The 71,117-nt window shown below is 45.1% G+C and overlaps 1 protein-coding gene and 1 non-coding gene across 3 annotated transcripts; one reads left to right on the top strand and one right to left on the bottom strand.

The window, feature by feature from the left end:
- Positions 1 to 18,340: 18,340 nt before the first annotated feature.
- On the top strand, positions 18,341 to 51,162 carry GATA6 (GATA binding protein 6). Of its 2 annotated transcripts, XM_055292612.2 has the most exons (7): positions 18,341 to 18,578; positions 20,013 to 21,184; positions 25,876 to 26,042; positions 30,322 to 30,447; positions 31,640 to 31,727; positions 31,823 to 31,926; positions 49,839 to 51,162. In XM_055292612.2, exons 2-7 carry the CDS (start codon positions 20,050 to 20,052, stop codon positions 50,004 to 50,006), a joined length of 1,788 nt encoding a protein of 595 aa, XP_055148587.1. In that variant the 5' UTR covers positions 18,341 to 18,578; positions 20,013 to 20,049; the 3' UTR covers positions 50,007 to 51,162. The 2 variants fall into 2 exon arrangements, with proteins under 2 accessions (XP_055148587.1, XP_063496748.1); XM_063640678.1 differs by lacking the exon at positions 18,341 to 18,578 and having other exon boundaries at positions 19,863 to 21,184.
- LOC129461200 (U6 spliceosomal RNA) lies at positions 28,976 to 29,080 on the bottom strand. Its single transcript, XR_008650418.1, has one exon. It is a non-coding gene; the product is annotated as a U6 spliceosomal RNA (small nuclear RNA).
- Positions 51,163 to 71,117: the final 19,955 nt, after the last annotated feature.

The raw sequence follows: 71,117 nt of genomic DNA, 5'->3' as shown, positions 1-71,117 counted from the left end.
AGGCAGATAAAACGTTTCACTTTTATGTTTGTTTTTTTTTTTAAGATAGAGTCTCTTCTGTCATCTAGGATGGAGTGCAGTGGTGCGATCTCAGCTCACTGCAACCTCTGCCTCCCGGGTTCAAGTGATTCTTCTGCCTCAGCCTCCCGAGTATCTGGGATTACAGGCTCCTGCCACCAGGCCCTGCTAATTTTTGTATTTTTAGTAGGGATGGTGTTTCACTATGTTGGCCAGACTGGTCTCGAACTCCTGACTTCAAGTGATCCATCCGCCTCAGCCTCCCAAAGTGCTGGAATTACAGGCATGACCACTGCACCCGGCCTGTTTTCACTTTTAAATCAGAAGGTTTGACATCATGGAATCACTGTCCATGCTGATCCCACATTTTGGTTATCATAGATTATTATTATTGTTATTATTATTGAGATGAAGTCTCCCTCTGTCACCCAGGCTGGAGTGCAGTGGCGCAATCTCGGCTCACTGCAACCTCCGCCTCCTGGGTTCAAGTGATTCTTCTGCCTCAGCCTCCCGAGTAGCTGGGACTACAGGCATGTACCACCATGCCCAGCTAATTTTAGCATTTTTAGTAGAGACGAGGTTTCGCCATATTGGCCAGGCTGGTCTCGAACTCCTGACCTCGTGATCTGCCCACCCCGCCCTCCCGAAGTGCTGGGATTACAGGCATGAGCCACCATGCCCAGTCTATCATAGATTATTTAAAAAGGACAGAGAGACTAAATAGATGTGATCCTCATTATTGGCAGATTTGATATTTGCAAATTTGCATACTCAATAATGTTTATTGGTAATCCCTAAATCAATACTCATGGCGCTTTCCTGGTCATTCTCAGACATGTACAGAGCAGTAAAAAATCTGAGTTGTTCAACATGCTTGTTCCCAGTTGAGGTTGAACAGGACTATGTTCTGCCTTATTTCAGCGCTCATACTGTAAACAAGTGTCCTTTCAAAGTCTCTGTAGTGCCACTTTTTTCACATTTTTGTGCCTTTTGTTGGTGATTTTGCTGTTTGAAATGGCCTCTGAGCATAGTATGAAAGTGCTGTCTGGTGTTCCTAAGTGCAAGAAAGCTATAATGTGCCTTACCCAGAAAATATATGTGTTAGAGAAGCTTCATTCAGGCATGAGTTACGGTGCTATTGGCTGTGAATTCAATGTTAATGAATCAACACTACATATGAAATAAGGTGTCTTTAAACAGAAACACACATAAAACAAGGTTGATGAAAACACTGTGACCAGAGGCTCATAGAAACTTAACCCTTTATTTCCCCTGGGGGCAATGGCTCAGTACCCACCAATTGAGTGTTTGTGGTAACTTTATAGCACATAGCTATCATTAATAATAACAATCAACTGCATGCATATACATATGTGTATATGTATATATAAATGTATGTGTGCATACGAATGTGTATATATATATATATATACACACACACTTAGGTATTATTTTTTGTTTTTACAAAATTGCTGATAAATTTGTCAGAGAATGAATGAATGGGGCTCTTTTGAACTGAGAGTCAGATTTGTGAGTTGGACTTACTGGAACAAGGCCAGTATGTTGGGGGCCGGGAATCACATTTATAAAGAGATTATTTTAAGTTGTCCATTCAATAAATAATTTTAATACTAGCTGCTGAGTGGTGGCAAGAAGAGGAAATTGATCTTGTCCTAGTCCCTATTTTGAGAGATTGGTCTGTAAAGCCTCTCATTGCTGCAAGGAAAATCCTAGATTTAACAGATGGATTGGATAAAAAGAAGAATCCATAGCATGACTTTGAAAGTCTTAGGCATAAAAGATATGACAGTACCTGGACTCTAGAACCAGGTTGCTTGTATTTGAAGTTAATCTCTGTCATTTAACTAGCCGAGTGACCTTGGGGAATTTTCTTAGCCTCTCTGTGCCTCCCCTGTAAAATGTGTACCTACCTCATAGAGTTAGGAAGACAAAATGCAAAAGCTCTTAGAACAACGTCTGGTACGAGGCATGTGCTAGTCCAATATTAACTCTTATTAACATTACTAATCTTCAAAGCTTCCCTCAATCTCAATCATAGGACCATGAATTCACTCACTAGACACTGACTGATCATGTTCTACGTCTTAACAACTTGGTAAGCTAATAGCTGACTATAGATATATGTAGATAATTTTGTGGATCTGTGGATATATAGATATTTTAAACTCTCCCATGCAGTTATTCCAAGGAAGAGACTGTCAACAATGGATGATATAGTTTCTCATTTTTTGCTTTGGCCAGGCTGCCAGAGGGGAGTGCCATTGGTGAAGGCAGACATACCACCCGCTGTGTGGGGGAAGGAAACTCTGGCCAGCAGAGATCCAGTAGGAGGCACCCAGCAATGGAATGCAAGGCACCAGGGATTCTGTGCAGGAGCAGCAAGAGTATCTCCTGGGGAGCCTGGGAGGTTCTGAGCCCTGGACTGAAGGGCAGCCTGAAACCTCAAGAGACCACCATAATATTACCATCTCCATCAGAACTAACTCTTGCTAAATGCTGACATGCACAGGGCCCGGTGCCAGGTGCTGCCTATCAGAAATCTGAGCTATCTATCTGCAAAAACCTTCATGGTATTGATTGCTGCTGGCTGTGGAGACAACAAGGGGGAAATGACCAAAGAGGTTCACACAAGGGCTTCGGAGATACTGATGTCTTTTTAAAATTATTACTATTATTTTTAAAGTTTCTGAAATAGAGAAGGGGTCTTGCTATGTTGCCCAGGCTGGTCTTGAACTCCCGAGCTCAAGCCATCTGCCTGTCTTGGCCTCCCAAAGTGCTAGGATTGTAGGCGTGAGCCACCATGCCTAGCTGATATTGATAATGTTTTATTTCTTACTTTTTTTTTTTTTTTTTTTTGAGGTGGAGTCTCGCTCTGTCGCCCAGGCTGGAGTGCAGTGGCGCGATCTCGGCTCACTGCAAGCTCCGCCTCCCGGGTTCACGCCATTCTCCTGCCTCAGCCTCTCCGAGTAGCTGGGACTACAGGTGCCTGCCACCATGCCCGGCTAAATTTTTGTATTTTTAGTAGGGACGGGGTTTCACCGTGGTCTCTCGATCTCCTGACCTCGTGATCCGCCCGCCTCGGCCTCCCAAAGTGCTGGGATTACAAGCGTGAGCCACCGTGCCCGGCCGATAATTTCTTAAGCTAGATAACACCAACACTGGGTTTTGTTTCAGTATTCTTATAGCCCACACACATATATATTAGATATACCCTTATAAGTGTACATATTTGTAAGTATATGTTTTGGCTGCAAAGATAAATACCAAAATTACAGTGACTTAAACAAGTTCAAAAGTTAAAAGTGATTTATTTTTCATGGAACAGTCTGAGACTAAGTGATCTTTTTCTAAAGCTCTATGATGTCACAGACTGACACCCTCTACTGCAACTTTGTGCAATATGCGGCTTCTGTCTCATTGTGGCTGATCCAGTGCCTGCCATCATGTCTAAATTCCAGCCAGTAGTTTGAGCAAAGGTTAGGGGAAAAGCATGTTTCTTTGCTTTTAAGAGAATGACCCAGAAGTTATTTTTTTTTATTTTTTATTTTTTTGGAGGCAAGAGTCTCACTCCGTCACCCAGGCTAGAGTGCAGTGGTATGATTTCAGCTCACTGCAATCTCCGCCTCCCAGTTTCAAGTGATTCTCGTGCCTCAGCCTCTGGAGTAGCTGGGATTACAGGTGCATGCCACCATGCACAGCTAATTTTTGTGTTTTTAGTAGAGACGGGTTTCTTCACGTTGGCCAGGCTGATATCGAACTCCTGGCTTCAAGTGATCCACTGGCCTCGGCCTCCCAAAGTGCGGGATTGCAGTCGTGAGCGACCACACCCGGCCCAGAAATTACAATTCTATCTCACATCCCACTGTCTAGAACCTGGTCTCTTAGCCCCTCTTAATTGCAAAAAAATCTGAGAAATGTAGATTTTAGCTGGGCAACAATTGATAGAGCTAAAACGTCTTTTCCTGTGTAAGAAAGGAGGGGCCGGGCATGGTGGCTCATGCCTGTAATCCCAGCACTTTGGGAGGCCGAGGCGGGTGGATCACGAGGTCAGGAGTTCGAGACCACAGTGAAACCCCGCCTCTACTAAAAACACAAAAAAATTAGCCGGGCGTGGTGGCGGGCGCCTGTAGTCCCAGCTACTCGGAGAGGCTGAGGCGGGAGAATGGCCTGAACCCGGGAGGCGGAGCTTGCAGTGAGCCGAGATCGCGCCACTGCACTCCAGCCTGGGCGACAAAGCGAGACTCCGTCTCAAAAAATAAATAAATAAATAAAATAAAATAAAAATATATAGGTGATTAATTTAAAGAGCTGAAAGTAAAAACTATACTAACCAGTGCATTAACTATGAACTTATTTATTTAAAAATCATTATAGTCTTGCCCGGGCACAGTGGCTCACACCTGTAATCCCAGCACTTTGGGAGGTCAAGGCAGATGGATCACCTGAGGTCAGGAATTCAAGACCAACTTGGGCAACATGGCGAAACCCCATTTCTACTAAAAATACAAAAAAAATTAGCTGGGCAGGGAGGTGCATGCTTGTAATCCCAGCTACTCTGGAGACTGAGGCGTGAGAATCGTTTGAACCCAGGAGGCAGGGGTTTCATTGAGCCGAGATCCCACCATTGCACTCCAGCCTGGTGACAGAGCAAGACCCCATCTCAAAAAAACAAACAAACAAAAACCAAAAAAAATTATAGTTTTAAAGGACAGTCAATAGGGAACAAAGAAACAAACTATAAGCATTGGAAGTTACTGCTAATTGATAACTAGTTTGAAATGAAGAATTAAAAGCTGTAGTGCAAATCAACCACAAAGTGATTTGATTTTTTTTTCTTCACTCAGGGTGGCCTTGAATAATTTGAATTTTTAAAATGCTACATGCCCACAACTCTTCAGAAACATAACTAGCAGTTAAAGCATGGGAGACCTCTTGTATGTCGAAGTTAAATTGGTTCTGGACTATTCATGAGTATTGGTGCCATGGACATGAGGTGATTATGTAGGAACAAAACCCACTGTTCCTCTTCTAATTCGTCAGGTGAGATCTCGTGGAGGAGGTAGAATCTCAGGGACTGGTAGAATAGGAAAGGAGGAAGTTTGAGTTTGAATTTCTTTCTTTTTCTTTTTTTTTGAGATGGAGTTTTGCTCTTTCACCCAGGCTGGAGTGAAGTGGTGCGATCTCGGCTCACTGCAACCTCCGCCCCCTGGGTTCAAGCTAGTCTCCTGCCTCAGCCTCCTGAGTAGCTGGGATTACAGGTGTGTGCCACCATGCCTGGCTAATTTTTACATTTTTAGCAAGAGAGGGTTTCACCATGTTGGCCAGGCTGGTCTTGAACTCCTGACCTCAGGTGATCCACCTGCCTCGGCCTCCCAAAGTGCTGGGATTACAGGCGTGAGCCATTGCGCCCAGCTGGGAGCTTGAATTTCTATTCAGCCCTAGAGCAGTGCGTGAGAGAAGACTTGAGGGAGAAGAGAAGCTATAGGTGGGACAGGAAGGAGGGTCAGGTGAGGTGCAGGTGCCAGGATTTTGAAAGTAGAGAATGAAGACTATTAAATGGTAAGTAGAAAGTCTGATGCCAGCTAGAGAATTCATTTACAGTTCCAACGTGAGGGGACAGCCCTCAAATACCTGCTTCCCAAGAGGCCTACAGGAGTCAAAGTAAAAGGTTGCCAGGGCCTGGGGAGAGTGTGCCACAGGCCCAAAGACAGTGAGGGTATTATTGTAAGTGAAAGCAATCAACAATGCCCTGGGATGTGGCAATAGGTTGTGATGCTGGTGAGTGGGAATTACTATTTGATGGCATATCAAGGAGGCTAGTGATATCATGTCTCGACATCAGAGAAGTGAGTGGCAAGGTTATGGGGAGTGTGCTATATATTTTCATGTACCATTCATTCAACAAATATATATGACACGCCTGCTATGGGCCAGGCTCTGTTTTGGGCTTTGGGGAAACCGTGGTGAACAGAACAGACAAATATCCCAGTTTTCTTGAGCTTATGTTCTTTTTTTTTTTTTTTTTTTTTTGAGACGGAGTATCGCTCTGTCACCCAGGCTGGAGTGCAGTGGCATGATCTCGGCTCACTGCAACCTCTGCCTCCCGGGTTCATGCCATTCTCCTGCCTCAGCCTCCCAAGCAGCTGGGACCACAGGTGCCCGTCACCACGCCAGGCTAATTTTTTGTATTTTTAGTAGAGATGGGGTTTCACCATGCTAGCCATGATGGTCTCGATCTCCTGACCTCATTATCTGCCTGCCTCGGCCTCCCAGAGTGCTGGGATTGCAGGCGTGAGCCACCGTGCCTGGCCGTGTTGAGCTTACATTCTAGTGTTCCAGCCTCATTTTATTATTTTGGGTTCCACTTTAATGCCCCAAATCTAATTTTTTTTTTTGATTTTGTTTTTTTGTTTTGTTTTTAATTATCATTAATCAAAGAGGTATCCAGTTATTTTTTTTAATTTTTTTTGCATACAAAAACAATAAACATTTTCTAAAAATACATACAAACAAAAAGATGCGTATCAAACATATTAGGAAGGTTGCACATGGGAAGTCGGGGAATAGAAATGGGGCTGGGAGTTAAAATAAATGAGAGAGGGACTTTATATGGATCAGTGATAATAACTCAATCCTCTATTTGACAAAGAAGAGGGAGAAGGAAGAGGAAGAAAAAGAAAGTGGGATAAAGGATCAGAAAGGGAGGAAAATAGAAAAAATTAGAGTATGACTCCAGGGTAGACCTGTTTTGTTGTCATTGAGTTGGTTGGTTGGTTTGTCTGTTGTATTCTTAATGATTCGCCAAGTTGGCCAGACTGGTCTCGAACTCCTAGCCCGAAGTGATCAACCCGCCTCGCCCCCCAGAGTGCCGGGACCACAGGCGTGAGCCACCACGTCCAGCCCCCACATTGCTTCTGGCCTCCGTGGTAGACCTCCCAGACGGACCGGCCAGGCAGAGGAGCTCCTCACTTCTACTCAGACACGGGGCGGCCGGGCAGAGGGGCTCCTCACTTCCCAGACGGGGCGGCCAGGCAGAGACGCTCCTCACTTCTTCCCAGACGATAGGTGGCCGGGCAGAGGCGCTCCTCACTTCCCAGACGATGGGTGGTCGGGCAGAGGCGCTCCCCACTTCCCAGACGATGGGTGGCCGGGCAGAGGCACTCCTCACCTCCCAGACGATGGGTGGCCGGGCAGAGGCACTCCTCACTTCCCGGATGGGGCGGCCGGGCAGAGGCGCTCCTCACTTTCCAGACGATGGGTGGCCGGGCAGAGGCGCTCCTCACCTCCCAGACGGGGCGGCCGGGCAGAGGCGCTCCTCACTTCTTCCCGGACGGGGCGGCCGGGCAGAGGCGCTCCTCACTTCTTCCCGACCGGGCGGCCGGGCAGAGGCGCTCCTCACTTCTTCCCGGACGGGGCGGCCGGGCAGAGGCGCTCCTCACTTCTTCCCGGACGGGGCGGCCGGGCAGAGGCGCTCCTCACTTCTTCCCGGACGGGGCGGCCGGGCAGAGGCGCTCCTCACTTCTTCCCGGACGGGGCGGCCGGGCAGAGGCGCTCCTCACTTCTTCCCGGACGGGGCGGCCGGGCAGAGGCACTCCTCACTTCCCAGACGGGGCGGCCGGGCAGAGGCGCTCCTCACTTCCCAGATGGGTTAATGCCCCAAATCTAATTACAATTTACTTTAGGAGATTCAGTCATGACTTGGCCCTCATAGCATGCAAGAGTGATCTCTCTGTCTGAAGAGGTTTTCATCCTTGAGGTCAATTTTCCAGTGAATACACTTGGAGGTTTGATCATTTCTTTCTCATTGACACTCCTTATCTTTTGTTCTAAAAGGCATATTTTTGCATCTACATTTTTAGTATAATTTTATAGTTAAAAGATCTTTGGCTGCATTAGAATCCTGCCAACCTCTCTGCTTTCTTGCTGGCACTTCACACTAAGGCTCCAGTTAATTATCTTTGCTTCTTCTCACATCCTAAACCTTGTCTGATTAAGTCATTTCTCAAAACTCAGTCAGGTGAGTTTTAAGACCACTCCAGGAAGCCTTCCCTGGTTGCAACTCAACAGTCCCATGATTTCTCTCTACAGTGGCACTTGCCACCTGGTGTGATGATTTTCTGTAATCTTGTCTGTCTCTCCTGCTTATCTGGGAGCAGCTTGAGGGCAGGGCATTGTCACGCATCTTTGCATCCCTAGTACCCACCATAGTGCTTGTCTCAGCAGGATCAAGGAGTTTGAATGACCAAATAAAACAAACACAAACTTACTTACACTATCAGCTAGGGACAGACAGGGTGAGTTGATGATTGCAAATAATTCCCTATAGGAAATGTCTGATATTCTCGAAAGCTTTTTCTTGTCTTCTCTTTTCAGTTTTGATCATCCTCCTACCTCACTTCTTTGAGGCCTTGGTACCTCCTCTCTTCCCCTTAAAAAGTGGCCTGAAATAGAAGTTTGTGTTTTTGCTTATTTATAAAACATTTCAAAAAGCCTGTATGGTAAGCCAAACACTCTTCTAAGCATTTTATAAATATTAATTCATTTAATCTTCATGAAAATCATATATATATATTTTTGAGAAGGATCTTGCTCTGTTGCCCAGGCTGGAGTGCAGTGGTGCAATCTCAGCTCACTGCAACCTCCATCTCCTAGGTTCAAGTCATTCTTATGTCTCAGCCTCCTGAGTAGCTGGGATTACAGGTGACTGCCACCATGTCCAGCTAATTTTTGAATTTTTAGTAGAGATGGGGTTTCACCATGTTGGCCACAGAGGTCTCGAACTCCCGACCTCAGGTGATCCACCTGCCTCGGCCTCCGAAAGTGCTGGTATTACAGGCATGAGCCACCGTGCCTGACCAGGAGTAGAGATATTAAGGAACATGCCCAAGATCACACAACTAAAGAGAAACAGCAAGATGCATATCTGGGATTTGAACCCATGCCTCCATACTGGTGCTTAATCTAGCTCTAGGTGCAGAGGTGCAGCCAGCTGCTGCAGCGGTTGCACTGGATAGACTTTTCCCTATGCACCTAGCCTTTTGCACGTCTGCCCAAAGCATGCTGAGCTCTGGACAGAAAGATGACTTTGAAATGTAAAGGTTGACAGCTTTGTGGATTCACACTGTGGTTTTTGGCTAGAGTCTGCTGGGCACTGGTAGTCACTTTAAAAGTGGTATAATAGTCACACTTTTTTTGTTGGATAATTGCATAACTTTAATTTGTGGTATTATAAACAGCAGTAATCTAGCTTCAGAGTAGCCAGAAAAAGTTATTTGATATCCATTAAGTCAGGTTTCTATCTTTATCCACCTCTGTAGAGGTGAATATTATTATGGCCAGGAAAAAGCAACATTGTAATATACTATAAAGGGTGTCTCTTGAGTGGATAGATTAAAAATAAAAATCCCTTCTGAAGAAGGTAGGCAACTACTCTGCTTCCTTCCCTAATAGGTTAATACAGTTTTCCCCTTAGGTATTATGACAATTTGGCTCTCTGCAGGACATGAACATTAAATGGGGGGAGGAGAATCATACCTTTCTTAGTCCATAAACTTAGAATAGTGATTAAAAAAAAAAAACCTACTTAAACTGCTGCCACCTAAAATGTTTACCTTAGTCAAAAAACTCTGATAGTTCAAGATAAATGAAAACATTAGTTCATGCAGAAGAATTGCTTATTTGGTAAGTATGAAGTCCCTTTAGAGCAATCATTGAGAATAAGGGTGTCCATCCTCAGTGATTGCTTTTGGTCAGCGTTCTGTGGTTGAGTGGGTTTATATTCACAGGCAAAGAATAAATAATTTAGATAGCATCTTCTATCAGAAGACATTTCAGTAGTTTGAAAATTTGACTCTAAGTTAACTGTTCAGCCTTTGGAAATGGATCATCCCTTTTCTTTAGCTCACTGGTGTAGTATTTAGATTAATGTGTGAGTTTGTGTTTAACCTGACAGAAACCAAACAGCCAGATCAGCCACATGCTAGCAGTCTTTCTGGGGTCCTGATGGATGTACATGCAGGAAAGGGGACCCAAGTCATTAGTTCGTGATTAATGTTTGTAGAAAGTAATATTTTTACCATTTTATGTATGGAGCAACTGAGTCACGAAGAGGTTAAGTGTCTTGCCCTTGATTACAAGGCTGTTTAGTAGTCCGGGAAAATCTAGCACTCATGCATGCACATTGACCATAATTTTACATCCAATTCTGTCTCTCTCTCTTTTCTTTTTTTTAATTGAGACAAGGTCTCACTCCATCACCCAGGCTGGAGTGCAGTGATCTTAGCTCACTGCAACCTCCACCTCCTGGGTTCAAGTGATTCTCCCACCTCAGCCTCCCGACTAGCTGGGACTAAAGGCACACGCCACCATGCCTGGCTAATTTTTGCTGTTTTTATAGAGACAGGGTTTCACCATGTTGGCCAGGCTGGTCTCGAACTCCTGACCTCAGGTGATCTGCCCACCTCAGCCTACCAAAGTGTTGGGATTACAGGCATGAGCCACCGCACCTGGCCTTTTTTTTTTTTTTTTTTTTGACAGCGGGTTTTGCTCTGTTGCCCAGGCTGGAGTGCAGTGGTGCAGTGGTGTGATCATAGCTCACTGCTGCCCCGAACTCCTGGGCTCAGGTGATACTCTCATCTCAGCCCCTTGAATCCTCACCAATTCTGTTTTGTGAGTTACGGTTCCTGTACTCGCCCAAAGGCAAGTTACAGGCTGGAAGTGAGAACTAAAACAAGAGGATGTTGACAATCGCTTTCAAGGGGAAGGGACCTACCCAGGCTTGCTATGGATAGCAGAGTTGACACAGGGGCTGACGTTCCCCCTGGGCCTGGCCCTCTTGGACCCTCTGGCTCTCCGCTGATCCCCAAAGGCTTCTGTCCATGAGGATTCAATCAGCCTCGGGACGGCTGGCTGGGCTGGGGGGCAGGAGTGCTGTAAATCTGGGAGAGCTGCAAGTATTCAGGGTCTTGAACTTTATCAGGTTTGAATGTGTGATTGTGAAAGTAAAGAGCAGAGAAATGACAGCACTCAGTAAATCAAACGTAGAGAAGATCAGAACTGTCAAAGACAAGAGAAAAACAGGCGCTGGGCACAAACCGGGCAGAAAAGCTGCAGGGACGGGAAGACTTTTATGTTCCCTCCAGACTTTGCCTTCTGAAAAACAAATCTATTTCCCTGTCATTTTATCTAGAGAAGAGTATTCTTTGTTATATCCCATAAATTCCTTTTTAAAGTTTGCATTATGAAGGTTTAGATCTTCTTTTAGAAGATAGAGTGCTAATAAGAAAAAAAAACAACAGAAAATCAGTTGAAAAATGACTGAAATGGCCTAGATTTTTTCCCTATCAATAATGTGTTCCCTAGCTTCTCAGAGATCTTTCTTTTTTTCTTCCTTCAAAAAAAATGTGATTAAAGTATAATAAATCTGCATATATAGCAAAACCAAATTGAAGAGTAAAAGGCATAAGAGAAGTCTGAAGTTAGATGATCAGGTCACTTTAATTAGTTCTTCCCCCCCCCCGCCCCCGCTAAGATCTAATGCCAGTCCTCAAGGTTGCCCTTGTTAGTGGTCTGTTAATTCACTCCCGTCTACTGCCAGAAAGAGGTTCCCAGGAAGGGGTGCTGCTGGGACAGGGATTCTTTTGTTGGAGCAGAGGAGGAGCCTCAAGATTATTGTCTTTGTCCTGTAGAAGATATTGCAGAAGATCTGTTGCTGGCATTTGCAAGGGCAACAACAAGGGATGTCTCCTCTTCAAAGGAACCAAAGACAAGTAAAGAACCTATGTTTGTCTCACCCTTCACCTCCTTTCCTACCATAATGCAATAAATAAAAGTCCTCACTGCTGGTACACAGAAAAGGCTTGAGACCTCTGGTGAATCACAGGTCCCAGCTGAATGAGTGCTCAAAGAAGTTATTTACTGGGAATTAATCTTGCTCCTGGGGACAGTTGGGCCAAACAAGAAATCGAAATTTGGTGTACTATATGAAAATCTATTACAATAGATATTAGTAATAAGATTTATATAGCGCTTACTATGTGCCAGGTACTATTAGCAGTTTACATGTGAGAAATATTTTCATCCTCTTAGCAATCCTGTAAGGGGAGTACTTTTATTATCCCCATTTTGCAGATGAAGAAACTGTGGCACAGAGAGGTTGGGCTATTTGCCATGATCACATAGCTAGTAAATGGTGGCATCAGGATTGAAACCCAGGCAGGCTGGCCCAGGGTCCTGCGCAGGCCCAATGGCTTCTAGAAATTCCCTCAGTGTATGAGCCACTCCTTTCTTTTCAAACCTGCTGGGTTGCCTAGAGGGCAATCTGGACTTGAGTACTTTTCTAGAGAAGGGAAAAAGACTCAGTCATCTTCCATCTTGGAAAGTAGGATTTTGCCTAACCGGCTTTACAGAGGTGCCAACCTTCTAAACTGTAAACACTTCAAAACTAGGAGCTAACTCTTCTCTTTCTTCCTCGTGCAGTGCATACTCAGTATGCGTTGGGCAAGTGGCAGGGAACTGGAGGACTGCATCTTGGTAGACAAGCCTTTGGTCCTAATTCTCTGCATATTTGCAACATAGCTGTATGGAGAGGTCATATTTCTGGGTAATTTTTTTTGTATGTTTCTTGGCCACTTTTTGCCCCTTTAATTGACTCAAAGCGGGGCATTTGTAATTTAGTAAGTCTCCAAAAGCTGATTTCTTCTTTTCCTTGCTTCCCTTTATCAATCCCTGTCCCACATTTTTTGGTTTTGAAAAAACAAAACCAAAAACCTACTGAACAGTCAGGAAGGTCTTTGAGCTGAGACAGCCCAGGGACAGTGGTATCTGGACCCTGGCCCTAGAACTGGCATGGCCTGCACACCTTGTGATACCAGCAAAATCCAGGAATAGCCTAGGTCCTGCCTGTCTAGTGGGTTGGACATTTCTCCATCTCTTTCACCCTCCCTCTTGGGAGCAGAAATGTTCCCTTTTCCTCTGATGTTCTAATTTTTCCCCTCCCCAGAGGCTGGTGAAGTAAGGATTAGATAGGACGTATGATTTTTGGCATTCACCTTATTTGGAAGGGATAACAAAAAAAGAGAGGCATCTTCCACTTCCCAGCCTAGTGTGAGGGGACAGACAGCAGACCCTGGGCTGCCTTTTGGAATTGAGAGTCCTGCTCCCAACATCTGCCAGAGAACACACTGGGGGAGGCAGAAGACTTGGGAAAGCCCTCTGCAGGGAAGCCAAGGGGTCTCATCTGAAACTTACCCCACCCCATCACCTCCTTGTCCTATTTCAAAGAGGTAGAAAAGGTTTATGCTGGTCTGGAATATGGACTCCTTTTACTTAAGGGGAGGAGAAAACTTCAAAAACATCACAACTGACTCCCCAAGCCCACTTTTTAGTATCCAGGATCAGGAAACTGGATCTTCCCTGCCGTCACCCGTTGGTGAAAAGGAGGCGATCACTCCAGGGGCAGAGCCTCAGCCCAACTGGCAGCCCTAGGCTTTATGTAGTGATGCCAGTAGCAATTAATAATGATAATAAATACCACACTTCAAACCAAACCCAAGCCGAGGATGACTGAATGATTGGACCTCTGCCTCCCACCTGCGTGCGGTTACTCTGCGAGTCCACACCCTCCCTGGCAGTCTCAGTTCCACACACCACCTTCAGCCTGGGGTTCAAAGGGAGCGCTGCCCCAGGACCAGCGACGTGGACCAGCACACTGCCCCTTAGCAGACCCACAGGGAGTGGGATGGTAGGCGGGGGCGGTTTGGTTTTATCTTTATTCTTTAGTATCAGAAAATAATCAAAACGGGGTGGTAATTTCGGCCCCCTGAGCTTGGCTTAGTTTTTCCGCGAAGTGCAGGGGGGCCGTTTTAGGATACCCAGCTCCCACCTGGAGCTCCAGAGCTCCCGGGGACCCCCGTGTCCGCCCCGTCTGCTAGGGCCTGGCACTCCCTGGCTCCGCAGCCCGGGGATCTCCACCTTCCCCAGGCGGCAGCCACAGGTCCCGCCGGGCCCGTCCGAGGTCTGCGGCCGCCGAAGTCGGGGTCTCAGGGCGTCAGGGAGCAACCAGGCCGCGGGGAGGGAGGCCGGCGCCGGCGCGGAATTTCTTTATCGGGATTTGAGAGCCGCAAGCTTCTCCTTCGCTTCTTTAAGCGATCACGGAAAGACACCTTTCGATCTTTTGTCAGACATCTTGGCCCTTAATAGCTAAATTTATTTGGTTTAAAGCGGCCACGGGAGAAGCAGGGAGGGAAAATCTTTCGTCGGTCATTGGGTGGCCTAGATAACAGGCTTGGAGAGAGAGCGGAGAAGAAAGTAAAAAGGTTAATGGATGAGGGGAGGGCTGGAGGCGCCCGGCGTGGGGCTTTTACGGCGACCCTCCCCCGGCCGCCCCCTTATCGCGGCCCGAACTTACCGCGGCGCAGCGAGTACATTAAGTCACGTAAACAGCGCGGAGAGGAATGCCACCGCGGTGACCTTTCGTGCGCCGCCGCCGCTAGCCCACCTCCGCGCCGTGCTGGCGGCCGCCGGCGGCGCGCGGGGGTCGGCCAGGGGCTGGGCCGGGCGAGGGGCCTCCGGGCCGGGCCTGGCCTGCGCTACGCGCCGGGCCTCGATTCCGACCGCCCGGGGACCCAGGCGCTGGCTCCGCGCGGTCCTTCCCCGAAGTGGCCGGCGGCGGGAGCCGGCGCTGGGGGTGGGGGCGACCTGAGAGTTTCCGCCGCCACCACCTGACGTTTCTAAAGAGTGTTTTTGGTTTCCCGAGATTTAAACATAAAGAAAATCACCGCCAGGACTCTGGTCGACGGCCTACCGTGCAGTGCGGCCGCTGAGTGGGGGGCACGCCACCCGGAACCCACCACTGGCCCCAGACGCTGGCAGGGGTGGGGGGCTCTGAGGTGACCCCGGGTCCTTGGGTAAAAGCGTCCCCGAGACGGGAAGAAATATGGTATAAGCGAGAAGGCCTCATAAATCTGGGCTGTTAAAAATCTAAGTTAAAAATATGTTTTAAGTCAGAAATGCATTCTTTTTGTTTATGAAACATCGCCGAAGCAGCCAGTTTTGTGACAGGATCGTAAAATGAGCGTGAGTTCGCGGGGGTGGAGGTGCATGGGGACGCGGGTCCTTGCTGGGTCTCGCCGCTCCTCCGAAAGCGGCGCAAGACCGGGTCCCCAAACACCCTTCCCGTTTGGCAGCCAAGCCCCCGCCCCCTGCCCAATTGGCTGCAGTGTTCTGGGTGGATGCGAATCGCTAATAGTGGTGTGGCGCGGCCCAAATAAATCAACCCTGGGGACAGGCTGCACCCGAGAGCCAGCCCTCTGTAAGGGTAAGGGGGACGACTCGCCCAGGAGGGGCCTCCCATTGGGGCTAAACAGTCCAGAGAGAAACAGTTTCGTTCAAGATTAGCAAATCCCGAAAGAGGAGACGGGCGGGGGTGAAAGAAAAAAAAAAGGGAAGGAAGGAAAAGAAAAAATATATATACCCACGAAGAAAACAATAACTTTTAAGAGCTGTCCGCGTATTTTGGACACTAGGGGGGCCTTCTCCCCAGCCCTTGGGTTTCTCCCTAGTTTGGGGTGCACCTCTTCCCTCCGAACTTCCTAATTTGCCCGCCTTCCAGACCAGCTGGGGCGCGCCCAGGAAGCTCCACGCGCGGGTCTGGGGCCCATGGGAGTGGCTTTGAAAACATGCTTGTCTTCCCCAGAGTGGTCCCTGGCGCCAAAGATGCATTGGGGAAAAGGCACATTGGAGACGTCAGGCAGCCTGTTTTCTGTCTGAATCAACTGTACGAGTTAAACAGTTTTATTTTGAAATTAACCAACATAAACAACAACAACAACAACATTCACTACCCATTCCCTCGTTAGGTTGGAAAACCAGTCTGAAAAAATAAATACAATCTGTGACCATGAAAAGGAGCAATCACTTATTTTTCCCATATGTTTTGAACATTATTTTAAAAAATAGATTGGGAATCTGGAGGGTAAAATGCCGGGTCCCTTCCCGAGCCCTTAGAGCCCGAACGTTGTCGAATCGGTCAATGTCCACCCCGCCGCTCACCTCTGTCCCAGCAGCGCCGGGGCCAGCGCTCCCTCCCGCCGCGTCTGCGGAGCTGCGGGAAAAGCAGGTCCCCGGGGGGTATCGAGTGTCCAGGGATATCCACGCAGACATCCTTGTACTTGCAAATACAAAGAAACACACAGGACAGAGATCAGGCTCGCGCCAGGGCTCGATCTCCTCGGGGCTCAGGGTTGGAGGCCATTCACAGCCTGGACACAAACTGAGCCAAAGAGTTTATTTTTAGCAAGTAAGATATGAGTTTTTAGAAAATTGCTTTTAATAGCAAATCTGAGAAACATTATTTCAAAATGTTGGAATCAAAGGAAATCAAATGCCCACAACCCATTTCCGTCAGTGCTTACAAATGAGCTTCTGCAAAACCCAGTCCACTTAAACATTTGGTCAGAACTCACGAAAAGAACCAAAAGCAAGGCATTCTGAGTCCTGGCGGGGGTTGAGCGGCCGGGCGGACGCCTGGCTATCTCTTCTGGGAGTCGCGCATTCGATCGCACTCAGGTTAATATTTAAAGCCCCTGGATCCTGCTCCAGTCGCCAGCCTCTCCATTCCAGAGTTTTCTACCTTCAGCCTTTTCAAAATGCGGCCACACTGAAACTGGGAGCCGCCGCAGTGATTGGGGGAGGCAAAGTGGAATGTAATAAAAGTGACTAAATTGGACGAGAACGGTTTCTGGACCTTCTCGGTAGCAATTTAAAATTCAGAAGTGTTTAGAAACAATTTACAACGAAGAATGAAAAAAGAAGAATTCTCGCCAACTTCCTGAATTCCTCGCCCCCTCCCCCGCACTGTCAGGCCCTGTCCCCGCTCCCCCAGGAGCCACAAGTTCACAGCTCACAGTTACGTGCAGAGGAAACAACGCTTAGCTACGAGGTCTCACCATCTCTGGAAACCATACTTTACAAGGCACCTCCCCACCCCAGTTCAACTCTGCACAGGCTCCTCTCCCTCCCCTAACTGGGAAAACACGAAAATAAAAACAAAACAAAAAACCAGAGCCTAAACGCTTTCTGGGAGACCGACCTTCAGAAAATCATTTACTTGGATTTACCTGGGGGCGGGGGGCGGGGGGCGGGGGAAAGTATAAAATTGTATTCTCACAAAAACAACTCCTCTTGTCCTAGTTAAAGTCTCCCTCGGCAGCCTTCTGGGGTCACGTCTGTCGGAAGAAATCCTTTCTGTGAGCGAAAGGGAGCGAGACATATATCACGGCTCCTGCAGCGGACGAGCCTGCGGCCGCGCGAGTTGCCGCTGACAGATCGGCGCTGATAACCCCGCGACGTTCATTTCCAGTACCTTTTGCCCGCTAGGGACCGTATCAGTTTGTACAGAGTTGTGATAACTGTTTGGAGGGAGCGAAGAGGGGGTGTGTATATGAACGTGGGGGTGGGGAAGCAGCATTTAGCGCTGGGTCCAGGGAAGGTGACACCCCCTCTTCGCAGTGACTTATCTGTGACTTACCTGAAACTCTCCAGGGAAATATCAGAGCAAACGGGACATCAAAAGTTGGAGAGCGTCCTCGGACACGACTGATGTGGAAGACCTTTTCCATTCTGCACACCCCATAGACTACCTTTCCGTACCTGACGACCCGAGTTAAAGTTCCCAAAGGTCAGCTGGGGAATGTTGTCTTGAGGTTCCCGAAACCACCACGACCTGAGCCGTAGCATCCCGAGATAGGGTCGGAGAAAGTTTAAGGTCGGTCTCACACAACCTCAGGGCGAAAAGCGCATTTGCTGTGAAGGGGCTAGGCGGGGGTTGGGGGGCGGGGGGGCGCAGAGCACGTTCCTCCCTCCTTCTGGGGGCGTGCTGACCCAGGGTCTGGAGCGCCCCTCCCGCCGCAGCGGCGGCGCGGGGCTGTGCACTGCCAACTCCTCCCGTGCCAAGGCTCCCTCCTTCTCCCTCGTGTGGGTGTGTGTGCGACTGCAGGAGCGGGAGGGTGCACAGTCGCTGGATGGGTGCGGGTCGCCAGCCAGGTCAGGCGTTCTGTGGCCTCCGCCCCTCCCCCGGCGTCTCTGGGCTCGGTGCCCCCCCGGGTGGACTCGCCCCCACTCCGGGGACAGGGCTCGCGGCTCAGCCCACGCCCGCAGGCAGCGCGGCGCTCATTGTCTGCCTGGGCGGCGCGCTCCCCTCCCCCCTCGCCGTCCCCTCCCCACCCTCTTTTCTCTCCTCCCCTCGATCCCTCCTCCTCTTCTTCACCTCCAGCGCCCAGCTGCTCGCTGAGCGCAGTTCCGACCCACAGCCTGGCACCCTTCGGCGAGTGCTGTTTGTTTACGGCTTGGTGAGTCCAATCAGGAGCGCAGGCTGCAGTTTTCCGGCAGAGCAGTAAGAGGCGCCTCCTCTCTCCTTTTTATTCACCAGCAGCGCGGCGCAGACCCCGGACTCGCGCTCGCCCGCTGGCGCCCTCGGCTTCTCTCCGCGCCTGGAAGCACCCTCCGCCGCGGCCGTTCTCCATGCGCAGCGCCCGCCCGAGGTTCGGCTGCTTCCTCCTCGCGCGATCTCCCCGCTTTACTCCCCTCCACCCCTACTCGTCGCGGGCCCCTGGGCCTCTGGCTCTCCGGCCCTCTCCAGGCCGCGGTCGGCTCCGAGGGTGTTTCCCTCCTCCCCTCCGGGCGGGCTGAGGCGGCTCCCAGGCTCCTGGGACACCGCGGACCAACTTCCAGTCTCTTTTCCTCTCCTCGAAGCGCTTATCTGCGCGCAGCCTTATCTCCGAGTTATCTCGGCGCAAAGGGGCGGGAGCCGGTAGTTAGGCCGGCAGAGAAACTTCTTTCTTGCTATCTAGCCAGGTCTGTGTGTGGGCATTAATTTTAGTGTGGTAATCTCCGATGAGCCGAGGCGATTTGGAAGAGCAGCCTGGAGGAGGCCAGCCCGGCTGCATTTCGCCTCCCTCCCCCACTCCCTCCGAGTCTCCCTGTCATTCTTCCTGCTCTCCTATTTGGGGTCGCCTCGGCTCTGGGGCGGTCTCACGCCCCCCTCCCAGCCCCTTGCGTTCCCCCTCCTTTTCTCTGCTCTGCGCTCCACCCCGCTACGTCCGATTCCGGAACGGTCCGGCGTTTCTGCTGCTGGGGATGATCGCGGGGTGGGCCGGGTGGCCCGGCCGGCGTGAGCGCGCACGCTGGTGGCTGCAGGCGCGGGCCATGTCTAAGGTGTGCGACGCCGCGGGGACGCCGGTGGGGCTGGCGATTCCCGCCCCACGAGCTCCCTGCACTGCCTCTGCTGGGAAGGACCCGGACCGCTGCCCCCGCCCTGGCGTCCCACTTTCCCTTGGCCGAGTTGCATTTCTCTCTGGGGCTCGCGTTCGGGCTGGTCAGCGCAGTCCGGGAAGCTCTGGGAGAGCCAATATAGGAGAACGCGGCGGTTTCGTTTTCGGGGACAGGTTGCCTTGCTTACGCGAACGGTTTTCCCATGGGGAACCCTCACCCCGAGGCATTTCGGGAGAGGGGCATCCGCAGAGAGGCGGGATGCGGCGGTGCCGACACGCACAGCTACTTAAATTCTTTTGTGTCATCAGCCCGGGGGAGACACTTTAGGGCCGAAGGAAAGCCTCAGCCAGCTTCTGCAGATCACCCCTGGGATCTGGCGCGCGCACAGAGAAAGGATGCGGCCGAGCGGGTGGGCGGGGAGGACGCGGGGACCGGAGCGGTGCCTTTGAGGGAGGGCTGGTATCCCAGCCCTTCCAAGGCCCTGTGGCGGCTGCGCAGGCTCCATTCTCCTCCCTTATTCATCCCCACGCCCTGGGCAGAAATCTTTGAGAAGTCTCAAATGGGATCTTTGAGAAGTCAAAGATCCCATTGGAGGTTGATCCCATTTGAACTAGAAAAAGGAGTGGAGGCGAGGTAGTGTGCAGCCTACGCTGTTGGTAACCCGTCTATCTCCTACCATACCCGTCTCCTCCACCCCACCTCAGGAGCTAGACGTCAGCTTGGAGCGGCGCCGGACCGTGGATGGCCTTGACTGACGGCGGCTGGTGCTTACCGAAGCGCTTCGGAGCCGCGGGTGCGGACGCCAGCGACTCCAGAGCCTTTCCAGCGCGGGAGCCCTCCACGCCGCCTTCCCCCATCTCTTCCTCGTCCTCCTCCTGCTCCCGGGGCGGAGAGCGGGGCCCCGGCGGCGCCAGCAACTGCGGGACGCCTCAGCTCGACACGGAGGCGGCGGCCGGACCCCCGGCCCGCTCGCTGCTGCTCAGTTCCTACGCTTCGCATCCCTTCGGGGCTCCCCACGGACCTTCGGCGCCTGGGGTCGCGGGCCCCGGGGGCAACCTGTCGAGCTGGGAGGACCTGCTGCTGTTCACTGACCTCGACCAAGCCGCGACCGCCAGCAAGCTGCTGTGGTCCAGCCGCGGCGCCAAGCTGAGCCCCTTCGCACCCGAGCAGCCGGAGGAGATGTACCAGACCCTCGCCGCTCTCTCCAGCCAGGGTCCGGCCGCCTACGACGGCGCGCCCGGCGGCTTCGTGCACTCTGCGGCCGCGGCGGCAGCAGCCGCGGCGGCGGCCAGCTCCCCGGTCTACGTGCCCACCACTCGGGTGGGTTCCATGCTGCCCGGCCTACCGTACCACCTGCAGGGGTCGGGCAGTGGGCCAGCCAACCACGCGGGCGGCGCGGGCGCGCATCCCGGCTGGCCCCAGGCCTCGGCCGACAGCCCTCCGTACGGCGGCGGAGGCGGCGCGGCTGGCGGCGGGGCCGCGGGGCCTGGCGGCGCTGGCTCGGCCGCGGCGCACGTCTCAGCGCGCTTCCCCTACTCGCCCAGCCCGCCGATGGCCAACGGCGCGGCGCGGGAGCCGGGAGGCTACGCGGCAGCGGGCAGTGGGGGCGCGGGAGGCGTGAGCGGCGGCGGCAACAGCCTGGCGGCCATGGGCGGCCGCGAGCCCCAGTACAGCTCGCTGTCGGCGGCGCGGCCGCTGAACGGGACGTACCACCACCACCACCACCACCACCACCACCATCCGAGCCCCTACTCGCCCTACGTGGGGGCGCCACTGACGCCTGCCTGGCCCGCCGGACCCTTCGAGACCCCGGTGCTGCACAGCCTGCAGAGCCGCGCCGGAGCCCCGCTCCCGGTGCCCCGGGGCCCCAGTGCAGGTAAGCGTCGCGCCTTAGGTTCGGGGTGCGGGTCCAAAGCGCTGGGGCGCACGGGGGACGTGGAGCAGCTACTCCACTAGGGCCCTGTTTTCAGGACTTTCTCGTCCGGGTGCGCGGAGGTCGGCCTGGTCCCAGGAAAGATTTGCAGGCCTGTGGCTGGGTGACCAGAGTCCGGTAGCGCTGAGGCGATTCTGTTGTGCCAAGTTCCTTTCCACGGATGAGACTAAATGCACATCTGTACCTTCGTGCCTTGGAGAAGCTCAGGGCCTTGATGAGTAGTGAATGGCATCTGCTATTGGGGAAAAACGAGGCTGGGAGGGAACTAACAGCGCTTGAGCCCCATCGCAGACCCTACTTTGGGTGAGTGGAAGAAATTCCACGATGGGGGTAAGTTTGGGAGAGTGGCGGGCACTTGATCCACCCCCAAACAGACACACAAGGACATGCAGGCTCACCCAGTTTAACTCTCCAAAGGGTGTGTGTTTGTGTTTTCCTAGAGAAGGGTATTTAGAAGAGCACAACAGAAGAACCTAGATGTTCCTAGGGAAGCTAGTTGGCGTCTCCTCTCCCACAAGAGAGAGAGGGAAAGAAAAGATGAGAGGGCACCTGGAGTGGTCAGACTTGTGACTTCATGCTGAAGGAGAGCTGGTGGATAGGCCCTTGGGCTTGGCGTCAGCTGGGCCTTGGTCTGGGGCTGCTGCTCACATGGCCAGGCTGCAACTCAGGGATCCTGGAGCTGGGGCACCTATTCTCCCTTCGAAGTCTAGCCCGCCAATTTTTCAGTTTCCAATTTGACTCATACTCTAATTCCTGTGTCTGGGAGCCGTTAGGGGGTAAACCGTGAAAACGCTATTGTCAAAAATACCTGGAAATACCTCGTTTTGAAAAGTGTTTTGTTTACTCCAGCACAGGAGTGTGTGAGCCCTGTTAGGCTGTTTTTCTCAGATGCAACATTCTGCGTCCTTGGTGCTTTCAACTGGCTTCTCTTACTTTATATTTCACCTGTTTGATAATCTTTCTAAGGAAACAACATCTTTTTTTATTGTTGTTTGTTTGAGGGGAGGTGTGGGGGAGGCCCCTTGAGTCACAGAGGTGGCAGAGTGGAGGAAGGCACATTACTCCAAACAGTCCTACCCCCGTGTCTTGTGTATCCCAGGTCTGTGCTTCTCGTGGGAGCCTCGATGCTACCTTTAGGGACAGCAAGTCAGTCCTAGGGGCCAGGATTCCTTAGGATAAAATGGGACATTTCCAACCTTGTCCGCAAAAGACACGCTGGAAATGCAAGTGGTCTGAAAGAGAAGGAACCAATTTGAACAGCTCCCTGATAACCTGAGTTCTTTCTTTCTGTCTTCTTCCAAGCGCTGCAAGACTTGGTCTCAAAATTCCCTGTTTTTTTTTTTTTTTTTTTTTTTTAGTTTTGCTCTGTCGCCCAGTCTGGAGTGCAGTGGCTCACTGTAACCTCCGTCTCCCGGGTTCAAGCGATTCTCCTGCCTCAGCCTCCCGTGTAGCTGGGATTACAGGCGCGCCGCCACACCTAGCTAATTTTTCTGTTTTTAGTAGTTTTTGCCATGTTGGTCAGGCTGTTTTTGAACTCTTGACTTCAGGTGATCCACCTGCCTCCCAAAGTACTGGGATTATAGGCGTGAGCCACCGCGCCCAGCGAAATTCCCTCTTTTTGCTTCTGCTGCAAAGCTGGCCCTGGAGACCATTTTTCCCATGTGTGTGTGGAATGAGATTGGGGGACCCTGTTGAGATTTGCACTGTTGGCTTGGGACTTGGGAGTCGAGAGCTCTCATCCTTACCACTGCATAGGAACCCATGTTTGGCTCCCACGAGCAGAGAGATGGAGAGGCTGGGAATCTCTAAGGAGGCAATGGTTGTGCGTGAAGCTTCTTTTGTCAGTCGGGAAGTTCCGTAGGGAATGCGCAAGGGTATTGTGAGTTGGGTGAGGGGTAGTAGCTGCAGCTTGAGCCAGCGCCTGCAGCTCTGTCTATTTCTTGACACACCTTAGCCTGATGTCCAGGTTCCTTTCCTCCAATCTTCCAGCATTTCATATGGCTGAGAGAGTCTTTTGATGTTTACAGTAACTGGTCCTGTATGAGAAATCCTTTTAGAGGCAGTATGGGGCAGTTGTGGGCAAGTTAATATGTTTCTTTTTGTTTTAAATTCAGCCTATACTTTTCCTAATTTTTTCATCTTCTGGGCACACCACAGTTAGATAAATTTTCTGTAGACCCAGAAGATTTGTTATTTTTTTAAGTATTTTTTTTAAGTATGTTTAAAAAAATGGGAAGGGATTTGGGAACAGCCAGCTTTTGCATAGAGTCTGTTAGGAAATCAGGAAGTGACTGGGACCAAGCCAGTATTGGGGTAAAGGGTGGGGAGTGAGTGACCCTAACTTTGCTTGTCCTCACAGGTATTCTGAGGCCAGCTTCCTAGCTAGATTTCCTGTTTCTTAGATTTTTTTTTTTTAAACAAACCGTTTTTGGAGGCAGACACTTTTAAACACCAGAGCTAAAACCTGACTGCTGAACTTGATCAACCCGCACAATTTGGAGGCTTCTGGAAACCCATGCTATGCACCTCTCACTGACTGGGTAGATGGGGTGAGCTTACTCTGGGGTGAGCTCAGAGTCCTCACACTCCTTTATTTCCTGGGTCCTACACCCTCCTAAGCTCCTGCAGAACTGTGTTTGAGTCCCTGTGTCTTGGTACCACACACAGAAAGACAGGTGGTGGTGCCCTTCTCCCCTGAATCTATCACTCCCCAAGGGCACCGCAAACAGCCATGTTAGGAGAGAAATGGTGAGTTTAAAAAGGAGGAACTTGGTGAGCAAGCCCCCAGCTTTTATGTCTTATAGCTTTTATAAAGACAGCATTTTTCTTTTTTTTCCTTTTTAGTCACTTTCAGGATTACAGCTGCCTGGTGGGTTTGGGAAAGAGGTAGGGAGGAAATGAGATTTTATTCAACTAAAAATAAGCAAGCTTCCTAGGTTGTATTTATCCAAAGTGGACTTTTAATTAAATTTTGTCTTTGGGTTTTCAGATGACTAAATAGTTCTACCTGGGGAGTTCACACTGTCTTCTAATAGGATTCTTATTGTTCCCAGTCATAGGGCTGGGTTTTCCAGGGAATGCCCCACTCCTCTATCCAGAGGGGGCTCTGATAGGTAACATTTTAAAGTCAACAACAAAGACAAATACCTTGTTTAACTTCAGTGTCCTTGAAGTCCTGAGCATTTTACTGATTACCGTAGTCAATAGTGGCTTTTAGGGCGGAGAAGAATAAATCTTTGTGATGTGTTGTAAGTTGCAGTATCCCCATGACAACTTTGAACTCGGGTTGTGTAGGATGCTAGTTTCTTTAAAACTTAATAAGAAATGAGAAAAGAGACTTGTTTTGTAAATGGTATTAATGGAATTAAAGAGTTTTTATGCTAAAGTCATATCTAAATATCGTTACCACACAGTTGATGGTAGACACAAGCAATAAACTGCAAGGGGATGAGAAAGAACGAAAAGGTTCACTAGCACATAGTCTTCAGCTAAAACTCTAAAGTGTAATGTTTATTTACTTTAAAAAGTGATTCAGGAATGCTTCTTCAATAATGCAAAACTAGAACATTTAAACCTTCTATAATCTAAAGAACCTTAAATGGTGATCTATACTTTTTTTGGTCTATACTTATAATAAGTACTTTTCTCATTTTTAGAGACATTTATTCTTCCATATTTAACCTTCTTGAGAAGTAATAAATGTTACATTTACTCTTGATTAGGATTTGTTTTTATTAGCAGGTTTAGATTATTGTGAATTCTGAAAACTAACCAAAGAATAATAATAATAAAATTATGTAAAATAAACACATTTTAAATAGATTGCATAACTCAAAATGATCACTGGGAAGGTCTTGGTAATTTTCTCAATCAGTAAGGTATCAACCTTTTATAAAAATTTTGCAGATAGAAGCAGTTGGACCCACTTCTAAATTGGGATTTTAGCATTTGATCTTTGTGGCATGAAAATAAAACTCTGTGCTTAATGTTAGTGCATTTTTCCCCTGAAAAGATGAGAGTAATCTTATTTCTGGTTTCTAACTAACGTAGGTGCCTAAGAATAGTACTTTTAATTTTACTTGTGTATCTTTAATTGGAGAAGAGGCACATATGGACGGGTGGCAGATGTAGAAAATACTTTTTAAAATTACTTGAGATAAAAGTTAATGCGGCAGCCTCGCTGTGTCCCCAGATATTTGTGGGTTGCAGCGGGGCCCAGTGGTCAGTATTGCTGTGTGGCTTGCTCGGATTTGGCAACGACGTACTGTAATGATGATGGATTTCAGTCTTTAAAAGCTCGGGGACAGCCTGAGAGTTTGGGTCAGGGGACTCAAGCCGACCTCCCCACCGCTCATCTCGGACTCTGACGTCCTCTGCTTCCAGCACTGTCTCTTTCCCGGGGTCTCTACTGGGGCGCCCCGGGTGTGCAGAAATATTGGACAAATGGTCAGTGGATCAATAGGGACGAAATAACCCTGCCCCCTGGCTTTGCGGCCAAGGAGAAAAGCGCAGCCGGGAAGGACACGGGAAGGGAAGCCGGGCACTGGGGCTGGGGGCCGGGATCCCCGGGGTGACGCGGGGAGGGACGGGTCCGGCGTAGCCTCACCCGCCCTCTCGCCCCGCTGTCGCCGCAGACCTGCTGGAGGACCTGTCCGAGAGCCGCGAGTGCGTGAACTGCGGCTCCATCCAGACGCCGCTGTGGCGGCGGGACGGCACCGGCCACTACCTGTGCAACGCCTGCGGGCTCTACAGCAAGATGAACGGCCTCAGCCGACCCCTCATCAAGCCGCAGAAGCGCGTGGTGAGTGTGACCCGCCCTGCCCCTGGCTCGCGGCCGGGCCCCGGGCTCTCCTGGCCCGGCCCGCCCCGCCCTGGCTCGGCCTGCCTCGGGCGTCCCCCTCCCCGGGGACAGGTGCGGCCGCCGCGGTCCCACCCTAGCGGGGACCCAGCGGTACCATCCTGTCCCGGCTGTTCCAACGCCCACCCTCTGGCGCCCAAGTGGAGGTTACCCCGAAACTGGCGTCTGGGAAGCCAAGATAGCCTTTCCCCATATTTACGCGCAGGGGATGACGTCCGTAAATGACAAAAACAAAAACAAACAAACAAAAAAGGAAGGTGCAAAATGTTACCATGTTTTAAGCAAAAAAAGAAAAAAAAAACTATATATCTCTAGGTGTGCTTGCCAAAGCACTGTAATAATTCTGGTAAGATAGGCAAGAAATCGGTGATGGTAACCCGAGGAGAAAAGCAGTAGACCCACCGAGGCCGGGCGAAGGAAGACTTTTTTCACTGTGTATGGTTTAGATTTTATCCTTGAAAAACCATGCTCACTTATACCATTCATCCCCCAAATAGAATATGCCAGAAATCCACCCACTCACGCCTCCTCACAGCCACATTCTTTTGGGTGCCGTTTACTTTGTCCTTTCCACCTTCTTGGTCACTTCTACCTCTTATCCTCAGGTGTATCCCCAAATACTATATCTTGGATTGCCCTTGAGCCTGGTGAAAATTTATTTGCTCTAAGTTTTGTTATTTCGAAATCAGAGAACTTCGTAGAACTTGAGTAAACGTGTGGTTTGTATGTTCTTAAGTTGAGCATTTTCCCCAATTTGCACAGGTTTTACTTTTTTTTTGAGACGGAGTTTCACTCTTGTTGCCCAGGCTGGAGTGCAATGGCGCGATCTCGGCTCACCGCAGCCTCCGCCTCCAGGGTTCAAGTGATTCTCCTGCCTCAGCCTCCCAAGTAGCTGGGATTACAGGCATGCGCCACCACGCCCGGCTAATTTTTTTGTATTTTTAGTAGAGACAGGGTTTCTCCATGTAGGTCAGGCTGGTCTCGAACTCCCGATCTCAGGTGATCCGCCCGCCTCGGCCTCCCGAAGTGCTAGGATTACAGGCGTGAGCCACCGCGCCCGGCCACCATGTTTTAAAGTAAGGGAATCCTGATTTCAGGGATTAATCTCGTATTGTCATTGTTATGTGTGCTTCCTAGCTGGAGAGAGTATTTGCCGCTGTAATGGTTAGAGAAAATAAAGGAAAGCTTTCACCAGCCCCACTGTAAGGTTAACATTTGTTTAGCGAAGTACTCATAATCTAATAACCCTTTAAAGCTAAATATGTTACAGTTAGATGCCAGACGTCTTAAGTATCCCAGTAATTCATTTGTTATACTCTAATTAGCAGGAACAAATGCTACACATGTTGTTTGCGTTAAATAGATTAGAGTGAAATTGCATCACAATGTAAGTCTGACACCTTAAAGAGAAGCAATTAGCTTTATGGTTGGTTTTGTTTTAATGCATTTAAAATAAAGTGGCCGAGGTTAATTTAATGAGTGTATGTGCCTTAAACTCGTTACAACCTCCCACAGCTTAAAATTTTCTTTAAAGGGTACCTTTAACTGCAGTGTGTGACTGTGGGTTGTATTTTTTCTTAAATGCATCATATTAAAGAAGAAAAACAAGAAGTTCCTTGTTTTCATATAATAGACAATACATGAACAATGAAACTTATTTATTTTTCTGGAAAGGCACATTGAGCTGAGTACTAACTGAACTTTCAAAGGTAACATTTTCTAGAGATTGAGCAAAAATTTGGTGGAATAGTAGTCATTTAGGTTCCAGTTGCATTATACATTTGATTAGTAACATTTAGATAGTGCCATTTGTTTTGTGCATGTACCAGTAAAAATAACTTAGAAGGAAAAAAAAGAACAGTTTTTAGCATTTCTGAATCATTAGTTTTCTTTGTGCTTAGCAGGTGTCTTGGCCATAACCAAGGTCAGCAAATATGCTTTGTAAATGGGGTATAAATGATACCAATTGAAGGGTGTGTCACTATCAATTAGGTCTCCTTGTGGGCTTCTTATTTATGGTTTTGATGGGTCTGGCTTAGTTCTCAGAAGGAGAATGTTGAACTCAAGTTTGTTTAGCCAGCAGTATAGAACCAATCACTGTGAATTTGAACTTGCAATACATTGCAAAATAAGAGATTTATGGTGTAACTTGAATTCCTTGTCAGTGAGGAATATGACTGAGATCACTTGTTACAAGGAACTTTTATAACCCAATTCACCTGCATTTCACATGTTTATGAGGACTGGCTTCACTTATGATCTGCAGTTGACAGTCATAAAGTCCTTTGTTATAATGGCAAATTCTGATAACAAGTTTGCTTCACATTGGCTCCAGATTCCACTGGAAACTGTCATAAATGGCTGGTTTATAAAGTGAACCTTCCTGTCCCTCGTCTACTGATTTCACATTTATGAAGAGAAAGGAATCTTTTCCTAAAAAATTATTTTCCTTTAACCACAAAGAAAGAAAAAAGAAAAGCCTGGATGTTTAAAGTTTTGTTAATATGTTGTCGTCATTTTAGCAAAGCAGTTTCCCAAGTAGCTCTCCTGTGAGCCAAGCATACTCATTTCAACTAAAGGCAAATTGATTCTTAGCACCGACTTCCTAGAAATGTTGTAGTGCTAAAAGGTTTGCCAGTGTCTCTGTTTATAACTTCTCTGTAAAGAGTGATGCTAAGTAATGCAACAGGATGTAAACCATAAATGCAGATTTTAATTTCATCTTTTAAATTTGCCAGCAAAGGTTTTGGAAGTCTCTGTCCTGTAATCTGCGAATATTCGATACATACTCAATTTACATTTCTCTTCTTCATTCTTTACAATTGATCTTCTTAACTTCCCTTGATTTGGTCCCGAATCTTTCTCTAATTTTTTTTTTAAATATGGAAAGCTTCACGAACTTGGGTGTCATTCTTGCGCTGGGGCCATGCTAATCTTCTCTGTATCCTTCCAATTTTAGTATATGTGTTGCTGAAGCAAGCATCCATTTTTTTTTTAACTGAAGCTATGTCACAATTTTTAAAGTAATTTACAGCATTTAAAAGGAAATTTAAGCTTGTCAACTTAAAAACAAGTTTTATATTTTGCCATTCTGGGTAAGAAATTACATTAGCTTATTATAATTAACATGTAGTAATCTAGAGGTAATAAATTCTCTTTAAGGCTGTTATGGGCGTAAAGAAAACATGGAAATGGGAGTGGCAGTGGCAGACAGGCGGCCTTTTACCTTTCCTGGTAATAACAATTAACCCTTTGTATGAACAAAAGTTGAGAATACTACTGATAGGGCAAATATATTAGTATCACTGCATCTAAGACAATGGCAGCATTAAGATGATGCCATAAAATTTGCTTGTATCTTTTGTAAAATAGATAAAACAAAAATGCAGGCAGCAGGCAATCATGATGGTAATCATGGAATGTATTCAAATATATTTCTTTTTTTTTTTTTTTACAAAACTTTTACCCCTCTTCTGAAATCCATTTCTATTAATGTACTTTCAAAGTTTCCATTAACGTACTTTCAAAGTTTCCGATTTACTCCTTTACATATATCTGAGAAATAGACCTGATGATCTCCAGTTTTCAGGGGAAGTGGAGACTGCCCAGAGCCATTTAGCACATTGGCAAGTGGCTTGTGATTGCATTTCACGACCTAAATCTTAGACCTGTGACTATAGTGCACGGCCAACTACTGTCCACGGTGTGTGGGGGCGGGTGGCGGCGGGGAGGTGGGGCACTCTCATGTTAATGTCTACTTGTGTTGTTACTTCTGGTGTGTTTTGAATATAACTCTATTTGGCCAACTTTTAGAAAATCTTTTAATTCCCCTAAAAAAGATACCAGTAGTATCTGGGAAACTCTAAATTGGAGAAGAAACCATGGGTGAAACTCTCCTTGTTATGATGCTGGTAAAAGCTTTGCATGAAGTTACTGGCCAACTATATGACTGCTCCCGGGTATTCTTGAATTCACGGAGACAGGCTAGCTGGAGGAGTAAATCAAATCTATAGGGTCCAGCACAATATGCAAACCTCAAATTTCTTGGTCCAGAAAAGTCAGTCTAAGTACACTGCAATTTTTTTTCTCAAGGACCATTTCATTTATAATAAAACAGATACATGCTTGTTGATGACAGGGACAAAATACCTTAATGTATGTATGTAATGTATATATATATGTCACTTGTATTTTTCCACTTATGTTCTTGTACTGTTTCTAGCCTTCATCACGGCGGCTTGGATTGTCCTGTGCCAACTGTCACACCACAACTACCACCTTATGGCGCAGAAACGCCGAGGGTGAACCCGTGTGCAATGCTTGTGGACTCTACATGAAACTCCATGGGGTATGCCATGTATTCTGCTCACTTGTATATACATTTAGTATCTGGTTTGTATGTGATATCAGTTACAAAAAATCAGCAAATGAAAGATACTCAAGTGAAAAATTTGAATGCATATAATTTATTACTGAATATGTTTAATATATTCAGTGTACATACTAGATATATTTATTGAATTGAAGGTGCTTTTAATTATAATATGAAATATTACCTTATGCACCAGTAGGAAACAAAAAATGCCACCAGTTGAACTATCGCAAACATTCGTGTAAGACACATTCCAGTTTTAGAAATGTGAAAATGTGAAAAGTGTGTATTTTAGAATTGGTAATATGGTAGTAACCATTTTTAAAAATGCACAATTAAGGAAATCAATAAAAAATGCACAATCAGTAGTCTATATCTCTTAAAAATTTTGAATGTAATCAGACATTTGTGCAAAGGAGTTATGGCATTTAATAGTTATAGTTTGAACTATTTCATAGTTCATTTTAAAGGATTGCACAAAATATAATAAACACCTCAATCTTAAAAAGAAAAATAACCTTGCATCTGTAGGAGGAAGGTAATACGTGATCTCTTTGAAATAATACTTATTCAATGAATAGCTACTCATTTCAAACAATAAACATTAAGTTGAAGGAATTAAATTCTCCGTGGCAAATCATCTCATTCTTTCTGAAGGAATCTCTGCATTTGATGAGGAAAGTGTAGTCTTTGTGCACTTGGGATCTTTTGAGTGTATAAAAATTGGATTGAAATTTATGCCAAGTTCTTTTTTTTTTTTTTCTTTTTCTTTTTCTTGTTTTGAGACGGAGTCTAACTCTTGTTGCCCAGGCTGGAGTGCAGTGGTGCTATCTCGGCTCACTGCAACCTCCACCTCCTGGGTTCAAGCGATTTTCCTGCCTCAGCCTCCCAAGTAGCTGGGATTACAGGCATGCGCCACCAGGTCTGGCTAATTTTTTTTGTATATTTAGTAGAGACGGGGTTTCGTCATGTTGGCCAGGCTGGTTTCGAACTCCTGACCTCAGGTGTTCCACCTGCCTCGGCCTCTGAAAGTGCTGGGATTACAGGCGTGAGCCACTGCACCCGGCCGCCAAATTCTTTTAAATGAGAGCTTTTAGTGCCAATGTTGGGTCTTTGGTTTTTCTTCAATATAATATTAAATTTATGGCCTATGTGAAAATTTTTTTAGGTGCCCAGACCACTTGCTATGAAAAAAGAGGGAATTCAAACCAGGAAACGAAAACCTAAGAACATAAATAAATCAAAGACTTGCTCTGGTAAATATACTAAAATGACATTTGACTGTAAAGTATTTGCCAACCTTAACAGTAGAGCATATGTATATTTATAAGGTTAATTTTGACTGTTGCAGGTAATAGCAATAATTCCATTCCCATGACTCCAACTTCCACCTCTTCTAACTCAGATGATTGCAGCAAAAATACTTCCCCCACAACACAACCTACAGCCTCAGGGGTAAGTGTTAAAACAGCATAGATTCCTAAATTACTGGGCTGCTCTCTAGTACATTATCTCAAATTTTATCTTATCTGATAGTACAATACTCTAAACCAACAGTTCAGTTTAGTTAGTTGATACCTAAGAATAGTTTTTAGAGGAAATTACATTTAAATGTCAACAAAATGACAAACTTAAGTACTTTACAAACCTCTTAATTAAGATCGGTATCATTTTTTTTATGGTTAAATTAACCCAAATAAAAGCAAGAAGTTTTGGTTTAAAGCGTTTTAAATTGTTTTATTTCCAGGTTTGTATCAGAGTTGCTATATATATGTATATATTTATGTATTTCCTATGTAGATCATAAGAACTATGAGGCCAGTGGTTTCATAGATTACAGTGCCCATAACAGTTAAGTAGCTTTTGTTTATCCTATCAATTCCAGCCTCTTTTTTTTATCATCCACCCAAAGCAAAGCTCATCATAAAGTGTTATGTGCTGCTATATTCACTGATTTCCTTTGCCCAATTGTGTTCTTGCTGGGAGAGCTTGCCTTCTTCTAATGCACCTTAATTGTACCAGGGTTTATTTCAGCTACGACAAAACCTAGGAGTGATTTGTGCCACTGTGGACAGGAGATGCCTGGGTCTTCTTGAGGATCACAGACTTAGTTTCTTGTAAAGCTGTGACCAAAACTCAGTTTGCCTCAAGTAAAGAGCATTTTCCCACCCTAATGTTTCCCAAATTTACCTGGAATGCCCTTCTAAAAAATACTGGGCCTTCCCTCAGACCTCAGTGAGCTCCAAGGCAGGGCCTCCGGCAAGCAGGACTTTAAAATGTGTCCTTGTGACCCTTGGGACTACACTGAGACTAGGTTAGCACTAAACACCAGCATTGAAATGCCTATTTACTTAGTAATTGTTTTCTACATTTCGTTTTCTCCTGAAATTATTTGGGGTATTTTAAAATACTACAGATTCCTGGGCCCCACCCTGGATTTTCCAAGTCAGTCTCTGGGTGTGGGGCTTGGATATCTGTTTTTGAACAAGTGCCCCAGGTGAAATTGGAACTACTGCCCCGGAGGTGTTTGGGAACCACAGACCTGGTTTCCTTCCACTGTATTTTACTTGCTTTAACAAACAAAAATTAAATATTTAAAACAAAATGTTTAAACTATGCTTAAAATTATATTTGATATTTTTCTTTGTCCTCCGACCCAAATTCTTTTGAGCCTTTTCTGTAATGAAACAAAACGTCTTTTCAGAGTTTCACAAGGGAAGAAGACTTTTAGTTGTTTTTTGTTGCAGACTCATGGTAAAGAATGTTTCTAGGCTTTATAAAGGTGGACTCCATGCTACGGTGTTGTGTTTTACAGGCAGGTTAGATGTAACTGAGGATTGAAAGTGGTAAATAGAACATATTTCTTGGGAAATGAAAAGATTATTTAAAAACAATTTTTTTTTTTTTTTTGAGGCCAAGTCTTGCTGTCACTGAGGCTGGAGTGTGCAGTGGTGCAATCTCGGCTCACTGCAACCTCCACCTCCCAGATTCAAGCAATCCTCCCACCTCAGCCTCCCGAGAAGCTAGAATTACAGGCATACACCAACTCACGTGGCTAATTTTTTTTTTGTATTGTTAGTAGAGATGGGGTTTCACCATGTTGGCTAGGGTGGTCTCCAACTCCTGACCTCAAGTGATCCACCTACCTCAGCCTCCCAAAGTGCTAGGATTACAGGCATGAGTCACCGTGCCTGGCCTAAAAATATCCTTCATTATGCCCTAGTCCTCAGGAGCAATTATGTAGCTAGAGGCAAAACAATTTGGTTTTCTAAAGCAGGGAGGGAGCTGCGTCTCTCCTAGCTGAAATAAGGACTGCTGCCAGCTCCAAGTCACTTTTGTTGGTGGTACAGTCCAGCTTAAATGTGGCAAAAAGACTCATTTGAATAATAAATTGCACTGAAGTCGATATATACCCAACAATGGGCTTCGGGGACTTGGAACTATTGTGGGTGAAGTCTTGTGATTTAGTGACGTAAAATTTCAAAATTGGCTATTAGCAAGTCCTATCAGTTGCCGTCCAGGGAAAGGAGTGAAAAGGCAGTGAAAAGGGCCATGGTCGGGCTAGAAGAAGGGCCTTGGGAGTTCCATCTCTGGTCCTAGGCTTATTGTCCCAGAATCTCTCACCAGGGACAGAGCAAATGGAGGTGGCTTGCTGATTAATGCCCTTCAGAGGAAAGATCAGTTCCCCACCAGAGGCCAGGAGGCAAAGCAACAAGGATGTTAAGGATGGAGTTTGAGAGTACTAGTTGCACACCAGGTCTTCAGCTGCAAGCTGCCATCCCTGCGGTAGTCTAGGCAGCCTCCACCGGGACTGAGAAGCTGGGAGTGGCTGGTGTGAGGTGCAGCCAGGAGGCATCTCTCCCCGCTCTCCAGCCTCTGGGCTGCGCTGCAGAAACGCTGACTGCAATTACCAGGGCAGAGGGTGGGGTGCCGGCCTGCCTACTGACCTCCCCAGTTCCCCAGGGACTGACTCCTGGCCTTGTTCCGAGGGCACACGGCTGGTGCCTGGGCTTGCAGGGTTTTATTTCATGGATGTCTCCAAAAGCCTCTACCTGCTGTGGCCATTGTGGGGAAACAGCTACTCGTCTGCCGGCTGCCTTTGGAAGCTGTCCCCCTATAAGAATACCTGTAGTAGGCTTGAGTGGTTTCCCCAGGTTGTTTTCATGGCGTGCCCGCGTGTGACCGTGGATCCCTCAGCACTTTTTGGTGTCCTCTCTGGGTGGGCTGAGCCTTCATGTGTACGGCATGGCCCATGTGGCAGCCGAGTAGCTGTGAAGAGTCTGCTGGAGGAGCCATCTGTGAGCAGCTGGTAGAAGCATTTTTAAAAGGTGGCTGTGTTGACAAAGGTGTGTCATTTTCCCATTTTGGTCACAGTGCACGATGTTAGAGGGCAGCTGGCTTTGTGACTGATTGCCTGTAGGATTTTGTGAAATGCTGTGGGTGAAGAAAATATCAGATCCGCATAGCAAGGTTGTATCTGCTGTTTACGAAGCATGTGTATTACATACACAGCACCGAGGTTGGCTTGGAGTTTAAGCCCCCTAAGGTAATGCATACCCCACGGATCTCCAGCGCTCCCTGTGACTGACTGGTAGAAATTAGTAGTGCAGGGTGACCCTAGTTTGATGGGGCCACGGAGCTACAAAGCAAAGGGCGATCTCAGGCACACTCCCAGCAGAAGATGCAACTGGGGGCCACATATCCCTCCATTTAGAGATGTAAGTAGCACTATCACTGCCTTTCTTTAATGACTGTGAGTTATAGCAAGGAAGTAAAAAACTGTTCCAGAGGCCCATATGAAACATGCTGTTTACTTTAATTCCCCATTGAAAAATCAGTTGTAGAAGATCACCGGTAGGCATTTCCAGCGGGCTTATTTTAAGTCCTGGGACATGACAGGAGCAGGGTTCTGACCTGCCTTTCATGTGGCCATTTAAGTGATGGCACCAGGACCTTAGCATGACACAGAGTCCTGAGCTCTCTTGGCCAGGGCGAAAGGAGCCACAGGAGCTGAGTATTGTGGAAGGGGTCTATCGTGGTTGTCTGCTTCTGGGAGAAGGGGCTCCAGGGCTCCCCTCCCCGAGCAGGAATGAAGGTGTGGGCATAATTCCTAGTGCACGGCATTCTTCCAGGATAAGTTGTCCTAATGCCACGAAAATTTTTGTGCTGCTCTGAAGCCTCATGTCTTAGCTTTATATACTTGTTAATCTGTGCTTTCATGAGACCTGTGTCTGGGCAAAAAGGAGACATTCCTTCAGATAAGAGTCAGCAAGTCGATGACCTCGCCACCTTATGACTCAGTTTCTCTTGGTTATAGGCTGTGCGTGTGCTGGAGGCACAGGGAGGGCAGTGTGTTTCTGTCTGAGATCAGGAGGACTCATGGTCATGCAGCCCTGCTTAAAATATTGCCTATTTTTTTCTTTTGAAATTACTTTTGTTTATTAAAAATGTATGTTAAACTTAATTTTTGATAGATGGTTACTTTCTGTGGCAAAAATAGTCTTCCTTTCTGGCTAAGAATTTTCTTATCCATGCAGATTTGCTAAAAAATGTATATTTAGTTGATCTAAATAGATACCAGATTTTTTTGGGGCTGGGTGCGGTGGCTCACCCCATTAATCCCAGCACTTTGGGAGGCCGAGGCGGGTTGATCACCTGAGGTCAGGAGTTCGAGACCAGCCTGACCAACATGGAGAAACCCGGTCTCTACTAAAAATACAAACTTAGCCAAGCACGGTGGCGCATGCCTGTAACCCCAGCTACTCTGGAGGCTGAGGCAAGAGAATCTCCTGAACCGGGGAGTTGCAGGTTGCAGTAAGCTGAGACTGCACCATTGCACCCCAGCCTGGGCAACAAGAGCGAAACTGTCTCAGGAGAAAAAAAAAAAAAAAAGATTTTCTTTGGCTTTAATTCTCTATGGATTGTAAGAATACTAAAATTTTTTTTTCTTGAATTCTGTTTATTGACTGAATTGTATTTTATAGTTTTTTTTTTTTTTTGGTTGTTATTTAGGAAAGAAACATGGTAATGTTCTATTTCTGCAATAAGATTTAATAAGTAGTCCACATATGGTCCTACTCCTCCTATTTCTCCTCCTATAACTCAAAATTTGTAAAACTGGAGGATACTTTATAGCTCAATCCCCAAATCTTATAGATAAAAAGATTTTTTCTTAATTTCTTTTGTAATAGGAGGGATTAATTTGGAGATGAAATTAGCAATAATATCTGAAAATGGCAGCTGCAGAAAAAAAAGAAATTAGCAATAAGACAATGTCTGAGAACAAGAAGTCACTGAACATATTTTGCCTGCCTAACAATAGTTTCTATAAATAATTACTTTAGAAATTGGGCCAGTCGGCAGGGCGCGGTGGCTTACGCTTGTAATCCCAGCACTTTGGGAGGCCGAGGCGGGCGGATCACGAAGTCAGGAGATCGAGACCATGGTGAAACCCCGTCTCTACTAAAAATACAAAAAAAAAAAAATTAGCCGGGCGTGGTGGCAGGCGCCTGTAGTCCCAGCTACTCAGAGAGGCTGAGGCAGGAGAATGGCGTGAACCTGGGAGGCGGAGCTTGCAGTGAGCCGAGATTGCGCCACTGCACTCCAGCCTGGGCGTCAGAGCGAGACTCTGTCTCAAAAAAAAAAAAAAAAAAAAAAAAAATTGGGCCAGGTGCAGTGGCTCATGCCTGTAATCCCAGTTCTTTGGGAGGCTGAGGCTGGAGGATCATTTGAGACCAAGAGTTTGAGATCAGCCTGGGCAACATAGCAAGATTCCTGTCTCAATTTCTATTTTTAAAATAAAATGAAAAAATGTAAACCCTATTTAAGTTAATATTAAAACTACCAATATAATATTGAAACCATCATTAAACATAAAGTGTTGAAGTTAAATGGAGAGAGAAATATATATGACCAGCCCTTGCTTTACTGGTCTTTGTTCCATTTGAGTAAAACAAAGTGCCACATCTGGAATTGTTTAAAACATGGAGGTGGTAGGGGTGGGTGGAGAGAGACAGGTATAGACGTAGATCTTACTACTGGTCAGATTTGGATGTGCTTTAAAGGAGTGATAACTAGAGTTGGAGATGGCTTCACAGAGTAGAGGAAATTAAAATTAGTTGGGATTTTTGCAGGGGAAAAATTGGGATAGAGGTATCCAGGAAAGAAGAAGGCATAGGAATCTTTGGAGCGGAAGGGAAATAGTTCACTGTGGCTGGAGTGTAAGGTGTAAGAAGCCAAAGGCAGGAAGTGAGGCTGGTAGAACGGGTAGAAAGTAGATACTTGAAAATATTTCAGATCAACGTCAGGGCCCAAATGATGTGATGGACTTTATTTAAATCCTGCTTCGGTGACAAATGTGTTTTCTGTTTGTACACTGGAGTCCAACAATTAGGACCTTCTTACTGAAGGGTTCTGTATTTTGATAATTGATGTAAACAAATGTAGCATGCTCCTGCTTGTCAAGTTTACAAGCAGAGTTTCCTCCTCGCAATTAGGGAGGAAAAACATCTCCTGCCAGCTGATTCTATGCGCTGACCTTCTTTAGGCCTGCACTGTAATTTCTCTGCCTCCAGGGATTCTGGAGGCAGGATGGTTGGAGTGGCTGCCTGGTTACCTCTTCTAATGGAAACATATTAGACATGGTGTATTAGGGATAGGAAATGTGTTTCCTCCCCTTTGTGGGGCATTGCTGGTGATATACAACTTCCACAAAGAGAGGTGGACAATAGACTGAGAGATAGAGACTTAGATTCCTCGCCGGCTGCATCTGGGCCTGGATGGGTGGGCCTTAACCACTCTTTTGGTCTGTTTCTTGCTAGTAAATAGGCGTCATCATTCCTGTCCCTTGTGTGCTTCTGGGACGCTGTGTGCTTAGCTAGACCTATTTCCCTACTGTAGTCACTTCTGAGCTGTGTGGTCATTTGAAGGAATTAAGCACCCATAAGTGCTTGTGGCCAACAGCAGTGATCTAGGGACTGACTCAAGTTAAGATTATTTGATGTGCTCTATAAGGCCTCTGAAGAAAGCTTAGGCAGGTAAATATTTTAAATTGTTTTCATAGATTTTATTTCATATATAATATTTGCATCCTGTGGTGGAAATAGAAAAACACCTTAGTAGGTCCTGTAGCTTACTATGCATTTTCCAGTGGAGGGGGGATTCTTTATTAGCAGATTTACACTCCACCATCTTTTTCTTCAAGTAATGGAATTATTTTTGATTTACTATGCACTATGGTTGGTCACAAAATTATAGTTCCTGTGAAAGAGCTGAAAGGAACATTTGTGAAGGACTTATGTTGTGCTTATACTGTTAAGTTGCTCAGCGGAACCTATGAAGGCGAGCTCTGATGCAAGAGCCTGCTGGGGCTGGAGCAGAAAATTACTGCTTCATTTTTAACTTGAATATGCCACAGAGCTTCTAGAGAACTCGAGAGCCAAACGTGGTGGACTGGTCTTCGATTTTCTCATAGTGCTCTTGCTTTGAGGAAGTTTTTCCCTTTCCTATACTGCTCACTTATAAGATAGTGAACATAGGGAGGCAGGAAATTAGTTTCTATCAGGTACCTTTTATGTGCCAGGTGCTTTAGATACATTTTATTTTTTACTCCTCCTTCTAAGTGAGACGCAGAAGGTAAAGAACAGTTCCCAAGGTCACGTGTCAAATTGAGAAGCATGGTTTCACGTTGGCCGCAGGTCCGGCTGATGCGGTTAATGTTGTTGCCACTACAGCGTCTTAGATTAATATGCGATATTAGTTCATTTTTTTGAAATCTTTAGAGAGAAGAAAGAATGTTTTCTTAAAGAAATTTGACTAACTTTGATTAATAATTTTAGCATCACATATCCTCCCACTGAAACAGGTGGGAAAACAGTGTGAGAGAAGTTATTTGCTCTTGACCAAGAATGTATTTAAGGCACTTAATGCAAATTTTCTTATCAATGTTATACTTAGAAATCAAATGTATAATGGTACTAAGAATATGGCAGTTGGGTAACATTAAGTTAAAAAAAGTAGTAAAAATTACTTTTGTTGACATACCTAATGTGGTTATAACAAGGTTCTTTTAAGAGAAACACAAGATTGCCGTACTGAAATCCTTCTAATGCTGCGATTTAAATCCATACATAAGCAAATGCTAAGTTTTGGAACTTTTCAGAATGTTAAAATTGTCTTCAATGAATGTTTATGAAGAAATTACTGAAAAAGCATTTCTTAATAGTCAATTGCCTATTTTTTTTTCAGAGTCTATCGTCCAAAACACTCTTTTCTAAATGAGTAGCAAAGGAGTTAAAAAATCATTAATCTCCCAAAGGGTCTGTGAGAGAGTTGTGTGGTTAGGTATTATTATTGCCTCATTTATAAACCAAGATCCAGAGTGACTCCTTAAGGTCACAAAACAAGCCAGTGTTGAAGCCGGGACTGGAACCGACGTCTCCTGCCTCCCAGTCCAGGGCTGTTACCACTCCCAGGGAGTTGACCAATCATCACAGTTATTAATATCCCACTTGCCACATGCTACAAGCCATGAACATAAATATTTTGTTGGCATTTTATCTTCGTGCTCCCTATGTGCCAGGCTCCCTTTCTTTCTATGTTCACAGCCCCTTCTAATAACTCACGTTCTTGTCTGACCACATTGGCCTTCGCGTGAAAGTCACACGTCACCCCGGCAGGGAATGTTCAAGCATGCGGATTTGCATACTTTCTTTCTGATCTCAAGGCTTTTTCTAGACTTCTTTTTTTTTTTTTTTTTTTTTTTTTAAATCTCGTGTGTGTGTGTGTGTGTGTATGACAGGGAGGATGGTAAGAAGTAGTTTAAAAATGCATTGTGTGCTACATCAATATCCAATGGCTTTGTACATTAGGAAACAATAAAGCTTTAAATAGTTTGTAACATATGTCCACATAATTTATCACAGAATTGTGGTTTATTTAATAAGTGACTCATTATCACTGTCTGATAGCCAGAATACTGGATAAAGAATAAGTGCGGGCAGAAGTTATTCACCATTTCTTATAGCCTCATCCCAGAACACAGCTTTTCTTTGCAAATTACAGATTCTTTGCAGTTTTCTCCCACCCCCTCCGCACGCCTCTATAAGAATATACAAAATTGTCAGAAAACATGAAATAATGTTACGGGAAAACATGGCCAAATTTAAGAAATCTGGCTTAGATTGCTCTGAAAGGTTATTGCTAAATGAATCTTCGAAGAAAACGAATTCCTTTACTGGAACAAAAGTAATTTATTATGCATTTCATGGGTGTCTGCCAGAAGAGTTACTAGCAGTATGAAGATCCAGTGGATATGAATTAAGTACAGTCTGTTAGTTCTGTTCATGTTTAGACCTACCTGTTAATTTTCTCTGAAATTTTAATAATTTAAAAAAGCATCTCCAAAGACAGGTGTTGGCAATGCGACAATTTACCACTCAGCTACCCATCACATCAGGCTTTTTTAAAGGCCCGGTACTCAGAATTTGTGAGACTGAGCACAAAGACATTATTTTATTGACCTCATATTTTAAGAATGATTTGAACAAATATATAACTAGGCATTGATTTTAATGTCCTGTTGGGGTCTTATGAGTAAACGGTTCCAAGTCAACATCTGACGATGCTTAAATCATGATCCGACTTGATGGTGTGCTGCCTGTTTTGGTTGTTGGCCTGGCACGGTTTCACCAGAGCTGAGCCACATGCTGCAGAACCATATTTTTATTTTATTAAACACAAGTATTTTACATTTAAAGCTCTCATTAAATTTAGTTGCTTGATTCGTGGTGAAGCCTGAATATGGTCAAAAGTTTATTCTGGGGGTTCACGGATTAGCAGCTGGGAGGAAACAGATTCCAGCAGCCAGGCGCTAGCTCCAGCTCTGTCTGTGTGAGTATAGCAAGCTGCCAAGGTTCTGTAAAGCCTCTGTTTTCCTCCTTCCACTAAAGGGGAAAAGTAATTCCTACCATCTGGTCCTTAGGAGTATTGTGTAGAGTGAGTGGGAGATGCCTGGAGACCTCTTTGAAGTTTAAGAAGAATAGCACTACTTAAATACGGGTCTTGGAAGTTAATAGTGATCAGCTTTATTTGTGTGGCATTTTTTTCATCCCAAGATATTAGAATAAGATCCTCACTTTCTTAATGGGGAGATTTAGAGATGTAGAGTTATTGTGTTAAGAAAGTAACCACATTTTAGAGATTTGTATTTCACTGATAGCAAATTTTTTATTCCTTCTGATACTTAGTACTTTCCTAATGCTTTTTGTGGTTTAAGTGCATTGTAAATGCTTCTTGGTATGTTTTCTGTAATTAAGATGGAGAGATTAAGATGCTCATCCATCTCCTGAAAAGTCAGTTTTGTTATAAAAAATTAAGATCATAATTCACCAGGTTTTAAATCTTGCCTCAGGATTCTGTCCCACTTAATTTGAAGATTAGAATAGTGTAATTCATTCTGATTCATTTAGAAGATAAGCTTTTTCTTTAGGGTCCTCATTGACTTCAAGTTGTCGGACAAACCCTCTCCCTTGCAATTTATATTTGTACATCAGTATTTTGTTGATAATCCCAGAGTACTTATAAAGTTTGGCGCCTTTCTTCACCACAACATGCTTGCTGTTGAGTGTGCACAGATACATAAAGCAATTTGCTCTTTTGTCCAGAATAGATTATGTGCATAGAATTGCTTTTGTCTTTTTGAAAAGGGCAGCATCCCTTGGTGTGGCTATAACCTTGCCTACTCAGGCCTAGAAGGGGCGAGAGGGGTAGGGGTTGGGGCAGAGTGGGGGAGCAGCCGGTGAAATTTCCAGTAAGGAATTTGTTTGCTGAATTAAATATACAAAACTATTCTGCTGAATAGTTAGGTCATCAGTTGAGGTGATGGTGACTCTCTCTCTAGAGAAAAGGTGTCCATGTTCTTTTGTTTTATTAAGCGTTAAGAATTCAAGAGTTTCATTGTGATTGGTTTTCACATGTCCTGGTGGAGACAGAACCTGTGTGTGTTCATGTGTCTTTCATGTGTCACCTTCTAAACTATTATTGTCACTTTTGTATCTGGTCCTCTGTTACGTCCAGCCAAACTGAAATGATCGTAGTTTATATAGTGGAAGTTACGATTTGCAGGAAAGCATTTCTCCTTTGTTGGAATTTATACAAAGTTTTTAATTCCTCTTTTGAGGAAGGCAGCTATAAAGCACCACAGGAGTCTAACCTAGAGGTTACAAAAGCAGAGAAGAGCTTTGGCAGTGAGGGACGGCTGGCTTCCCCTCACACAAGAAAAAGCCGTAAGCACAATCTCACTCAGATGTGTAGGAAGGACGGATCAGAGGCTGGGGGAGCCGACAGTCTGCCTTGCAGTGAAGGAGGCATGTGATCACCATCAAAGTCTTCTGCTCTGGGAAGGATCACACAGTCGTCCTTCAGCCTGCCTGGGGCGCAGTGTTTTCTTTCTTCAGACCGAGACTGCATGAAGAGAGATTCCAGCAAGGAAGATAGAGCATGCCCTCTACACTCCTCTCTGGTTTTCTTCCTCAAAGGAAATTTATGCATATAATCCACAAGCCGAAGAACCCATGTTTTTCTTTGGAAAAGGCACGCCCTTTCAGGGTTTCCTTTTCTCGGCTGTGTTGCCTTCCCATCAGAAGCTGTCTCTTGCCCTCCCCATTATGGGATGTGCGAAATGAAGGCAAACAGAGAGACACTGCTGGGCATTTGTTTCCATGAGTTGATCCAATCAGAAATCTTTGACTTTTCAGATATGTGTCCAAAAATGAGTGAAGGCTCCTCACAGGAAAAAAAAAAAAAAAAATTCCAGGTGATCTAAAGATGAACTGTGGCTACTTCTCAGGCTAGCGGATATTTTCCATGTCCCAATCTGTAGCAGCCCAAGCTCTCCCTGAAGTCATTTACTCCTTTTAGAGGGAGTTTTCCAGCCCAGCTGCTCTGCCTGTCTCCCACCTTAACCCGGCCAGCTTTCAGTGCTAAGCCCAGGCTGGGTCTGGCCCTGATAACACATTCTTTCAACAGGAAGTGCCTCCATTTTCAGTTGTCTGTGGGAGGGTGGAGAGCAGATAAGCCTTGAATGGAAACACAGAGCTGATTTCTGCTCCACCCTCCTTGCACTTTGATCAGGGAGGGAGCAGGGACCTCTGCCTGGCCTGTGCTGCCTGCCGAAAGGAGGGAGGATGGTTGAGCTGTGGGCATTCCGGAGCTCTCCCTCCCTTTTGTTCAGGAACGTTTGTTTAGGTTGCTCTAGGTTAGTGAAGTGCCTGCTTTTGCTGGGTTGTGATGTCTGCTATCTGAACTAAAGTCCTTTGAAGGGTTGAATTATTAGTGGGAAAATATATTAACCAATTGAAATTTATACGTGTGTTTGTATGTGTGTGTATTAGGTCCAGGATCATAGTACATTTTTCTCTGATTTACCCCCCCACCACCTGTTCCCCCCCGACCCCCCCCCCGCCCCCGCCACACACACATTGTATTGATTCTCAGTAGGCAGCTCTTGACTATCATCAGTGAGGGAAAGGGACTTAAAAGATGAACAATAACAGGACAAAGCCAGGCTTCTTAAGAAGAGTCGCTGTGCCAACTCTGAACGCCTTCTGCTTTTAGAATATTGGTTTAGAGGCCGGGCACGGTGGCTCATGCCTGTAATCCCAGTACTTTGGGAGGTCGAGGTGGGCGGATCACTTGAGGTCAGGAGTTTGAGACCAGCCTGGCCAATATGGTGTAACCCTAACTCTACTAAAAATACAAAAATTAGCAGGGTGTAGTGGTGGGCACTTGTAATCCCAGCTACTCTGGAGACTGAGGCAGGAGAATCACTTGAACTCAGGAGGCGGAGGTTGCAGTGAGCCGAGATCACGCCACTGCACTCCAGCCTGGGCGACAGAGTGAGAGAATATCGGTTTTGAGAGCTGAAGTTACACTAATGCATGGAGCTGAAGTGTTGGTTGTTTTAACTTGTATAGAACTGTGAGATTCACATGTGCGTGGCTGGCCAGGCCCTGGCCTATGCCAGGTGGCAGGGAGATGATTTCAGGGGCAGATTGGGCCCTTCTGACCTGCCCTCCTGTTAGTGCCCCAACTCTGGTTCCCTCCTATTTTTTCAAGCCACTTTCTGATCCCAGTCAAGGTTGGCTTGTCCCTCAAGTGCCTTGTGTTTCTGGTACTTATGTCTTCTATTCATCCCCAAAGTTATTAGGTTGGTGCAAAAGTAATTGTGGGTTTTGTCATTACTTTCAATGCCAAAATCTGCAATTACTTTGGCACCAACCTAAATAGATTTACTATGCAATTCAATTTAAGTATTCAAAGAAAAATATTCAAAGAAAGGTATAGATGGCTAATAGACTTGGCCCTCTCAGCTAGTCCCCTGTTTCTCCCCTCCTTCCAGGGGACCTTTATAATACTTACACATGTGCATGGATAAATTGCAGTTATGACGTGTAATTCATATCTTGCTGTTTTTCACTTAACATGGTATTACAGGATTTTTTCCATTTTGCTCCATGATCTTATTATTTTTAATAATTGCATAATAGTTCACTGAGCGGATGTGCCCTGCTTTTCTAAACCGTTCCCATATTATTAGACATTAGATTGTTTCTATAGTTTCTACTATTAGAAGTAACCTTGCAACGGTTGGCTTCCTTTGTGGAGCCTTTCCCTTCTTTTGAATTATTTCCTTATAATACATTTCCAGAAGTGAAATTACAGGGCGAAGTAGGGCCTAAACTTCTGGATGGCTCTTGACATTGCAGCTAACTGCCTTCTGTAAGGTGGGTGTACCAGAATTTAGCCCCGCCAGCCATGAGTGACGGCGGTGTTATCATGTAAGTAACATCGGCCTTTCTTTGCAGTATTTCATGTTTAAATATTATTATATCTACCAAGCGTTGGGCACAAGTACTTGCCCCATTTTTTTTTCTGACAGGCTCAGCTATTGCTTTTAATTGCAAATGAGCAGATTTATTTTTAGGAGTGCATCACTCGTGGGATTTGAGGTCTGTCTGCCCTTTGATAGCAGGACTCTTGGCCTGCCAAATAGCTTAACATTTTGTCTGAAAAAAAGACAGGTTATTTTCGCCAATTGCTTTTGGGGTTGTTATTCAGGTGTAAGAATAACATTCAGGGTGTTAATGTTTCTTTAATGTGGGTTGTTGAAAAAGAGTCAATGAGTCACCAGGTGTGGTAGCTCATGCCTGTGATCCCAGCACTTTGGGAGGCTGAGGCAGGTGGATCCCTTGAGCTCAGGAGTTTGAGAACAGCCTGGGCAACATGGTGAAACCCCATCTCTACAAAAAATACAAAAATTAGCTGGGCATGGTGGCACATGCTTGTGGTCCCAGCTATTTGAGAGGCTGAGATGGGAGGATCTCTTCAGCCCAGGAGGCGGAGGGTGTAGTGAGCCGAGATCACACCCAGTGCACTCCAGCCTGGATGACAGAGCAAGGCCCTATCTCAAAAAAAAAAAAAAAGGTAAAAAAGAGAAAGAGTCATGAGACTTTTGAATGGCTACAGAACACTTTGATTTATTTTTGTGAAGAACTGTCAGTGACAGTTTGAATAGGGTCATTCTGGAGGTGTTTCTCTTTGAGCTCTGACTGTGTTCCCACTGCTTCTGCCCCTGCCTGGTGATGGGGTAACTTGCTTGGGCTGAAGGATAGAATGAGGAGAATAAATTAGATCCAAGCCTCTTAACCTTAACAGTAATAATTAGATAACAAGAGTAGCTTATACTGACATAATCTTTACTGTTCTCAGACAACTGTTACAAGGGCTTTACATATATTAGCCAATTTAATCTTTTTTTTTTTTTTTTGAGATGGATTTTCACTCTTGTTGCCCAGACTGGAGTGCAATGGTGTAATCTCGGCTCACTGCAACCTGCCTCAGCCTTCTGAGTAGCTGGGATTACAAGCATGCTCCCTCCACCTTGCTCGGCTAATTTTTTTGTATCAGTAGAGACGAGGTTTCACCATGTTGGTCAGGCTGGTCTCAAACTCCTGACCTAAGGTGATCCACCTGCCTCGGCCTCCCAAAGTGCTGGGATTACAGGCGTGGGCCACCGCGCCTGGCCTAGCCAATTTAATTCTTGCAAGAACCTTATGACATAAGTGCCTCTTTTTATCCCACTTTATAGGTGTGGAAACTGAGGCACACAAAGCTGTATGTCAGGCTTCTGGTTTACCTCTCCCACATAGTCTGTTCACTCTTTTGCTTCATCCTTCTGTTTTTCAGCTGGCTTTTCTTCTGAACAGGCCAGGTGACCGCCTCTTTTCATCCGTCCTGACTCCCATTTTGAACATCCTTCTCTCGCCAATAACAATAGCTTCCCTTTGTGGAATGTTTAACATGGCAAGGCACCTTGCCTTCCCTTTTACAAACAATAGCTCATTTAATTGTCACAACCATCCCTAAGGTGGGAAATGTGAGGACCTGGGCACAGAGGAGGCTCAGGAGGGGGCTGCACTCAGCAGGGGACTGAATCAGGACAGGACTTGAGAGTCCAAGCTGCTTCCCCTCCTCCTCATACTCCTGTGCGGGCTGCCTTTGGTTCCTTGCCCAGGAGTCCTTGCCCTCTGCTATTCCTTTTCTGACTCTTGGTCTACCTTCCTGTCTCAGCCACTCATTTGTCATTCATGATAAGCAGCTAACAGTCGACTTTCTAGCGTAGGGATCCTGGCTCCTCACAAAGCCTGGGAGCTCCTGGGGCAGTTGACTATCTTTCAGGCTCCTGGTCTAGTGTCTGGCTGTCAGTTGTTGCTTTGCCAATATTTCTTTTTTTACTTTACTTTTTTTTTTTTTTTTTAATTTTTACTTTTTAGAGACAGGGTCTTGCTCTGTCCCTTAGGCTGAAGTGCAGTGATGCAATCATAGCTCACTGCAGCCTTCATCACCTGGACTCAAGCAATTCTTCCACCTCAGCTCCCCAAAGAGCTGGGACTACATGCCCAGCTAACTTTTGTATTTTTTGTAGAGATGGGGTCTCCCTATGTTGCCCAGGCTGGTCTCAAACTCCTGGGCTTAAGTGATCCTCCCTCCTCGGCTTCCCAAAGTGTTGGGATTAAAGGCACGAGCCACCGTACCCAGCCTGCTTATGTTTCTTGTTGCTGGCTGTGGTGGTGGTGACAGACCCCTCTGCTGTCTTGGCACTTCCCTGCCATTTGAGATGGGCTATTTCCTGGGCCAGTTCAGGAACCCTGTCCATTTCAGAAAATAACACTTGTTGCGGTGAAGTCAGATTTAGTCAGAGGCATATGCTGATGTGCCTGTTTTCGAATAAGAAAATCCATGCAAAGTTGGATGTGACATATATCATTATAAGGAAGCTCACTCTAATAGTTCCTTTTTAAATAAATAATTCTTTTGTAATTGAATATCATCTTTTTGCTTATTTCTTGGAGGGTTCAATCTGGATCCACACTGGATTTGCTTCTAGTGGAGTCTCTGGAATTAAGGGCTAAAGTTAATCACTATGTTTATAAGTATAACCGAGTTTAAGGCATTCAGTTCGTTGGACAGGATTATTGTAGCTCTTTCAGAATTGCCACAAGAATCCATCTGAAGCTTTAGACATCTCACTGATTTTGTGAAATTTGCTTTTTAATGCACCTAAACTCTCAGTTTAAGTCTTTACATTTGTGTTATGTAAACAAAAGTTTGGGTGTGGGGCCAGTGTTGTTGCTGGATTTTCATAAAACCTCATTTCTGCTGGGAAAGGGAAGGAGTGGTTACCTGTGGAGGGGTCGGGTTTGGTCTGTCTGGTTGGGAGGAAGGAAGTTTGGGTGCTTAAACTCAGAGGGCTTGCTCGCCTGCCGTCCTGCCTCCCAGCCTCATTACCCTTATGGTGAGGGTTGAGAGCAAACCAGACCTTGTTGGAAAACAAGTAGAGTTGGACCTCATTCACTTGCAGGCCGTGGAGGCTCGGCACACTTTCTGTTCCGCCTGTGTCAGGTGCCAGAGAAATGGCCGTTTTAAGGATTTAATGGGATTATGTATGTAAAAAAGAAATTCTTTGAAAAGTACACAATGTCCTACCTCTGTCAAATAACAAGTATCTGGTAATTTATAGAATGGAGCCCTGAAAGCTTGGAAGGAATAAGAGCTCCTGAACTTTTAGAAGGAAAAAGGTGATATTAAAAAGTACATGATTATGGCGAAATTTTTCCAAAAGCTTCTCAAAAGCAAATTTATTCAAACTGTTGTCTAAACAGATTTTAGTTATTTTGGTTTGATTTTGCTAAATTATATGATGTTTCCTATTTGGCCTTTTTCATGTGAATGGGAGGAATGGGTGGAACAGGGGAAAGGTGAACTTGTGCTTCAAGAAATCATTGTGGCCGGGCACAGTGGCTCACGCCTGTAATCCCAGCACTCTGGGAGGCCCAGGCAGGCGGATCACTTAAGGTCAGGAATTTGAGACCAGCCCGGCCAACATAGTGAAACCCCTCTCTACTAAAAATACAAAAATTAGCCAGGCTTGGTGGCAGGTGCCTGTAGTCCCAGCTACTCGGGAGGCTGAGGCAGGAGAATCACTTGAACCCAGGAGATGGAGGTTGCACTGAGCTGAGATCACGCCACTGTACTCCAGCCTGGGAGACAGTGAGACTCTGTTTCAAAAAAAAAAAAAAAAGAAAGAAAGAAATCATTGCCCTGATCATGGCAGCTAGAGGATGTTAGCATTTTCTTTATAATGTGGTCTGCTTCAGACATGGACTGTTGTTGTAGGGAATTAAGGTAGATGAGGTAGATTTGAAAACCTGTATATGCATAGGTTTATTTTCCATGAAGTCAGTGCTCAAAAATTTCGCTTATCAGGGAATGTTGAACTGTGCAGCTTTTCTAAAAAGACTTTACCATCACTGGTTAAGCCTTGTTAGAGGTGTGTGTGTGTGTGTGCGCGTGTGCGCGTGCATGCGCGCTGTGCTCTGCATTTTCTCTTTGGAAATGATCAGGTTGTGTGTGCATCATTAATGCCTATTCACCCACACAGTGAGGTTTGTTTCACAGTCAGAGGTCTTAGAGCTTGGCACTTTTTACAAATAGGATTTCTTCAGTTCCCCTTCCTTTTGGCCAGCTTTGCATCTTGCCAGTGGCTCCTGCCCTGAGTTCTAAAGTTTCCAAGGCTTCAGTGGCCAGGGTCAGGTCAGTGGCACTGTGTGCAATGCAGAGAAAAGCCCCCACTTGCTGGGGGCAGGGTATAGTAATGCCGGCCTCATTTCCCCTGCCCTGGGTCTGCCCAGAAGCAGCTCTGGCCCTGGCTGCACAGACCCGTTCATTAGCTCCCATGTATTTCACTAGCAGTATTGTAACCGCCTCTTACCTTCTCGTCTCTCCTCTGTGTCCCCCTCTTCTGCCAGGCGGGTGCCCCAGTGATGACTGGCGCGGGAGAGAGCACCAATCCCGAGAACAGCGAGCTCAAGTATTCGGGTCAAGATGGGCTCTACATAGGCGTCAGTCTGGCCTCGCCGGCCGAAGTCACATCCTCCGTGCGACAGGATTCCTGGTGCGCCCTGGCCCTGGCCTGAGCCCACGCCGCCAGGAGGCAGGGAGGGCTCCGCCGCGGGCCTCACTCCACTCGTGTCTGCTTTTGTGCAGCAGTCCAGACAGTGGCGACTGCGCTGACAGAACGTGATTCTCGTGCCTTTATTTTGAAAGAGATGTTTTTCCCAAGAGGCTTGCTGAAGAGTGAGAGAAGATGGAAGGGAAGGGCCAGTGCAACTGGGCGCGTTGGGCCACTCCAGCCAGCCCGTCTCCGGGGCGGACCCTGCTCCACTTCCAGAAGCCAGGACTAGGACCCGGGCCTTGCCTGCTAAGGAATATTGAGAGAGATTTTTTTAAAAAGATTTTGCGTTTTTTCCAAAATCATGTGCTTCTTCTGATCAATTTTGGTTGTTCCAGAATTTCTTCATACCTTTTCCACATCCAGATTTCATGTGCATTCATGGAGAAGATCACCTGAGGCCATTTGGTACACATCTCTGGAGGCTGAGTCGGTTCATGAGGTCTCTTGTCAAAAATATTACTCAGTTTGCAAGACTGCATTGTAACTTTAACATACACTGTGACTGATGTTTCTCAAAGTTCATATTGTGTGGCTGATCTGAAGTCAGTCGGAATTTGTAAACAGGGTAGCAAACAAGATATTTTTCTTCCATGTATACAATAATTTTTTTAAAAAGTGCAATTTGCGTTGCAGCAATCAGTGTTAAATCATTTGCATAAGATTTAACAGCATTTTTTATAATGAATGTAAACATTTTAACTTAATGGTACTTAAAATAATTTAAAAGAAAAATGTTAACTTAGACATTCTTAAGCTTCTTTTACAACTACATCCCATTTCTATATTTCCAATTGTTAAAGAAAAATATTTCAAGAACAAATCTTCTCTCAGGAAAATTGCCTTTCTCTATTTGTTAAGAATTTTTATACAAGAACACCAATATACCCCCTTTATTTTACTGTGGAATATGTGCTGGAAAAATTGCAACAACACTTTACTACCTAACGGACAGCATTTGTAAATACTCTAGGTATCTGTAAACACTCTGATGAAGTCTGTATAGTGTGACTAACCCACAGGCAGGTTGGTTTACATTAATTTTTTTTCGAATGGGATGTCCTATGGAAACCTATTTCACCAGAGTTTTAAAAATAAAAAGCGTATTGTTTTGTCTTCTGTACAGTGAGTTCCTTCCCTTTTCAAAGCTTTCTTTTTATGCTGTATGTGACTATAGATATTCATATAAAACAAGTGCACGTGAAGTTTGCAAAATGCTTTAAGGCCTTCCTTTCAAAGCATAGTCCTTTTGGAGCTGTTTTGTACCTTTTATACCTTGGCTTATTTGAAGTTGACATATGGGGTTAGTTACCACTCCATGTGCATTGGGAACAGTTTTTATAAGTGGGAAGAACCCAGTATTATATTTGAGATGATAAGCATTTTGTTTTGGTATCAATGCTTAAAAACATTCTAGAAAGTTCATATTTTTTTTTTCTTTGTGAATGAAATATATTCTGGCCCACGAACAGAGCGATTTCCTTTCAGTTTTTTTCCTTTTGCAACGTGCCTTGAAGTCTCAAAGCTCACCCGAGGTTGCAGACGTTACCCCCATCAGAAGATAGGTAGAAATGATTCCAACGGCCTCTTTATATTTTCTTCATTGTTGAGTGGATTTCCGGAAATCAGGAGGCTGTTTCACAATACAGAATGATGGCCTTTAACTGTGGCTCCCTGAGTGTACAGTATTTTTTACTTTTCATGCACTTATTACAGTCATTCTATGGGGTTCAGTCTGAATCTTTCAAGAGAAGGAATGTCTTCCTTAGTCCTGGTGAATGCTGCTCTATTGAGGGACAGTGTCCATAGCCAGTGTGTGTGTGTGTGTGTGTGTGTGTGTGTGTGTTTCTGGGGAATTAAGTAAGGCCTACATGCACCCTGATATCATAAGGTGGGCCAGAACAATGGTTAAGAGTGTTGGGTATACAGGCAGATCGCTAGGCTTCAAGTCCCTGCTTGGCCGTGGATAAGTTATCCTGTGACCTTGGGCAAGTTATCCAGCTCTCATCTTTCTAATATAAAATAAAGGCAAATAGTATATAAATCACAGGATTAAGTGAGATAGTCCATGCCAAGTGCTTAGCACAATACCTGGCACACATTAAGTACTAACTTGACTTTGAAAGAGTGGCAAGATTGACAACATAGGTCCTTTGAATAATGTCTGACTACCTGGAATATCAGAAGTTTATGGTCTATAAGAGTCTGATGTCCTGTGGGTCACCTGTGCTACTTCAGCAAGGCCAAGAAGAGTGAAATGAGAGACTCCCTCTAATCCAGGGGGTTGCAGAAATGGAGGGAGGATGCATGAGAGCTGATTGTTTTATAATAGAACAAGGCTGTTCTGACAACAAAAGAAAATTATTATCCCCACGAACTGATGTCTGTTTTCCTCCCTCCTTTTATGGTTCTCATTACTTTGAGTGCTTTTTGGTGGGTTGGGAGTTGTTAAAATTAATATGGTTTGATTGGAAAATAAATTTTTCTTTTTGGGGCTTCCAAATGACCCTTTTTCTGGGATAATCTCAAATATTGCTCCTTCCAATTCTAAAAAGAATTCTAGTTTTTATGAAACAAATTACAGTGGGCAGAAGACAGGGGGCTTCTTGTAGCCTGTCCTAACACAATGAACTCCACTATCTGTTTTTAAATGATTACTTTCTTACCTATGATTGCATAAAGAAGAAGTTTGTTAAATTTGCTCCAAATACACAGTTTCAGCACTCCTCTCCCAAAGTATGACATGTGAAACTGAACACGACCCAATCATTTCTCAAAAGGGACTGCATTCAAATAGATGCTGTACCTCAGCTTAAAGAATCCCCAGATCTTATATCGTGGGCTGTAGAATTTATGTCCTCTGTCACACATGGCTGATTTGAGGCCATCTTAAATAAGTGAAGGCTCTGTCTGGGGTCTCTCATCAGGGTCACTTAATGTTGTTTCCTGGTGCTTATGGGAGGGTCAGGAAAGCAAAGGGAACCATTCATTTCCCAGTGCAAATAAATTAACTTCTTGCTCATGGGAAATGTTTTTCACAGTCCTTGGAAATTTGATGTAATTTCAGATCATAGATAAATTGGCTGCTTTCCTGGGAGGGCAACCCAGCGAGTCTTCAGTGCTGTGCCAGACTCTAGGGTGCGTTCAGGTTGGAGCAGTGTAGTGGGGAGAAAGGTGGCAGGCAGAAGCAAATATTTTCAGAATCAGGCAGTGCTGGCTTATTAAGATGCTTTTTCTTTCTTTTTCTCTTTCTTTCTTTCTTCTTTCTTTCTTTTTCTTTCTTTCTTTTCTTTCTTTCTTCTTTCCTCCTCCTTCTTCTTCTTCTTCTTCTTCTTCTTCTTCTTCTTCTTCTTCTTCTTCTTCTTCTTCTTCTTCTTCTTCTTCTTCTTCTTTTCTTCTTCTTCTTCTTCTTCTTCTTCTTTCTTCTTCCTTTCTTTCTTTCTCTTTTCCTTCCTTCCTTCCTTCCTTCCTTCCTTCCTTCCTTCCTTCCTTCCTTCCTTCCTTCCTTCCTTCCTTCCTTCGTTTCTCTTTCTCTCTCTCTCCCTCCCCCCGCCCCCCCCTTCTTTCTTTTTTTCTTTGAGACAAAGTCTGGCTGTGTCACCCAGGCTGGAGAGCAGTGGCACAATCATAGCTCACTTGCAGCCTCAACTTTCTGGACTCAAGTGATCCTTCCACTTCAGCCTCCCAAAGTGCTAGTATTATAGGCGTGAGCCACTGCACCTGGCTAAAATGCATTTTGTTTCTGGGTTGAAATACTAGCAAGTCAGTGTGGCAATACTAGTTATCTTCTGTTGCTTGGGAGCTTTAATTGGCAGTCAGATATGCTTTGATTATTTTAAATGGGAAACATATTAATAAACTTGCTAGACCAAATCTTTCAGAACAGGGTCTGTGGGAAAAAAATGTGGTACCTACAGCTCTGGCCGCGTGAGGTCCCTGGATGGATTCTGTGTGGCTGAGCCTTCAGCAGCTGCATTCTGAGAAGGCCACTTCGCTTATGACCTTCTGGTGGGGCTGGGATCAGGCAAGAGAAGGTGACAGACATCAGTAGGACAGGCAGAAGAGGAGTCAAAGGGTGTTTTCGGTTGTTTCAACTTCAAGATAAAGGATGCCAGAGAGTCTTAGTTTATAGGGACTTTGGATAAATATACTGTGGTTGATAGCTCCAAATTGCTTCTAAGGAAAGTTAGGATGTTGCAGGTGTGTGTCTGCACCTCTGAGACTCATGTCAGGGCAAGCACCCGTGCTCCTCCGAATATTCTCCAGCATATTCCAAGTCTGCACTAGGGAACCAGCGTGACGACGGGTGCTTCACTGCTCTTGCCGCCTGGTAGCTCTCACAGGGAAGTAACCATTACACAGTTGATGTCACTATTTTGGCTCAAGAGATACTTATTTTGCTTGGTACCTTTTTTGTTTTTAAAGAAAGAACATTTAAAAAATGACTAAAATATAGTGATTAAAAATGTTTAATGAGGAGAGGTGCTTATATTTCAGTTATCAGTGGTCTGTCTGTCAAAATAATCATCTACATATCCTATAGCTTTGGGGCAAGTTGTTTGCTCTCTCTGGATCTCCGTAGCCAAAAAATGGCGAGATCTGGCATTTGGGGTCTAGAAGGTCCCTTTCATCTGCGTTTACATCCCACAGTCCCATGGGCAGACTGTATGCGAGGTGATGGCAGGTCTGTGGCTGAGTTTGAGGGGCTCGCAGGGACCCTCTGTGAGTAAGGAGGCTGGTAGATTTACAGTCTCCTCTCTTCCTGTCTCCTCCCCACCTCAGATCTGATCTCTGGAGGCCAAGTCCTCCCACAACCTTAGGCCATAGAGGGTGAGAGTTGCAGTCATATTCATGAACCCAGGGGCTTAGTAAGGGCTGCCACTTCTCCCTAACACCAAACTTGTTTGATCTGCGTCCCCCATATGAAACTGAGACAGTGATACGAATCCAGACCGGAAAATGGAAAAGTCTGGCATTGGAGCAGTCCGCAGAACAAGGAAAAAACAGCTTTGCTTTGCTTGGCCCATTGCTTCAATATCTTATAGTTGGTTTTCCATTTCTTGGAAACAATCAACATTTCATTGTTGTTTGCCTTCTGTGTCTTCTCTTTAGGTACTACAGAGTTTTCCTCTCTGTCTCATCACTCTCTTCCAGGGTTTTTACTCTTACTTTTGTGAATTCGATTTCTTTAATGCTCCAAGACTGGTCTGAGATAGGAATAACACACATTTATATAGCAATATGTGCCATTTTCTATGCAAAATGCTTCACATATGCCCATTTATCTAATCCTTATACCAAGTAAATGGGGTGGTACTATTCCCATCTTAGGGATGTGTCTACGGAGGCACAGAGAAGTTAAGTCACTTGCCCAAGTTTGCACTGTGGCAGAGCTAGGATTTGAACTCCTGCAGTGTGGCTCCAGAGCACATGCTCCTAATCACTACATCATGTTGTCTTTTCATCTCGATTTAAAGGCAAAAAAATAGGACAGGCACGGCGGCCCACATCTGTAATCCCAGCATTTTGGGAGGCTTAGGCGGGTGGATCACCTGAGGTCAGGAGTTCAAGACCAGCCTGGCCAACATGGTGAAACCCCGTCTCTACTAAAAATACAAAAGTTAGCCGGGCATTATAGTGCATGCCTGTAATCCCAGCTACTTGGGAGGCTGGGGCAGGAGAATCACTTGAGCCTGGGAGGCAGAGGTTGCAGTGAGCCAAGATCGTGCCAGGGGACTCCAGCCTGGGCAACAGAGTAAGACTCTGTCTCAAAAAATAAAATAAAATAAAATAAAATAAAATAAAATAAAATAAAATAAAATAAATAAAATAAAATAAAATAAAATAAAAAATAAAGGTGAAGAAATAGAAGAACACAGAGGGAAGCCATCACTGTCTGAGAGCAGAGGCTATGCTTTTTCTTTCTCCCCTCGCATCTCAGAAATACACAAGTATCATTTGCAACACAGGTATGCCTAGGTTGAAGAAACTGAATAAACATGCATATTTCTCACAGTTAGTTGTTTCTTTAGAACATACAAGAGAGTGCCTAGTTGTTAGCTGGAAAGTTTAGAGGTATCGTTCTATTTTTGGAGTGAGTCCCTTCCCCTTTTCTTGTAACTTCAAGTGCAGCTTATTATGCTCTTATCTAGCTCAAAAGATTAGGGTAAAGAATTTTGTAAAGTGTAAAAAAGCTGGTGAAATGATGAACAGTGGTTAAAACTGAACACCAGAGGGAACAAGGAATACCTTGTTGTGGTGTAAAATCTCTGTGCTTAGCTGTGCCAAAGAGTTTTTTTCAGGAAAACTTGCACAAGATCTTGGCAGTGGTGTCTTGGGCTTTATCTTTTTAAATAAGTGTCCATTACTGCTTACATCATTGTTGCTATTATTATTTTGATAAGTGTGCATTGCCAAGGATGCTCTGTGTCAGGGGTTCTCCAACTCCCATGTGCACGAGAATCACACACAGGGCTTGTGAAAATCACAGAATCCATAACTCCCCCAGAGAACTGGACTCTGCAGGTCTTGTCTTGGAAGCTGCAATTTTGGCCTTTGCATTAATTAAAATTTCTTGGCTAGTACAAAATCACAAAGTTGTAAGTTAGAATGCACTAAAAAAATTGTCCTTTTCACCCCTCTACCTCAGTCAGTCAGTTCCTCTCCCAGATGTTACTTCCTTCTTTTTCTTTCTTTCTTTCCTTTCCTTTTCTTTCCTTTCCTTCTTTCTTTTCTTTTCTTTTTCTTTTCTTTTTCTCCTTCTCCTCCTCCTCCTTCTTCTTCCTTTCTTTCCTTTCTTTCCCTTCCTTCCTTTTTTTTTTTTTTTCTAGAGTCTCCCTCAGTCGCTCAGACTGGAGTGCAGTGGCATGATTTTGGCTCACTGCAACCTCCATCTGCCAGGTTCCAGTGATTCTCCTGCTTCAGCCTCCCCAGTAGCTGGGACTACAGGCGTGTACCGCTACACCCAGCTAATTTTTGTATTTTTAGTAGAGATGGGGCTTCTCCATGTTGGTCAGGCTGGTCTTGAACTCCTCACCGCAAGTGATCTGCCAGCTAGGCCTCCCGAAGTGCTGAGATTACAGGCGTGAGCCACTGCACCTAGCCATAACTTCTTATTTCTTGCATAGATTGTGTGCATTGACTAGGGACACACAATATATTCTAGTTTTTTGACATATAGGGTAGCACACTATACACATTGCTTTGCATTTTGCTTTTTTCACTTAGCATATCTGGGTAGGTCATTATTTAATCAGTGCCATATTTAAGTACATTTGTTTCCAGCCTTTGGTTTTTTTGAGTAATGCTGCAATTAATATCCCTTATCTGTGTCACTTCACGCAGGTGCAAATATACCTGTAAAATGAATTTCTGGAAGTAGCATTACTGACTCAAGTGTATCTACTTTTCATTTTGAAAGATATTGCCAAATTGCTCTCACAGAGGTTTCCCTAATTTGTACTCCCACCAGCAATGGACAAGAGTGTTTTTTCTTTGTCACACAAGTCTGGTGTCAAACATTCTGATCTTGTTAGTCTTGATTCTCTGAGTTTTGTTTTGCATTTATCTTATTGTGAGTGAAGTCGAACATCTTTTCCTGTGATTAGGAGCCATGTGTAATTCCTTTTATGTGAACTTTTTGCCCATCTCTGTCCATTTTCTTTACTTATTTTTTCTATTGGGTTATCAGTCTCATTGATTTAAGAAGTTCTTCGCACGTTAAGGAAAGCAGCCCTTTGTCTGAAATATACTTGAAATATATCTATATATCTATCTATCTATATATCTATATATTCTGGTTTTTTGTTTTACTTTGTTTATACTTTTTAAAAAGTCATGATGATCTTTTCTTTTATAAAGTAATTCAAATTATTGGTCTTTTCTTTTATGACTTTGGAGTTTTGTATAATATTAGGAAGGCCTTCCCCACCATTAAGATGATTTTTTTAAAATCCCGCATTTTCTTCTAGTATTTTTATGGTTTTATTTTTGAGGTTTGCATTGTTTTTTAATCTGGAACTTTTGTTGTTGGTTGTTGTAACATGTAGAGTATATATTCAACATTTGTCCAAATGGCAACCTTATTGTCGCAGCATCATTTCCTGAATAATCCATTTCCCTCCCACTGATTGAAAATAGAAAGTTAAAATTATATAAATTCTCATATGTATATGTATTCTTTTATACATTCTTATGTGGATATATATTTAATATAAATTTACTTATACATTTGGGTCTGTTTCTGGGTTTTCTATTTTGTACCAATGATATGTTTATATATGTATCAATCTCATACATATTGCTTTGATTATTATATAAGCATGCCTCACTTAATGACAAGAATACTTTCTGCAAAATACATCGGGCAATTTCATCATTGTGTGAACATCATAGAGTGTGGTTACATAAATTTAGATGGTTTAGCCTACCACATACCTAGGCTATAATGATATAGCCTATGGCTCCTAGGCTACAAACTTGTACAGCATGTGACTGTACTGAATACTGTGTGCAATTGTAACACAATCGTAAGTATTTATGTATCTAAACATATCCAGACTTAGATAACATACAGTAAAAATACAGTATTATCATTTTCTGGGACCACCTTCATATATATGCAGTCCATTTCTGACCAAAATGTCATTGTGTGGTGCATGACTATACTTTGCATGTATTTTACTGTTTAGAAGGCCAGCTCCTTTTCATTAATCCTATTTTTTAAATAAGAATTTGATCACGATTCTTGCTTACTTGTTTTTCCATACAAACTTAAGAATCATCTTGTTCCTTTTCAAAAAAATCCTGTTGGTATTTTTATTGGAATAGTATTAAAATTTTAGATTAGCTTAGGGAGAATTAATATCTGAATTTTGTTAAGTCTTCCTGTCCAAGATGAAGTATGTCTTTTTGTTTTGTTAAATTTTTTTTTTCTGTGTCTCTCATAAGCATTTTAACCTTTTTTTCCTATAGATCTTGGGCATGTTTCTGGTTGTTTATTCTCAGGTGTTCAATACTTTTTGATGTTAGTTTAACTATTCTAATGGATTGTCATGTTCATTAAGAGTATAGTAAGCCTCTTTCCCAGAACCATTGAAAATTCCCATATTTTTTTCAGTCGATTCTCTTGTGTTTTCTGAGAGAATATGCAGTTTCTATTTGTACTGCTGGTGGTTCAGGTGTTGGTGGAAACACTTTTCATGGTGTTGTCTGATTAAGGAATTCTAGGTACCTCACACTGCATTTATTCACTTAAATCATCGATTCATATAACTTTAGAGATGGAAGAGACTTGACTGAGGTCCAGCTAAGGAAACTGAGTCTCAGAGAGGTTGGGTTGTGGTTGGTCAGTATAGAGCTCAGGTTTCCAGGCTCGGGGATCCATGACCCTGGTGCTGTGGGCTAGGCTGAGAGGTCACTGAAGGAAATGCAAGAACCAAACACTGTAAGCAAAAGCTTGGACTTTGGCAGAGGCTATAACTTCTTTTTACTCTGAGTAATGCTTCATTAATTGGTTTAGGAATTAACAAGATACTGAGACTTGGGCCAATATGGGTTTTCAAAGATTGCATGTGTCTCCAAACACCACCTCTGAGTTCTCTCCAGGGAGTAGCCCACATGACCATTGGTCTCCAGTGAATCACCAGGCCACATTTGCTGAAGTAAATGGAAGCATCACGAGAGCAGAAAATCAGGACAGACACCTACACTTGCTAACCCAAACAACCGCCCTTTCTGAGCCACTGGAGATCAGTTATCACCAAATGGACAGATACACTTGGCAAAGTTTTTGCAGGCTTCACAGCTTTTAAATAAGAGACTTCATTCTTCATACTCCCTCTTGTTGAATCTGGCAGAGGGGAGACCTCTGGCTCTAATCAGCTGGGCAATGACCAGTAGCTGGGCTGGCAGGAAAGAGTGATGACTCCATTTGAATAAACTTTGTGAACCCACTATAGTTAATTCAGAGGACCCATATACCAAGAACACAGGGCTTCTTATCCATGGAAAATCATCCTGGGAACACCGGTTGCATGTTACTTATAATTTATAATGGCATACCAAATACAAATTGGTCTGTGTGGAATACATTGGCATAGATTTAATAATATTTAACATTTCTGTAATTCAACATTCTGTTCATTCTTTCTTATATTCTTTTTTTCCTCTTCTTTGCCATGCAGTCTCACTGTGTCACCCAGGCTGGCGCTATCTTGGCTCACTGCAACCTCCACCTCCCGGGTTCAGGTGCTTCTCTTGCCTCAGCCTCCCGAGTAGCTGGGACTATAGGCGTGTGCTATCATGCCTGGCTCATTTTTGTATTTTTAGTAGAGATGGGGGTTCATCACATTGGCCAGGCTGGTCTCGAACTCCTGACCTCAGGTGATTCACCCGCCTGGGCCTCCCAAAGTGTTGGGATTACAGGTGTGAGCCACCACACCCGGCCCATTGTTTCTTATATTCTTATTATTCTTTGTACTTTTACCAGGACTTCCTTCTTTGTGGCTTTGTTTACCCTATTCTTCCATTTACATTTTGCTGATCACTTGAGTCTCCAAAAAAAAATTTCTGACTCTTTGATATCACTAGGCATGATTTCCAGTTGAGTCCTTCCAGGAGAAATTTCAGAAGGTGCCTCCTTTTCTTTCCAAATGGGTCAGAGATACCTTTATTTTGGAACTGACCATGGGAAGCCTTCAGTTGTTTATATCTTGAATTGGGGCAGCAGATGGAGCTTTTCTCCCCTGTCCCCAGCACCATCCAACCTTCTTTCCTTGACCTCTTAGAAGCATTTGACATTGTGGCCCTCTCCATCTTACCTGAAGCCTTCTCCCCCTTTGACTCCAGAGACATCATAGATAAATCAGGGCTGTGGTGAAATGGAAACACTGTGCCTTCAGAGTCATGCAAATGGGGGTTTGAATCTTGGCTCCACACAGCAGCTCTGAGGCTTGAACAAGTTCTGGAAACTCAAGGCTGCAATGCTCTTATCTCAGAAAGGAGGGTGACATAATCCACCTCGTATGCCAGTCTTCAGCCTTGAAGCCTTATTCAACTTCTGCTTTTTGAGGGTAGGGGCAGAGTTTGTACCCTGGAACATGATGCTAGCATAGTGCCTTTCACAAGATGGGCACTCACTAATTTATCTGCTTTCTACTTCCCATTTTCAGCCTAAAGTCACACCATTCATTCATGCTCCACGTGTTAGGGTTCTCCAGGGAAACAGAACCAATAGGATATATAAATATATAATCCATATATTGGATTTTGGATTTTATATATATCCTTGCATATATACATATATATGTATGTGTGTATATATATATAGAAAGACAGAGAGAGACAGAGAGAGAGAAAGACAGAGAGAGACAGAGAGAGAGAGAGACAGAGAGAGATTTGTTTTAAGGAATTGGCTCATGTGATTGTGAGGGCTGGCAAGTCTGAAATCTGTAGAGCAGGCCAGTAAGCTGGTGACTCAGGTGAGAGCTGATGTTGGTCTTGAGTCTGAATTCCACAGGGCAGGAGTCTGGAAATGCAGGCAGGTTTTTATGATGCAGTCTTGAAAGTAATTCCTTTTTTTTTTTTTTTTTTTTTTTTGAGACTGAGTCTCACTCTGTCACCCAGGTTGGAGTGCAGTGGCTTGATCTCAGCTCACTGCAAACTCCGCCTCCTGGGTTCAAGTGATTCTCCTGCCTCAGCCTCCCGAGTAGCTGGGATTACAGGTACCTGCCACCACGCCTGGGTGATTTTTGCACGGAGTTTCACCATGTTGGCCAGGCTGGGAAAAGAATTTCTTTTGGGGGAAACTTCAATCTTTACTCTTCTAGGAACTTCTGTTGATTGGGTGAGGCCCACACACATGATGGAGGACAATCAGCTTCAAGTCCACTGATTTCAGTGTTAGTCCCATCTGAAAAATACCTTCACAGTGACATCCAGACTGGTGTTCGATTTTTTTTTTGTTTAAAGTTGGGGTCTTGCTCTGTTGCCCAGGCTGGAGTACAGTGGTACCATCATAATTCAATGTAGCTTCAATTCCTTGGCTCAGGGATCTTCTGCTTCAGCCTCTTAAGTAGCTCTTAAGTACAGGCCCGTGCCGCCATGCTCAGCTAATTTTGTTGTTGTTGTTGTTGAGACAGAGTCTTGCTCTGTCACCCAGGCTGGAGTGCAGTGGTGGGATCTCGGCTCACTGCAACCTCTGCCTCCCAGATTCAAGCGATTCCCCTGCCTCAGCCTCCCAAGTAGCTGGGACTACAGGTGTGCGCTAGCACACCTGGCTAATTTTTTTGGATTTTTAGTAGAGACGGGGTTTCACCATGTTGATCAGGCTGGTCTCGAACTCCTGGCCTGAAGTGATCTGCCCACCTCAGTGTCCCAAAGTGCTGGGATTACAGGCATGAGCCACCACTTCTGGCCTAATTTGTTTTGTTTTGAGACACAGTCTTGTTATGTTGCCCAGGCTGGTATCTAATTCTTCAAGCCATTCTCCCACCTCAGCCTCCCAAAGTGCTGGGATTACAGGCTTGAGCCACTGCACCAAGCGGTGGTGTCTGATCAAACAACTAAGCACCAGAGCCTAGCTAAGTTGACACATAAAATTAACTATCACTCTCCACACGCTTGGCCACTGATCCTTAGCAGCTGGGCCTCAGTCCAAAGTTAGAGAGCTTAATTGAAAAAGACATTGTGATGACGAAGCTTGCCGGGGGCCATAGGCATCTCTGTTAGAACTCCCTCAGGATCGGAATTCTATGTTATTTCTGAAGGCCTCTCTGAGGATTCTTGGGGAGGTTACGTAGAGGGTGCCTCTGCTGAAGTCCTGGAGCTGACCACTCCCACCGGCTTGGCTCTGGGCTCAGCTCTGTCATGGTTGAATAGTGTGACCCTGGGCAAGTCATGGGCTTTTCTGGGCCTCAGTTTATTGTCTATAAAGAGGAGCATTTGGACTTGATGTACCTTAATTCCCTTCTTGCTTTTAAACAGCTTCTCAGCTCCTTTTGTTTTACCACTAGCTTTGCAGAGACTTGTTAGGAATTTACAGCTTGTGATTGCTTCACTTTTTTGGAAATGGCTTTATAGTTTCAAACAACATTAACTTTAAAAAATTGACAATGCTGGGTGTGGTGGCTTACACCTGTAATCCCAGCACTTTGGGAGGCTGAGGCAGGTGGATCACCTGAGGTCAGGAGTTTGAGACCAGCCTGGCCAACATGGTGAAACCCCGTCTCTACTAAAATACAAAAATTAGCTGGGCATGGTGGCACATGCCTGTAGTTCCAGCTACTGGGGAGGACAAGGCAGGAGAATCACTTGAACTCAGGAGGCGGAGGTTGCAGTGAGCTGAGATTGTGCCATTGCACTCCAGCCTGGGAGACAGAGTGAGACTCCGTCTCAAAAAAAAAAAAAAAAAAAAAAAAGAAAAGAAAAGAAATTGACATCATGTGTTTATTGACCAGATGCTTTTTTTTCTTTTAATCACTGCGATGTCATTCATCTAGTGAGTGCTCAATACATGTTTTTTTGGATTAAAACATATTTTAAAAATTTATATATCATTAAAAAGACATTTGCACTACAGAAGCTCCTGGGTGATGATAGGTACACCCACCCTCTCCATTAACTGTCTTGTAGTTTAGAGGACTCCAGAGTATATTGGAAAGAACCAAGGCTTTGCAATAATACAGACCTGGACTTAAATCCTGGCTTTTCTACTTGTCAGCTGTGCAACCATGGTCATAATTTTTAATTTCTCTGAGACTCAGTTTATTTATCTGTAGAATTGGAGTAATGGGATATCTCCCAGAGTTGTTAAATGACATATATGTGAACTGCCAAGCATAAGGCTTAATAGAGTAAACTTGAAATAAAAATGAGGTATTTTTTGTTCTCTTCCTTTGGACTGTGTGTGGAGTCCTGGAGCACTGTAATGCCACTAGGAAGTTTGAGGCAAGAGGCTCTCTTCCAGAGATGTCAAGAAACTTACTGCTTTTTTTTTTTTTTTTAATCACATCAGATGGATGTGATTACCATCTGAGTGTGTCCCATCCAACAGAAGGGGGTTAGGCTGTGAAGTGCTTTGCTTTGCTTTTAAAACAGACAGTTCTGTACTCTAGGAATCAACAGTTCTTCCCTTTCAGGAAGAAGTGATGAATCATTACAGGAAATATTGTTTTTTTCCCCCCTCAAGTATCTTACCAACGAAAGTTATTAAAAATAGAAACTTCGGTTGAGAACAACTTTGGGAGGAGTCAGAGTGGAGATGAATTTACTAGGGTTGAAGTCAACATCTTTGAGTGAGTTAATCTGGGGTTTTAATCCCTGTCACTGTCTCTCCAAGGCCTCAAATCTTGGATCTTGAAAAAAAATTAATTGAAATGCTACTTGATTTCAAAAGACTTAGAATACCACTAATGATAGAAATAATGGTAACTTCTAAAGAAGTAACCAAAATAGGCCTCTGTTGGTAGCTGAGAAAAGCTCTTCCAGCTGCGGAAGACAGCATGCGGCAGCGTGGGTGCTGGCGGAGGCGCTGATTTGATTGTGGCCATGATCATACCACGTATACGTACATCAAATCATCATGTGGTATATCTTGAATTAGTCAATCTTTATTTGTCAATTAAATATTTTTTAATTAAAAAAGAAAAGCAGGCCGGTAGTGGTGGCTCACGCCTGTAATCCCAACACTTTGGGAGGCAGAGGCGGGTGGATCGCCTGAGGTTGAAAGTTCGAGACCAGCCTGGCCAGCATGGTGAAAAACCCTGTCTCTACTAAAAATACAAAAAATTAGCCGGGCGTGGTGGCAGGCTCCTGTAATCCCAGCTACTCGGGAAGCTGAGGCAGGAGAATTGCTTGGACCCAGGAGGCAGAGGTTGCAGTGAGCCGAGATCGCACCATTGCACTCCAGCCTTGGCAACAGAGCGAGACTCTGTCTCAAAACAAAACAAACAAACAACAACAACAACAAACAAAAAAAAACCCACCACCACCACCACAACAAAACAAACAAAAAAATGCAAGCCGAGTGTGGTGGCTCACATCTATAATCCCAAGGAGGCTAAGGCAGGAGGGTTGTTTGAGCCCAGGAGTTCAAGGCTAGTCTGGGCATCGGAGAGAGACCCCATCTCTGATTTGAATGAATGAATAAATAAAGAGGAGAAGACAGCAGAGGAGGTGGCTGTGTTGCTCAGGAGGTGAGACTGACCCACACCTGCCCTCCAGCAGCAGTGAGCCCAAGGGAGGGTCTGACCATCCTTTTTACAACATCATTCGTGCTGGAGCAGAAAATACTCACTCTGTCATTTCACTGGTTTTCATTCAAACCCTCAATGGCTGTTAATCACCATTAACCAGTTTCTTTAAACTACTTTGCATTTCAAAGAAGATGGGTTCTCTAACTTATTCTTTCCTTCAATTATGGCTGGCTGGAGGTTACTTTACTACCATCTACATTCTTTTTTCTTTTTATCTATTTATTTTTTTGCCTATGACATAGCCTCAGGAGGTCCTGAGGATGTGTGCCCCTCTTTGTTTTATTATTATTACTTTGTGAAACAGTGTCTTGCTCTGTCATCCAGGCTGGAGTGCAGTGATGTGATTAAGGCTCACTGCAGCCTTGACCTCCCTGACACAAACCATCCTCCCACCTCAGCCTCCTCCCAAGTAACTGGGACTACAGATATGCACTATGATGCCCAGCTAATTTTTAATTTTTTTGTAGAGACAGGATCTTGCTATGTAGCCCAGGCTGGTCTCAAACTCCTGGACTCAAGGGACCCTCCCACCTCAGCCTCCCAAGATGCTGAGATTACAGACATAAGCCACCGTGCCTGGCCTCTACATGCTATTTTAATTGATACTCCCCAAATACCTGCAGCTGGCACTTGGTGGCATGCATGCCCTTAGCCTCATCTCCTCTAAGTGGATTCCTCCACACCAGCTGAGCTCACACAGCCACTTATCTCAGCTCCACTTTCACATGGACTCAACAAAGCTGTTTCCATCAGGGCTGATTTTAACCAAGGGCTGGGGGTCTCGGGTTCCTGCTCTTCTTTTCCAGAGTGGAAGGTGAGTTTGTTTTTTGCCTTACTCGGGGCCTTTTCCCTGCACTGGATGCTTCCTTACCTATCAAGCTCAAGCAGCTTTTAGAACTGATTGCTGACATTTGTGTTGAGAGAAGAGAGAATGAAAAAGAGCGGGCTGCGCGTTGTGGCTCACGCCTGTAATCCTAGTACTTTGGGAGGCCGAGGCGGGCGGATCACCTCAGGTCAGGAATTCAAGACCAGCCTGGCCAACATGGTGAAACCCTGTCTCTACTAAAAATACAAAAATTAGCCGGAAATCGCTTGAACCCAGGAGGCAGAGGTTGCATTGAGCTGAGATCGTGCCACTGCACTCCAGCCTGGGCAACAGAGCGAGGCTCTGTCTCAAAAAAAGAAAAAAAAAAGAGCAAGCACTACAGAGACCTCGAGCAGGCTATTTCTGGAGAACCTGCTCCCTGTCACCCCTCTTAGTGCTGGGCAGGGCTGGAATAGATTGTCATTTGTTGACTGTCCTTGGGCTCTTGAAACGGAGTCAAACAGCTTCGTGTCTGTGACCCAGACCTCTGGTGGTGGGTCCCAAGGAGGGAGGGCTCTGTTCTGTTCATCTTGTCTGTCCCTCCCTTCGGGCCATGGAGGGAAGGGAGTCTCTGGCCAGTCTCACTCCTGGACACACGGAGGCTGAGGCGGGCCTAAGTTCTGTGGCAAGCGAGAGCTGTTCACAGATTGTGTTCTTGGAGGTTTGCTGCTCACATTCCAGCAGAGTCAGGAAACAGGAAGCCAAACAAAGGAAAGAAACACAGAGGAAGAGACCTAAAGGGACAGAGACAAGAAGAGGTACTTTTTTTTTTTTTTTTTTTGAGACAGAGTCTCGCTCTGTCCCAGGCTGGAGTGCAGTGGCATGATCTTGGCTCACTGCAACCTCCACCTCCCAGGTTCAAGCAATTCTCCTGCCTCAGCCTCCAGAGTAGCTGGGATTACAGGTGGGCGCCACTACGCCTGGCTAATTTTTGTATTTTTAGTAGAGACGGGGTTTCACCATGTTGGCCAGGATGGTCTCTATCTCTTGACATTGTGATCCACCCGCCTCGGCCTCCAAAAGTGCTGTGATTACAGGCGTGAGCCACTGTGCCTGGCCAAAAGAGTGACACTTTCAAATCCGATCCAGAAGTCTCGTCCTACTAACTTGGAGTAGAGTTGGCAATGGGAATGGAGACTTTTACAATTAAATATTTTTATTTTAATGAGACATACAAACAAAGCAGAAGATTTATCTTACATATGTACAGTTTAAAGAATAATAATGCGGCCAGGCGCGGTGGCTCACGCTTGTAATCCCAGCACTTTGGGAGGCCGAGGCGGGCGGATCACGAGGTCAGGAGATCGAGACCACGGTGAAACCCCGTCTCTACTAAAAATACAAAAAAATTAGCCGGGCGTAGTGGCGGGCGCCTGTAGTCCCAGCTACTCGGAGAGGCTGAGGCAGGAGAACGGCGTGAACCCGGGAGGCAGAGCTTGCAGTGAGCCGAGAGGGCGCCACTGCACTCCAGCCTGGGCGACAGAGCGAGACTCCGTCTCAAAAAAAAAAAAAAAAAAAAAAAAAAAGAATAATAATGCAGCCTGACCAACATGGCAAAACCTTGTCTCTACAAAAAAACACAAAAATTAGCTGGGCGTGGTGGCATATGCCTGTAGTCCCTGCTACTTGGGAGGCTGAGGTGGGAGAATTGCTTGAGCCCAGGAATTCAAGGCTGCTGTGAGCCATGATTGTGCCACTGCACTCCAGCCTGGGCAACAGAGTGAGACCGTGTCTCAAAAAGAACACAAATCCTCAGGTCCTCACCACCCAGTTTAAGAAATAAAGCACTACCACAATCTTAAAACCCCTGTGGGGCTGAAGGGGCCATTTTCAGGTACCTATGGCTGTCTAATCCACTGCCAAATGTCTGAATTTACCATTCATCTACATTTAAATATGGCAAATTAGCACCTTTTTTGGCATTCTTGAGAAAAGAATTGGTTTTAATGACTTGAAGGATTCCCTACTTCCCTAACACCCTATCATTTGCCTTTTCCCAGCCCTGAAACTATTAAGGATTTTCCTCAGCTTTTGTCTGCAAAAAAAGGGTTGTTAATGCACCCAGGGAGACCTGTTCCTGTTAATAACATCTGTTTAGCCTACCCCATTCTTCCTAAATGCTGTAGATATTAGAGCCAGGCATCGGTACAGACTTAAGGAAAGAGCAACTGCATCCATTTGTAACACAGCTAAGATGTACAGTAAGGTGTACTATAAACTACTCTACAGTATTTTATGGGGTGGGAGTGAGGAAGGGATAGGTAGGTTGCAAATTTGATTTTCTTCTTTTTAATATACAGGCACTGAAGGCAGGGAAGATCTTCCTTCTTCTTTCTCTGGCCTCTCTTCCAGAGGGATATTGTGGAACGATTTCCTATGTTCTGCATGATGACCTTGGGAACCACAGCTGGGGTGGGTAGCTGGATGGTACAGGTAGGCGTAGATGGAGATTGTCTTTATTGTCTTTTTTTTTTTTTTTTTTTCTGAGACAGTCTCACTTTGTCACCCAGGCTGGGGTGCAGTGGTGTGATCTTGGCTCCCTGAGGCCTCGACTTCCTGGGCTCAAGTGATCTTCCCACTTCAGCTCCCCAAGTGGTTGGGACTACAGGCATGCACCACCACCCCGGCCAATTTTTTTTTTTTTTTTTTGTATTTTTTTGTGGAGATGGGGTTTTGCCATGTTGCCCAGGTTGGTCTCAAACTCCTGAGCTCAAGCGATTTGCCCGCCTCAGCCTCCCAAAATGCTGGGATTACAGGAGTGAGCCACCTCTCCTGGCTGAGATTGTCTTAAGACAGATGCTGCTGAGAAGCCTTGCTGAGCTGTCCTGAGTGTCTGCCGGCAGCTGAAAGTCAAGAAGCATCTTACATCTTTGCTTGTTACTCAGAAGCAAGCTGCGATGATGTTGTCATGCACATATATCATGGTTTGTGTGTACCTGCCAACTCATCATTTTCTGGATGTCACCAGGCTTTTTTTGGACCAGGATTTTTAGGTACCTTCCACCCCATTTTTACATCATCGCTCACTAAGCTGGACCTCAGCCAACTTTCATCTCAGCTACCTTTTCCTGCCTCTTTGGCGGAGCCTGGAGAGGAACTGTGTGAGATCCGATGAACCGTCTCCCTTGGCCAGGTTTCACAGCAGCCCCTCCCTCTTCCCGGGCTTATTGCCCAGAATTCCCATGATCTGACACCACCAGGTGGAGCTTTTTGGTCTTGAACCCAGATGAGCTTCTGGGCTTGGGGCTTTGGAGGATCTTTTTGGATTTGGCAGTATCACTGATGGTCAAGGTCTGGGCAAAGGAGAAGAAGCTCCTTCTTATTCTCGTTTATGAAGATTCATGCCACTTTACAGAAGACTAATCCCGAGAGCTTCAGGCCCTGAATGTGGGACCTTCTTCTGAGTCTTTTTACTTTTTTCCCCCTAGAGACAAGGTCCCGCTTTGTCGCCCAGGCTGGAGTACAGTGGCGCAATCATAGCTCACTGAAACCTGAAACTCCTAGATTCAAGTGATCTATCCTCATCTCAGCCTGCAGAGTTGTTGAGACACAGGTTCATGCCTAGCTTATTTTTCTTATTTTTAACTTTTTTTTTTTTTTTTTTTTTTGCAGAGATGGGATCTTGCTCTGTTGCTCAGCTAGACTCTGAGTCTTTTCTAGCTTGCACAGGACCTCAGAACCATTAAGGATGACCAGAGGGTGAAGTCACTAGTCAGGCAGAGACTAAGTCATCAGCTAATAGCAGGCGATCTTGACCTTGGGCCTGCAAATGTGTGGACTTACTTGTAAAATTTTTATTACATTTCATTTTTAAAGTTTTATTTTAGGTTCAGGGGTACAGTGCAGGTTTGTTTTATAGGTAAACTCATGTCATGGGGGTTCGTTGCATAGATTATTTCATCACTCGGGTACTAGGCCTAGTACCCAGTAGTTATTTTTTCTGCTCCTCTCCCTCCTCCCACCCTCCACCCTCAAAGAGGCCCCAGTGTCTGCTGTTCCCCTCTTTATATTCATGTGTTCTCATCATTTGGCTTCCACTTACAAGTCAGAACATGCAGTATTTGCTTTTCTCTTCCTACATTAGTTTGCTAAGGATAATGGCCTCCAACTCCATTCATGTCCGTGCAAAGGACATAATCTTGTTCTTCTTTGTGGCTGCATAGTATTCCATGGTGTATATGTACCACATTTCCTTTATCCAATCTGTCATTGATGGGCATTTAGGTTGATTCCATGTCTTTGCTATTGTGAATAGTGCTGCAGTGAACATATGCATGCAAGTGTCTTTATGGTAGAATGGTTTATGTTCCTCTGGGTACATACCCAGTAATGGGATTACTGGGTTGAATGGTAGTTCTGTTTTTTGCTCTTTCAGGAATTGCCATACTGTTTTCCACAATGGCTGAACTAATTTACACTCCCACCAACAGTGTATAAGTGTTCCCTTTTCTCTGCAACCTCACCAGTGTCTGTTATTTTTTGACTTTTTAATAATCATTCTGATTGGTGTGAGATAATATTTTGTATGTATGTAGGTCTGTGCATTTTTCTGAGGAAAGGTTCATTGCTTTCATCAGATTCTCAAAGGCACATGTAATGCAAAGTAGGTTAAGAATAAGGGATTGCTTCTGATTGCTGGTTTGTAATAAAATGAGAAAAATAAGGAGATATAATTCAGCTTCTCATAAAGCTACAATGATAATAATGCCTTTTATTCTGGGATTATGCCCATTCACTGTCTCTCTCTTTTTGCTATTAGGTTTTCTTTTATGGGATGATGGTCTAGCGAATTGTAATTACAAAAAAAATTTCTCTCTTGACAAAGCCAGAAGTTGGTAAAATCTTCAACTAAAAGTTCTTTCTTTTTTTCTGGCTTGTGAAATCCCACATTCTGGAAACCACTAATCTAGAAGGTTGTCTTTCTATCTGCACATGATTTAGGGGTGTGCAGTTATAC

This window comes from Symphalangus syndactylus, chromosome 1, assembly GCF_028878055.3.
Source record: "Symphalangus syndactylus isolate Jambi chromosome 1, NHGRI_mSymSyn1-v2.1_pri, whole genome shotgun sequence".
NCBI lineage: Eukaryota > Metazoa > Chordata > Mammalia > Primates > Hylobatidae > Symphalangus > Symphalangus syndactylus.
Note: the sequence above shows the minus strand (reverse complement) of the source record. Positions and strands in the feature narration are given on the sequence as shown.

Bases quoted from the DNA above. Each gene is read 5' to 3' on its own strand.
- GATA6 (XM_055292612.2), top strand. From the start codon at position 20,050: ATGGCCTTGACTGACGGCGGCTGGTGCTTACCGAAGCGCTTCGGAGCC. The intron at 26,043-30,321 runs GTGAGTGTGACC...TACTGTTTCTAG, and splicing joins TCAAGCCGCAGAAGCGCGTG to CCTTCATCACGGCGGCTTGG. The intron at 30,448-31,639 runs GTATGCCATGTA...AAATTTTTTTAG, and splicing joins TCTACATGAAACTCCATGGG to GTGCCCAGACCACTTGCTAT.